Source organism: Carya illinoinensis, chromosome 7, assembly GCF_018687715.1.
Source record: "Carya illinoinensis cultivar Pawnee chromosome 7, C.illinoinensisPawnee_v1, whole genome shotgun sequence".
Lineage (NCBI taxonomy): Eukaryota > Viridiplantae > Streptophyta > Magnoliopsida > Fagales > Juglandaceae > Carya > Carya illinoinensis.
The window spans coordinates 7,164,967-7,227,034 of record NC_056758.1 but is presented as its reverse complement, the minus strand read 5'-3'; the positions used below and the strand labels follow the sequence as shown (position 1 = coordinate 7,227,034).

Sequence of the window (62,068 nt, the reverse complement as noted above, 5' to 3'; positions counted from 1 at the left end):
TGAGATTCAGGTGTACATATCTGTTTGGGTATATATGTTTAAACACCCAAACATGTATTTTTGTCATTTCGTCTATGTGTATCGAGGCACTCTATTTGGGTGTATTTTTTTGCCATACGTATGCGCATCTTCTGTTTTATTTAATCATAGTGTAGAAACTCAAACACCGAGAAACCCCCGTTCTCTAGAAAACTTCACATAAATCGTTTGAGGGAAATCATTTGTTCTGTGTTTGGGGTTTTTTTTCCTATATGTGTGTGGTTTTGTTTGGTTCTGATGTGGTTGTTTATGCATGTAGATGGTGTAGAGTTCTTGTTGATGGCTTTATTCTTCATATCTTTATTTTTTGTTTTTGCTTTTTTCGTTTTCAAGTTTTTTGGTTGTCACTTGAAAAGCTGTGGAAGTTTGTTGTTCTTGTTTCTCAAATCCTCTGAAAAGCAACTTTCTTATGAACTGATATATTTAACAATCTACAACATAATTACAGTTGCTTATCTTTGTAAGATATGTGTTTCTGTGTAATCTTATCGTCAGATTTAAGTGTCAAGAACATTATTGGATTTAGGTGTTAAGATTTACGTGTTTCTTAAATTTCTAAGGACTATTTATTTTTTACATCTAACCATTGTGTCCAAAGAAATTATTCAATAAGTAGTAACTTATTAAGCTTATTAACTTATTAACCATTGTGTCCAAAGAAATTATTCAATAAGTAGATTTTCTTTTGTAATCGTGTCACCAAATCTGATTTTGTAAAGCTATAGAAGCTGCAATCGTGTCACAAAATGAAGAAGGTGAAATCAGTATTATACCAAGCGGCAAGCGGTGAAAATATAAAATTCAGTGTCAGATAAGAATATGCCATAGAATCGAGAAACACAGGAGCCAAAAAGTAAGAGTAAAGTTGTAATTATACAGATAAATCTCTAATATCAGTGGAAGAGGGGCAGAAAAGGAAAATAAATATAAAGTAGGGTTAAAATTAGAGAAATGCTAGTCTGCCACTTCCATATGCGGCGATATGCCCACTCCGACTGACCGCTTGATGTGGTTGATGATGTGTAATGCCTGATGTGGCATGGTGAAGACAAAAAGGAAATCAGCTCTCATGTGATCAACTTCTCCTCCATGCACGAGTCACTACACACCAGGCTCACTCACGAGTCACTCCTAGACGAGTCATTTCATGCCAGGCTCTCAAGGTAAAAATTATAGGTGGTTTTGGGGAAAAAAAAAAAAAAATCTTCATCTCCGCTAGGTAGTTGTTAATGAATTGGTGGTGAGCTTACCTTGTTAGTGAATTGATTTTGAGCTTACATGGACTCACCTCATCGACAGAATCTTTGTTGCTTGAGTCGTGCATTTTGTAGCTTGGATCCAATCATTTTGAGCTCGAAGTTCTTCATTGACCGAGTAGCATCTCTCATTGTGGTGTCCATGACATAAGAGACTTTTTTTAATCTAATCTCTGTCGAGGTTATTGGGTTCCGACATGGTTTGCACTGGACTGCTATAGAAGCAGCAAATTAGCATTTCTCTTGTTGCTTTTAATGAATTGATTTTAGTCATACAAGAGATGAAGATAGAATATTTGTGAGAATTTTAAGCTTATGTTTGCAGTAATTTAATTAGATGTATTTATGTTTTGAGCCCTTGTTGACTCATTTAGTTAAGTTGTAAAAAATAGTTATGTTTTGAGAAGTTTACTACTGGTGTGTCCATGGTCACTTCATTGTCATTGCCTCTCTCGTACCCAACACTAGAAGCTGCAGCACATATGGTCAAGAATGCCTATAAGAATGTAGCAAATTTTTAAATTCCATTTTTTTCTCTTACTCTTCAGCGGATTTTTAAATCCCATTTTTTCCTTGTAAAAGTAATTGTTTTGGTTATTAATGCAAGACCCAAGCAAATTTGCTTTTGCTGCTGCCCTTGCTGCTGCTGTTTCAAGTGCTGCCCCTGCTACTGATTCGAGTGCTGCCCTTGCTGCTGCTACTGCTAAGGAGGAAGAGAATTTAATAGAGCCAGCTGAAGAGTCCGATGATGACATGGGTTTTAGGTTGTTCGATTAAGTTCATGTAGGTTATGTTTTTACTAAGGGACAGTGATCCTTGTGTTTACTTTTTTTTGAATTTTCACTGGTGGAGTTCCTTGTTGTTGACTCATTTAATTAAGTTGTAAAAAATAGTTATGTTTTGAACCCTTTCTGTTGACTCGTTTAATTTAAGTTGTCTTTTTGCTCCTCTAGATGCCTAAGTTGATTTTTAATTCCTGGGATCTTGTGCACTGTTGCATCCCCTTTTAATCAAGTATAACATAACTAGCATATACATATCACTTTCTAGTAATGAGTCTTTTTGCTTGTTAGTCCCTAGTTTTCATTTTTTGCCACTAGCTTGATAAACTCACCCTTTCTCAAAACCGTCGAGGGAGAGTTTTCATTCCAAATTGATGAAGCAACAGCATTCTGGCTTAGTAGCTAGTACCCAAATAAATAACGAGTTTTTAATAGCTAGTGGCATCCATCTTTCATACAATCAAATTTCTGAAGTAAAAAAAGGTCAGTCTTTTTTCTCTTTTACTAAAAACAAACACTTAAAATACAAGCTTTGTATTCAAAGTCTCAACAAATCCAAACAGTTTTCACAAAATACAAAGAGCTTCCACATACAAATAGACTTTCCAAATTGCTCACTTCTATTACAACAATGTTTGCATGAATCAATTGCCTCAAACTTTGCTTCACCAGCCTCTATAATCAAATGATTAATTGCAATGACCCTCACAGAAGTGCCCAATATGCATACGTATAATGACAAATGTGTTTCTCGGTTTCCATTGCCTTTAAAAGGTGTCTTCCCATGGAACAACTCATACAGGAAAATACCAAATGTCCACCAATCAGCAGCACTACCATGACCATATCCTCTTATTATCTCAGGAGCTAAATACCCGTGTGTCCCAACAAATGACATAGAGCGGGTGCTTGTTAGTTCTGCAATTAGTACAGGAAGTGAATTTGCACTAACCATTTTTTCACTCCTAACCTTAGTTGTTTTGGAATTGAGACAATGAGGCCTAAAGCAAGACGGTTGCAAGCAAGAAGGCTCCACAAAAAGGGGTAATTTGCAGGCTCGGTCAATGCACTATGGCTAAACACAGTGGGTAGATATCCGGCATGATGGCTGTATACTGGACTGAACAAGGGTTAGTAGGACTCACACAGCATATTAATGACACATCAAAATCAGAGAGCATGATGCAGCCATCCTCCCTCACCAATACATTTTCAAGCTTTAAGTCTTTGTACACTACTCCTATCATGTGTAGATACTCGAGCACAAGAAGCACTTCAGAAGCATAAAATCTGGAAAGCAAACAAAAATTTAGAGATCTTTTTAAGATAAGTAACAACGAAGTCATCATAAATTTGATAATAGATAAACTAAAGTCCATTTGGATGGACCAAAGGAGCTAACAAAAATGATATTAAAAGGTACAGTTCGTCAATCTGAGCTGATATTACAAGAGTGAACCAAAACCTAGACAAAACTAATCACATCATCCTTAATAAAATAAGTTGCACGGGACCATAATGAGATGAAAACTAAAAGTGCATACATACAATCACAAAAGTCCATCAAGCTGCTAAAGATGTTATATTCAGCTAGCAACAATACCTCTCAATTACCTTAAAATTGGTCAGATGCTTATCTTCCAATGTAGGGCCTCATCTAAGGTAATTCCAATGATTTGAGGTTTGAAGATTACTCTTATCAGTAGGAAAATCAAGACTTTTGAAAACTAATTTTATGATCTAAATGATTATCACATGAAACTACAGGATTAAGTTTTCATGCAAATAAATTAACTCTTTTTGCTTGACCTTTTATAAAAGGATTATGCTATGCTAAGCACAAAACCATCCAACAAGAGGGAAAAAATAATCATGTTTACTATTCGAATCCAAAGAGAATAAGCCAAAACAGATGAAAAAAATGATTTTGGGAAAAATGTGATTTATGATGATAACCAAGGGAGGAGGGAACCAGGGAAAGAATTTGTGTTAGTGGCTATCACAGGCAGCAAAATTAGTAGAAAATTAGTTTATAATTTCTTATTCTGGAAAGGATTTTGGTATGTTAGTTCTTTCAACCTAGGAAAACTTTTTTGCCAACCTTAAATCATCCAAGAGAATTTACCAAGCTTTTATAGATGTTAACCAGTGAGTGTAAATAGACAAGTGTAATGATTTTCAGAGACTTTTTTTTTTCTAACATTACCGAGGCTTTAAACCAAATGTTAAATTCCGTATCCATGTAGCGTGCCATTGTCATATGGATAAAGGAAATTAAGACTTTTCACCAAACATCCTGGAAGTGAGAATGAGAAATATCCCAAATCTCCAAAATTAGTTACACTGAGGAAAAAATAAAACAGAAACTAGAAATCATATACTGCAGATAATCAGCTTTGTAGAATAAGTAATGGCACCCATCGATGCAATTCAAAGACCTAAAACGGAAAAGTACATAGAAATCTCACACAAAATACTACAATTGACAGTCATTCAAGCTAATTCTAGACTAAAAGGGAGAGAACAAACCAAACCCCCTAAGAAGCAAGTCAAAAGCTTTGAGAGAGAGAGAGAGAGAGGGAGAGAAGAAGAAGAAGAAGAAGGAGAAGAAGAAGAAGAAGAAGAAGAAACCCTCAAGTCTGCCTATGGAGAGAATAAATAACGCATCGAATGAGAAAAGCTAGTGGACGTTACCAGAGGTTACCATAAATAAAGAAACAATGAAGAGGAAGCCGATGTTCGGTGATGGAAGGCACTGAAGGAGGGTAGAATCTCTGCCACCGCGACAAAAGGCACTTGTGGAAGACGGTAGAAGCTCAGTGCTACAAGATGGTTTTCGTGGAGGAGGGTTCAGTAATGGAAGGACTCGTGATGGTGTTCAGCGACGGGATGGCAACGGGCATGGCGAGGGATAACGGGGGGAGATGGTGACAGGGGGCGATGGGAGGGTGAAGATGAATGAGTTTTACTACATACAAATAAAGTTGTATACTAATCTGTGTAACAATACTGATTCCTTCATATTTAAAATTTAAATTAATATTGTTTTCAATAAAATCTACTTTTTGATCAATCATATTAAATTAATACATATATTAATACATAATTGTATTTATAACTAAATTTTTCCCTTTCTAAATGCATTCGAAGTTTGGAACAAGATTTCAACCCCTTTTAATCGTTGGTTATTTTTTTGAAAAAAAAATATGCCATGTGGTAGTGCCACGTCAAGCGGCGGCTGCAACGGTAATAAGAAGCGGCAGAGTAGCGTAACCCTCAAAATTATTAAATGAAATTTTGAAGACACAGGAAATAAATAGGAAATGGAGGGGGCAAAACAGGCAGAAAAGTTGTACGACTACTGCCTGTTTATTGGCACTTATTATAGTATAAACACGTATATTTTCTTTTGCAATCGTGTCACCAAATCTAATTTTGTAAAGCTGTAGAAGCTGCAATCATGTCACAAAATGAAGCACTTATTATAATATAAACACGTAGATTTTCTTTTGCAATCGTGTCACCAAATCTAATTTTGTAAAGCTTAATTGTGTCACAAGATGAAGAAGGAAAATCAGTATTATACCAAGCGGCAAACCTCGTGAGGTTTGCATGTTTCTGATCGGTGGTGACGAAATCGAGTTCCAAGTCATGAGACGTAGAAGGTGCTTGCAGGAGTACACAAATTAGTCACGGCACGTATTACCTAGAGATTATTTTCATGTCTGTTCAAGTTTTGTGCTAGCTTTTGTGCATGGAATCCTGGCTTTTTCTCGAACGTATCTATCTGTTGTCCTTATCAAAATAATAAAATAAAATAAAATACCATCCCATATCCGTCGAACCTGTTACATGGCCAATATTATATGGTAACGTTACTTTATACTTTTTTTAATATTGTTTTATTACTTAATTTTTTCTTATCCTTTTTGCTTTTTGAATTTAGACTAAAACTTTAGTTTCTTGGATAATTTAAAAGAAAATAAATTTAATCAACTCCTATAATTATGTGATTTAATTAAAAATAAATTAAATTTTATAAAAATTGAAATTATAAAAATTGATTCACAAAAGAATGTCAATTTTTATAAAATTGAATTTGTTTTTAAATAAATTATATGATTACGTTATTTGATTGAATTTATTTTCTTTTAAATTTTGTAATAAGTTTATGTTTTGAAATTTTTAATTCAAATTCGAAGACCAAAACCAAAAACAAAAAAACGAAAAACAAAAACTAAATAGCAAGAAGTAGTAAATGGTTTGTACAGTTGTAAGCATTACTTTGTAGAGTTGTATTCCAATGAAATTAAACAAACTCTACCCTGAGTTTTTGGGAAAGGAAAATGGTTTGCACAGTTGCAAGCATATGTTCATGTTTCGCATATTTATTTATTTATTTTTTAAAAAAAGTGTATAAAGATGGGACGTTTCACTTTTTGTCAAATAAAATACGGGGAGCTAGCTTGCAGACTTTAGCTCGATATAACTTCTATTACCATTTAAAATGGTTGGTGTAACTATAAATAGGGTACCTCTCCCTCAACATAATCCCGACAAACTCAGAGTTAGTACTGCAAGCGAAGAGAGAATAAGAGAAGCGAGAGGTAGAGAGATGGAAGTTATCGAAGTGTTGCACATGAACGGAGGAATGGGAGACACAAGTTATGCAAATAACTCCCTAGTTCAGGTGAACTCAGCAACCGGCCTAATTTACATGCCACTAACATTGTGCCCCATTAAATTTCTTATGATATACATACATACATACATATATATATACACACACACATATATGCAGAGAAGAGGAGATATTACGGTACTTTCATTTGAACTAATTAGGCTTCTTGCTCATCATCGACTGCAATACTCTTATTACTAGCTAGTAAAAGTTCCCATCGGCCTCATGGGTTTTTCCCCCCCAAGTCCCTTGCCATCACAAGTTTACACTAGCTAGCTATCTTTTCATAAGGATGGATTGCGTGCGCTATATTGCTGCATTTCATGTACGTTAAGTAGTTTTCTAGTGAGGAAGAAACCAAAAACCAAATTATTTATGCACATTGTTCATCATATGTTCTTGATAATTGCAAGTGTGATCGCTGCATTTCTTCATGGAAATCATTGATACAGATCACTTAGTTTCACACTTTTTGTATGTGCACACTGTAGATTATATTTGCAGAAGAACTGATTATTCAAGTTCGTTCTTTTGACTTTGGACAGCTAAAGGTCATAACCATGACCAAGCCCATCACAGAGGATGCCATAACCAAACTCTACTCCAGCACGTTGCCAAAGAGCCTAGTCATCGCAGACTTGGGTTGTTCTTCCGGACCAAACACTTTGTTCGCAGTTTCTGAACTTATCAAGGTAGTGGATCAGCTTCGCCGAAAATCAGGGCATGATCAATCACCTGAATATCAAGTTTTCTTGAACGACCTTCCGGGAAACGACTTCAATACCATTTTCAAGTCGTTGCCAAGCTTCCAGAAAAAAATGAGCAATCAATTGGGAGCTGGTGCAGGTTCATGCTTCTTTGCAGGAGTTCCTGGTTCTTTCTACGGCAGGCTTTTCCCAAGCAAAACTCTGCATTTTGTCCATTCTTCTTATGGCGTCCAATGGCTATCTAAGGTAATTAAGTTTTTGTATAAAAGATTGGAACATCTAGTACTCCCATGCCAGATGATACAGGATGGATGAAAGTGCACATATATAAAACCAATGAAGGGAATACATATATATATATATATGTATGTGTATATATATGTATATTTGTATATATATATACATACACAAACATTACCAAAACAAGTTCTCATTTTAATATCTTGAATTTTATGTATGGTAGTGCTAGGGCCACCAAGAGTGGGTCTAGACACTGCCCACGAATAAGGCCAATTCTCTTTTTTTCATGCATTTTTTAAATTTCTTTAAATATTTTTTTAAAAATACTTACTTAATTATTAAGTAAAACAAAAAGAATCCGAACACATTGTTGGGACCCATCATCGGGAGAAGAAGCATTTTCCTTTTATGTATATATGAAACTAGCCTAGTTTCCAATTTGAACTATGAAAGGAATCCGCAAGTTTTTTGGACTTCAAAATTGAGGATTATATATGTATGTAGATTTATAAAAATATATATATGCATAGTCATATGAATATATGTACGTAGATTTATTAAAAGAAATATATGCATAGTCATATGTATAAGTTCGGTGCATGGAAATTAATTTAAAGACAAAGTAGACGAATCCAACAATTTTACATGCGATTCCACTTTTTTATGCTTAAGGATATATCATAGAGGTCCTCAATTTCAACTGATGAAGAATAACCTCTGCGCGCATTCAGTTAATTGATTATAAGCAAAGAAACAAGCTGTAAAAGAATTATCTTTTTAAGGAACTAGGGATGGCGAAGTCCACAGTCTTTCGTCATAGATACTTTTGCAAACACCAAACAAAGTTGAATCACAATGAAATAAATTCATTGCAGCAGAGCATGTCTGTCTTACTCACTTCAGAAGTGAATGTTACCTTTAATTAGGTTCCTGAGCAAGTGGAGAGCAACAAAGGGAACATTTACATGGCAAAAACAAGCCCGCCAAGCGTACTACGGGCTTACCATGCACAGTTTCAAAGAGATTTCTCAATGTTTTTGAAGTGTCGTGCAGAAGAGTTGGTACTAGGCGGACGAATGGTTTTAACAATTTTGGGAAGAAGAAGTGAAGATCCATCAAGCAAAGAGTGTTGTTATATATGGGAACTTTTGGCTATGGTACTCAATGAAATGGTCTCCAAGGTACTAAACTATAGAAATTTTTTGTTTTTTATTTTTTACGTATAAATAGTACATAAAATTTTCATATAGCAATTCCCTATTAGTAGTTAAGAAGGAAAGATATTAAAGCTTCACAGCTTATACCTATGTTTAATTCTCTACAATCCTTACAGGGACTCATAGAAGAAGAAAAAATGGATTCTTTCAACATTCCTCAGTACACACCATCTCCATCTGAAGTGAAATTCGAAGTTCTGAAAGAGGGATCCTTCATCATTGATTACCTAGAGGTATCTGAAGTGAATTGGAGCATTAATGATACAAGTGAAATAAACTCGTCTTATGATCAGTTTTGCGATGGTGGTTATAATGTTGCAAAGTGTATGAGAGCTGTGGCGGAACCCTTGCTTGTTAGTCACTTTGGAGATGCAATCATTGAGGAGGTTTTCAGCAGATATAGAGAAATTCTTTCCGATCGAATTTCTAAAGAGAGCACTTGCTTTTTCAATGTGATTGTTTCCTTGATAAAAAAGGAATGGTCATGATAAGATATATATATATACATTATGGCTTGCTTAATTTGCGTACCAAACACTAGCTAGAAGTATTACTGTCATATTTAGTTTGAAATAAGTTGGTTTCTTCAACTAATTAGCTGTTTCATCGCACGCATGATCATCAATGAATCATGCACCTAGCTATGCATGGTAGGGTACAGTACGTACTTCTCCAAGAATAGTTATGTCGTTCAAGTTAATTATTGTATTTTTCTTTTCTAATTTCGGTGCAGGGGGGTTGATTAATATATTATCCAGTACTAGTACTGCATGCTTTGTTTTTAGATGTGTGCTGACTTATGTGTATGAAAGTTTCCCTTGGAATTTTCTTTATCGTCCTTATAATATATTTTGTATATATATTTTCTGGCATGATCAATAGCAGATTCCTGAAACCGAAACATAACTCATTTTATCTCATATAATCATTATAGTTTTATTAAATTTTCACACAAAAAAATAAAGAATTAATTCAACTTTTTTAAATTCAAAAACAAAAAATAATATAAATAAAAAATTAAATTATAATAATATTTTATTCAACTTTCAATTTTTATATCATTTTATCTTGTCTGTGTAGCCAAACGAAGCCTAAGAGACGAGGTTAGACTTATAGGAATAATAAAAAATAGGTAATATGTCATGTAAATCATAAACTAAGTTTTGTATTTTGTTGAATAATGTATAACAGTAATGTCAAATAATTAAAAATTTTAAAGTAATGCAATTATATACTAGTACGTAACCAGCTATATATACAATTATTGAATCTTGTGGAGTTTTTTCTTAAATATATTTTACCCAAATAATTACAAATTATCTAATGTAAATAATATATTCTAATTTATTTTGTTGAGATAAAATAGGAAAATAAAATCTTAGATAGTGATGATGAAGAAGATCATCAACTCAAATTACCTTCATTATCACAAACAACAGTCCAACAGGCCTCTCATTTCCAACAAGCATCTTCTTCCTAGCAAGCCTCTCGTTCCCAATAGACCTCTCTTTCTTAGGACAATTCATTCTATTATCCTTCACATTTGATGGATTTCGAAGATTTCAAAATGTTGATACTAAATCTCAAAATTTGGATACTCAAATCTGGAGAGTTATTCTTAAAAATATTATTAATATACCAATATATATTGTTAATAATTCTGATATAGTAACTACCTCTCATAATCCTCAACAAATTAAAAAACTTTCATCTCCGTCATATTCACAAGTAGTTGGAGATGATGCTCAAATATATACCCTGTATAAAGAAGAATTTAAGATTAATAAATAATATCTTAAACAAGATTATATGAGAGAGGAAAATAAACAAAAAAAGATTAGATTTTTTTCTCAACTTTCACACAAATAGAAAGAGATTATATCAAACAAAATATTACGAGTACATAGAAAGTATATAGATTTATATACCTTTCTTTACATGGTTTGAAATCTACAAATCAAACCAATTATCAATCTTAAATAGAACAAATAATCAATGGATTAAGGAAGACAATCAAATTATATAAAGAACATCCCCCTTTCGAAGCAATTAGGTATAATAAAAAAAATAGTCAAGTATTAGCTTCTCTAATAAAAAAAATATAATTCAATACAATAAAGTAAAAATCCTGATAATATTATTCAACAAAATAATTATACTAATTTATATTTAAAAACCATGAATAAACAATTAGAAAGAATTGAAACCCAAATAAATCCTATTAGACAAACTATTAAAGAAACAAAAGAAACCCCTTTGTTCATTCCCCATGAAATCCCTTCTCATGACCTAACACCTAGTTTTTCTAAAGTCAAAGATGAATTATTAGAACAAATCTCTAATAAATTAGAAAAATTGAATATTTCAAATACCGCATCTACTTCAAAACAACCTCATATTAATGTATTAAATAAAATAGATTCACCCGACTTATCTAATTCTGAAATTAGTAATACTGAAAACCAATTTAAAGACTTACAAATAAATGAAATCAAAGAAGATCATATTAATAATTTTCTCTTCTAGGGACTGTAATCGTAATATCTCTATTACTCAAAATTTGTATCCAAGGCCTACCCCTCCGGATATGTAATTTGAAGAAAGAGAAGATATAGTAAAATCTACCTTTGCAGTAGATGTACTATATGAATGGAATATTAACGGATTATTTGAATATGAAATATTAAATCATTTCTAAGAAATGATTATGGTTGCTAACATTTATAAATCAAATAGGAAAACAAATCACAAAGTAGCTCATATTCTTGTTACAGGATTCACCGGTCAATTAAAAAGCTGGTGGGATCATTATCTTACACAAGAATAAAGATATTCAATATCATCCCAAGTTTAGCATGATGAAAATATGCAAGTTATTAAAACAGGAGATGGTCTACCATTAGAAGATGATGTTAAGACTTTAGTCTTTATATTAACCAAAATTTTGTTGGAGATCCTATTCAATTTAAAGAGAGAACTAGTGACTTATTCTAAGATGTCCTCAATTATCTGATTTTTGATAGTATAAAGATGTATTTCTAACTAAAGTTATGATAAAAAATGATTGCCAACAACCATATTGGAAGAAAATTTCATAACCGGACTTCCATATTATTTCGCCCAAAATGTACGAGAATTATTAGTAAAATCAGATGGTACTATTGATTTTATTAATCTTACATATGGTGATATAACAACTACTATTAATAGAACTGAATTTTTTTTTTTTCAAGTAGTTGGTAACCACTAATAACGTGGCCTCAACACAAGTTTATTAAAAATCCCCTCACTTGTGGCGAGGGAATACCGTGGTAACATATCAAACCTTTGAACTACTAAATCGACACAGACCACCAAAAAAAAAAAAAAACAAAAACAAAGACCAATCAAAACCTGCCTATCACAGCAAGTCTCAAACAGCCTTGAAAAAACAAACCACTCTAAAACAAGCCTAAGCTCAAATGTGCCGCAAACTTGCAAAACCAAAAGAGAAAACAAAATACAAACCTAAACAAGCCAATGTACGAAAGGACAATGTGGATTTCCCCTACAACTACCATCACAATTTAGTTTGACCCAACGGGAAGGAGGCTTAATCCACGACACGAATTTACTTGGCCTTGCACAAAAAGGACAATGCAGAAGTTGGAGTTCCTGCACAATCTCCATATCTGACAGCGTAAGCTTCCATAAGGCACTTGAGTTCACTGTAATAGCACTAACCGAGTACCTAACTTGTCTCCAAACCTGTTCTGCATTTTGTTGCACACCCTCCATTCTTGCTTTGCATCTTCTCTTCCATAAACACCATGTAATTACACACGGCATTACTCCAATTAAAATACCTTTGATAAATGATTTTTTGGCATAAGAAAACCAGCTTGTGACTCTGTTTTTCCAGGGGATGAGCCTGTGAAAAGGAGTCCCAAACAGCATACTAGCTCGACGCCAAATTTCTATAGCAACCTCACCTGAGGAGAGAATGTGATCACTATCTTCCTAGCACCTCTGTGGACAACAATCACATGCCGAAGCCATTGAAATTCCTTTGGCCTAAACTCTCTCATCTATGGCCAAACAATTGAACTAGACTTTCCATAAACAAATGGATATTTTTTAGGGAAGTAAAGGGTGCCAAATCCAATTGTTCCACACTAGAATTTCCCCATGGCTTCTCACTGCCTCCCATGCTATTCTTGTAGAGAAATTACCATCAAGTGCTAGCTTCCAAATGCAGACGTCCTCACCTCTTTTACCAGCCGGTACATTGTGCAAAATTTCCATAGTTCTATCGGCTCCCACCAACTCTAGTAATAAATTAGAATTACAGTTGTTATGATGCCAACAGTCTTGAATACATAGCTTCTTGTTGGTGATCACCTCTATACTCACAGAAAGCGGACAAAAAGCAAGCCACCTGTCAAACCAAAATTGAAGAGTTTCCACCTCGCACCAAGATTTTCACATTCTCTATGACTTCTGAAATGATAGCCACTATAGATCTCCAAAACCATGAGTCAACTGGTCTCTCTTTTTGGGCCAGAACATGGTCATTCTTGCAATATTTGGCCCTAAAAAAATCTGGCCATAAATTGTTAGATCTAAGCAATCTAAAAGCAAGTTTCATAAGGAGAGATTTATGAACTTCCTTAAGATCTTGCACACCCAAATCCCCCTACCAAGGTTGGTTTACAAACCTTCGCCCAAGAGCGCCAATGAACTTTTCTTTTACCTTCCACCTCGCCCCACCAAAAATTAGCCAAAAGAAAATTAATGTGAGAGATAATGCCCAGCGGAACATTAATGACGGACATCAAGTGTATAGGCATGCTAGACAAAACATGTCAAAGCAAAATCAATCTACCACCTTGCGAGAGCAATTTAAATTTGCATTCGGCTATTTTCTTTTTCTCTTCTCTTTCTTCTTTCTTTTTCTTCTTCTTTCTTCCCCTGCCTTTCTTCCCCAGCCTAAGTGACCCCTCTCCCTTTTCTCTTCTCCTCCATGCCTCCTCCCTCCACCCAGCCTCACCATCGTCCATTACTAGACCTCACTGCCCACCCCACCGCCTTCCCCTCACACCGACAAGCTCACCCATGCTAGCCATCACTCCCCATGCTCTCTCTCTCTCCTCCTCGCTGGCTGTGTGTAGCCCGAATGGGCTTGAATTTTCCTGCACCACCGTACGCCACCGTCCGGTGCCAGCACCACCATCACCATAGCTTCCCCTCCCCACAGCCAACATCCTCCACCGATCTCAACCCCTAACTCGCTACCATTTGCCCCCATGAAGCCTCATGGTCTTAGCCTCCCCGCGCCGCCGTTGGCCACCAGCTCTTCACCCCCAACCTTCCAGCTACCTAACCCACCCATCCTCAGCTCCAATCCATCACTGGTGAAGTCCAACCATCTCACTTTCCATTTTAGCCTTTTTGGCTTTTGACCACCGTTTGTGCCACCACCCATGGCTAACCACCACTCCCATTACCTTCATCAACACCCTTAAGCCTTACCCTAGCCTTCCCTTATTTTTGTTTGTCTCTATTCAGAAGTGGGTATTTTGTGACCCATGGCCACAGTGCATTTTGTACTGTTACGTTATCTTGCCATTACTTTTTGCACCTCCGTGATCATTCAAAAAATATTTATAGCATCATAAGTATTTTCCAAACTTCCTTTAAAATTTAAATATATTTTTGCTTTAACAATAATTTGTGATTGGTTGGTTGTGCTGGATTGAGTCCGAGGAGTCGGGGATCGAATGGATTTAAGAATGGAGTAATTTACGTTTGGATGATTTGGATTTTTGGGTATTTTGTGTCATGTCATTTGTATTGCTTGGTGCATGCATATACATATGTTGGAAATCGAAAATCAGGTTTTTAAGTGTTAATGGATTTTTGAGTGCGTGTGTATCACGACTTCCAAGCCAAGATGGGACATTATCTCAGTGGAGCTCCTCTGGTCACTCGAGAGTGAAAAATACTGAGTGAAATTCCCTGGGTTGTCGCTATGCGACAACAGGCTAGGACGATATGGTAATGTTGTCGTGCCGACTCCATGGTCCCCACTCCGTGGTCCCTCGACTGGCGGGGACTAGAGGATGCCTGGTCATGGTACGTGCTGGGTGTGAAGCTGGGTATCACTCATGTAGATGTCACATGCGTAGTCATTACCCGCAATGTAGCATAGAAGCCAGAGTATGCGAATGATCCCTAAGGAATATCATGATGCATACATTAAATTGGAAACTGGTTTTGATATTGGATATGGGCAATTTTTTGAAAAAATGGTGAGTTTTGATTAAAGGATATTTGTGGGTCATTTTCTAAAAAAATGGCGAGATTCTGTTAATGGATATTCGTGGACTATTTTCTAGGAAAATGATTGGATGTCTTGTTTTGGGCCATTATCTGATATAATGGCGAGGAAATGTTTTAATGGAACTTTTTGGGCCAAAAATGGAATTTTTGGCTTGCGTTAGAAAAAGTGATTATTTTTGGAAAAGGATTATTTTGTGAAATGTTATTTTTTGGATTTTACGCATATGGTATCTTGTTCATGCATATTATTGAGATCTTAATGCATTTTTTATCTTGTGGGTTGTTTGGATTATTACTTACCTGTGGTACTGTATTTGGTACTATAGATTTTGATGTAGATGAAAAGGAGGCTGAGCCTGAGGATGCGGCTCCGCCAGAGGCTTGTTTGGTTGCTCTTGCTTAATTATTGGAAATTATTTTCCTTGTGTTTAAACTATGTATTTTGGTTTTATGATGTTATTGGAACTTTTATTATTTTGATACGTTTGTTGTAAGCGAGTTTGTATTTAAACAAAATTCTGGTACTTGGTCGAAAGACTTTTATTACCCGCTACATTATTTTGCTGTACACATGTTGCATGTATATAACTTGGCACTTGGCGGTGGGATGCACGACCCATGTTGTCATCATCCCGATATCTCAATTTTCACGTGTCCGTAGGTGGGTGTTGGGGGCATCACATGTGGTATCAGAGTAGTTCGGCTCTAGGTAAAACTATATGTCCCGTAGGTGCAGCACAGAAGTTTTAAAGTCGTGATTTAAAATTATTTTGTTTGAAGTATGCTATTTGAATTGTTTTTATTTAATTTGATATGACTTTTATTGATTTGAAATTATTTTTAGTTAATTTGAATTTATTTATTAATTTGATTTTTATTTTATTTGAATTGAAAGTATGTTGTTTTATTTTTTTTATTTTTTTCATTGTATGTTATCTTATTTTATTTTTTTTATTCTATTTTATTTTATGTTATCTTGTTTTATTTTAGATCGTTTTATTTTGTCTGAATTTGAAAGTGGGGTTAAGGGATTACGCTATAGTAGGAAGACGGTACTATCAAGAATACCATTGTTAGGCTTGAACATTTAGTGTAGTAGGCTTGAATTCTTAGCAATGTGGTTTGTTTTTATGATGTCGAGATCTGAAGGGAATGTCATGGTGTAAGTGATATTTTTGGAGTAGAAACAAAAGTCACAATGAGAAGGGGAATTAGCTTTAAGTCGCTTAAGATGATTGAGGTCTTAGGTTCTATAGTATTTATGTAATGAGACTATAGAATAGGAGAGTGTAGGTTCAACGTACTTCAAGGATAGGTTTATGAGAATTTTATCTAAGGTTTGAGGCCCTATATACATTATGAAATAAGTTTGTGGGGTTTATGGTGGTAGGCTCGACAAGCATTTAAGGGATTAATTAAATTGGAGATTTTAGATTTTGCCGACTCAGATAAGCAATTTCGTAGCAATTGAGGCTTTAGAATTTGCAAGCTCTATAAGGTGATGTTTTAGATTTAAGGCCATCGATTTTGAGGATTTAAGAAAATGAACCTTATTTAGTTTAATGTTTTAGAGTTGCAGGCTTGAAAGACTGCTTGTAGTAAGATTTGGATTCTTAGTTCCACAGATTTGGTATGCTAGCTTGATCTATTCTAGAGGTTGAGTAGGTTGCAATCATTAAAATGAGGTTGATCATATGGAAATTTTTTAAGAGAGTATTTCTTTGGGGATGAAGATTTTAGGCTGGTGCGTGTATTTTTTGAGGATTGAAGATTTCGAATTAGTTTGAAAAATGATTGTTTTTAGCTTGAGGTTTTAGTGGTAGGTTTAGGATTTGATCCATATCAATTTTAAAGATAATAGATGGTGTAGATGTAGGAAATGATTCTTGTTGATTTCGAGGATCTAGGTCCAGATGATGGATATGGTAGTGATGGGTCACTTGCACGTTTGGAGGATTATTGGTTTTAGCTAAGGGTGCATGGAAGCGATTCGTAGTGGTGGTGAGTGTGTATGGACTTTGGAGAGTATAGGTCTTTGTTTCATTTTTGATTTTAAAGAAGTGGTTCCGGTAGGAATTGAAATGGATTTGATATGATTGTCTTAAATTCAAGAGATCTTAGCTTAGGGCTTTTGGTGAGTCGATCAGAGTGTTCAGTCGAAGCGTGATACCCATTGAAGTGATGGTGGGTAATAATTGATGTGATTATCTTCAAGAATTAGTTGTGAATTGAGGTCGTATAGGAATTCAAATCTTTGGAGGCTATGCTTTACTTTGGAGATTGGGCGTCAAGTTGGGAGAATTATGGACATTGTTATTTAATTTAAAGAGAGATTGTTGGGTCACTTTGCGTGATGTATAATGAAATTTTGGAAGTCGAATCTTAGGCATCAACGGTGGGTAACATAAATGGATTTATGAGATAATATAGCTTTAGGATCCAAGAGTGTTGTGCAATAGTTTTGATGGATTAGGGATTGATCAGTATGGCTTGCTTTGAGATTTAATTGTAATATGCGGTTGATAGAGTTAGTGATGCTAATATTAGAGCTTATGTTTTGGTGAAGTCAATGGTGGTTCGTAGTGAGTTTAGTCACTGCCAGAGTAGATGGTATTCAGAATTTAGGTGATGGGCTTTTGGGTTTAGGTTGTCAGGTAGAAGTTTAAAGGCACTATTTTTGGTTGGTCAGGATGGATTCAAGCCTTTTAGGGTTCTTTATCTTAGGTGGAGTCTGTGTATTTTGAAATGATGATACTTGTTTTCAATGATCATGGATGATTGGTATTGGTTTTTGTCAATGATTATGGATGCACTTTGTGGAGTATTGATTTTAATTAAAGTAGCTAGAGCCAACTGAGGAATGAGTGATGATTGTTGTTTTTGGAGGTATATTATTTTTTATCGAAATGTGGGTAAAGGATTTTCTTGTTTATAGGTGTTGAGCTAGCTTGTACTCAATGGTGTTAGTTTATGAGGACATAGTCTTTGTGCATTTTGGCGAGTTATCAGAGTGCGCACGAAAGTGTGATTTTTTAGAGATAATTAGGTGTTAAATTTTATGCTGATTTTGAGGAATTGGTGGTGACTCGGAATTTTGAGAAGATACTTGTAATTGGAAAGTAATCTTTTGGTTGTGCTAATTATGATTATTGATGGTTAACTTTGGATGTGACTAATAGGTTACCAACTTGTAGAATACAGTAGAGGTTTGGAAGTTTTTAGCATAGGAGTCGATTGAGATTAGCACAGTTTATGGCATGAAGATTATAACCATTGGAATTTATTGGGTGTTATATTAAGGTCCTTGTGGGAATAGAGATTTTGGATTACATAGCCACCCTAGGAGTACTTATGTGATGGGCCACTGGGAGACTGGTGCGAGTATAATGGGATCACCTATAGGAGCAAACTTGAGAGAGAGTAGCCGTGTCTGTTTGGGCATTGATGGTTGTATGATTTTCCTAAGCATGTTCTGGACTGTATCTTGTATCTTGCTGAGCGTTGATGTTTGACCTCACAAATTTCAAGGACGGAATTTATTTTAAAGGGGATGTGATATCCCCATTTTACGTGTATTTTTATTGAGTGATTTTATTTAAATTATTATAAGTATTGATTTTCTAATTTTAAATTAAAAGTGATTTTCGCAGTATTATTTTATGACTTTTAAGTTGTGAAATTATTTTAACATGCCTTCTTGCTATTTATTATTGTTTTGTATTTAAATTACTTTTTAAAATAAAAAAATTATTTTTGGGCTTTAGAATTATTGTGCTTTTAGATTTTATTATTTTCTTTTAGTTATTCACACCGTTTGAATTATTTTATTTAATTTACTATTTTGAAAATAATTTTCATTAGATCAGTTTCTTAACCCAACTTGTGAGGGTTAGACCTCATTTCTTTTTCTTCTTTTTTTCTTTTTCCTTTTTCCTTTTTCCTTTTTCTTTTTCTCTTCTTTTTCTTTTTTCTTTTTCTTCTTCTTTCTTCCTCGGCTTTTCTTCCCTAGCCCGCGCGACCCCTCTCCCTTTTCTCCTCTCCTCTGTGCATCCTCCCTTCGCCCAGCCTCGCCGTCGTGCACTACCAGACCTCATCACCCACCCCACCGCCTTCCTCTCACGCTGGCAAGCTCACCCATGCCGACCACCACTCCCCAAGCTCTCTCTCTCTTCCCCGTTGGCCGTGTGTAGCCCAAATGGGCTTTTATTTTCCTGCGCCACCCCCACCACCATAGCTTCCCCTCCCACAGGCCAACATCCTCCACTGATCTCAGCCCTTAACTCACTGTCGTTTCCCCCATGAAGCCCATGAAGCCGCACAATCATAGCCTCCCTACGCTACCATTGCGTCGCCGTTGGCTACTAGCTCTTTACTACTTCACCAACAAACTTTTAGCTACCTAACCCACCCATCCTGAGCCCCGGTCCGTCACTAGTGGAGTCTAGCCATCTCACTTTCCGTTTTAGCCTTTTTGGCTTTCGACCACCGTTTATGCCGCCACCCACAACCAACCACTACTTCCATTAGCTTCATCAACACCCCTAAACCTTACCCTAGTCTTCCCTTGTTTTCGTTTGTCTTCGCTCAAAAGTGGATATTTTGTGACCCACGGCCACAATGCATTTTGCAATGTTTCGTTGCCTTGCCGTCACTTTTTGCACCTTTGTGATCCTTCAAAAAATATTTTATAGCACTGTAAGTATTTTTTCAAACTTCATTTAAGATTTAAATATATTTTTACTTTAACAATAATTTGTGATTGGTTGGTTGTGCCGGACTGAGTCCGAAGAGTTGGGAGTTGGATGGATTTAAGGATTGAGTAATTTATGTTTGGATGATTTGGATTGTTGGATATTTTGTGTCATGTCATTTGCATTGCATGGTGCATGCATATACATGTGCTGGAAATCAAAAACCGGGTTTTTAAGCGTTAATGGATTTTTAGGTGCGTATGTATCACGACCCTCAAGCCGAGATTAGACATTATCTCGGTGGAGCTCTTCTAGTCACTTGGAAACTAAAAATACTGAGTGACATCTCTTAAGTTTTCGTCGGTCGACAATAGACTCGGACGATACGATAACGCTGTTGTGCCGACTCCAAGGTCCCTCTGCTGGCGGGGACTAAAGGATGTCTGGTCATAGTACGCACTAGGTGCGAAGCTGGGTATCGCTCGGGTAGATGTCACATGCGTAGTCGTTACCTGGGGTGTGGCATAGGAGCCAGAGTATGTAGATGATACCTAGGGGAGATCATGGTGCATACAATAACTTGAAAACTGGTTTTGATATTGGATATGGGCCATTTTCTGTAAAAAATGATGAGTTTTGATTAAAGGATATTCGTGGGTCATTTTCTAGAAAAATGACAAGATTTTGTTAATGGATATTCATGGACTATTTTCTGGAAAAATAGTGGATTTCTTATTTTGGGTCATTATCTGGGATAATGGCGAGGAAATGTTTTAATGGAACTGTTCGGCCAAAAATGGATTTTTTGAGGAAAAAGGGATTACTTTTGGGAAACGAATATTTTGAGAAATGTTATTTTTTGGATCTCATGCAATTGGTATCCTATTCATGCATATTGTTGAGGTCTTAATGTATTTTTTATCTTGTGGGTTGTTTGGATTATTACTTACCTGTGGTATCGTCTTTGGTATAATAGATTTTGAAGTAGATGAAGAGAAGGCTGAACCTGAGGAGGCGGCTCTGACGAAGCCTTGTTTTGGTGCTCTTGCTTAATTATTGGAAATTATTTTCCCTAACTTTAAACTATGTATTTTGGTTTTATGATGTTATTGAGACTTTTATTATTTTGATACGCTTGTTTTAAGCGAGTTTGTATTTAAATAAAATTCTTGTACTTATTTAAAAGACTTTTATTATCCACTGCGTTATTTTGTTGTACAGGTGTTGCACGTACACACACTTGGCACTTGGCGATGAGATGCGTTACCCGGGTTGTCATTATCCCGATGCCTCGATTTCCACGTGTCCTTACGTGGGAGTTGGGGGCGTCATAGAACGGGTATGAACCCTTTGAGACTCCCTCAATGCTTTTGCCCCTATATTATTTTTGGATATCAACCGGTGCTCTGTGCCTTACTCATACATTTTTTTTCTTTTCCCCGTAACAATGAGACTTCATTGACCTCCCGCTCAGATGAATAACCCAAAGACACCTTCCCTTGACTTGAACCTTGCTACCCCTCTTTCGGCTGGTTTAAAAAATCTACCCTAGACTCTGTTGAGTTCAACAAGGATTCATCACGTGTAGTTATGAGATCTTCATCACACCACATGTCCTCACATTCCTCTTCGTCACTTTCGAATACTGATTGAGCTGAATTATTGCATTTTTGATGCTTTTGGAACCAATATATATTAATTCTTTCATTACTTTATCATTGGTTTTATATGGAAAAATGAATAAATCAAAGTTGTAATTTTAATTGATTAAAAGCATGAATTTCTGTTTCAATTTTATCAACTATTGATTACTATGGATTATGGTACATATCGCTCGAGCGGCGGCTTTTTGCTGCTCGAGCGAATTCAGGCAGATTCAAACGCTCGACTTCCACTCGACAGTGGGCTCGAGCGGGTGTGCGGGAAAGGAGATCACTCGAGCGGAGGCATTTAGTGTTTATTCCGCCGTCAAAGTATATAAATGATTTTTTACATCTTATGGCCGAGCCTTGGCTTGGAAAACTCTGTTTTGATTAGAGAAACACTTAGAATTTATTTTTCCTTTGATTTTCATTCAGATTCGGAGATGAGAATTCATAAAATCGATCATTCACGTAGCTATACAATTTCCACTGGATCATTCACTCACAGCAAATTGAAGAATTTCTTGAGGGGTCCAATTGCCACTGCAGCTCAACCTCTTCCACCGCTTCGAATCTTCATCTCCATTCAATTGGCTTGATCTTTTCAATTTCCTACTTGTTATTTCATTTCAATTTTGAGTTTCTGAATTATTTTGGAGAATTTTGATTTAGACGTTTGAGTAATTAATTTGTTATTCATTTAATTCATGTTATTTATTTTTATCGTTTCGTTAAGCTTTCATTTTAATAGTTATTACAATTACAGAGGTTTAATTTAAGAATTTGTGATTTGAATACAATGATGAACCCTAGAACATTAATTTTGGGACTTTTCAATTTTTAGTGCATGTTTTGTCAATTACTTCCTAATTTAGTTTAATTCTTAATTTAGTTTTATTAATTTTTGAGTTTAATCTATTAGTCCTTTACATTCCAATCCGACAATCAAAATCTAAAAACATGAATCTAGTCCATGACTAGTACCCTTGTCCATCCATTGCACATACCATCATTTTATTTTTTCTTTGTGAAGTTTTTCACAATTTTCAACGAGTTTGATTTTTAAGTAACTTTCCCTAAGGAGACGATTTAGGAATTTATTCCTAATTATTACACGACATCCTCCTGCACTTGGGATAGCTTTAGTACTACTCATTTTTGAGTGAGTCAAATACCATGGCATTACCATTATGTTCCAAACTCTTCTTCTAAGCCTCAGGAGTTTTCATTGCAATATTCCCTGTAATGTGATCAATTGAGTTTTCTGGGACCCCGAGGCATATAATATGGTCCATCATTGGCAGTTGCAAATTCTCCACCTCCTTGCTAGGATCACCCCCCACCACCACACTGTCGTACTGAACTATCTCCCCTTCCTCGGCCTAAATGATATCCTTTTTCCTCTCACTCTCAACACTCACTTCCCCTTCATTCCGCCTGAGGTTCCTTAAAATCGTCCACACTCTGTTTCTTAGCATAAGATGACACCACAACTTCCTCCTTCTACCCCACTTCCTTCCAAACTTGATCCTCACACTCCTTTCCTAGTCCTCGCATCCCCTCTTTTCTTCTAATTTTGGCCCCTGCTTTCACACCCGATCGACACACTATCGCTGTATGCCCTTGCCGAAAGCATTTCTTGCAATAAAACCCCTCTTCTCATACGTTACTTTCTGCCAAATGTGCTTTTGACCAACAACCAACGGAAAACCATCCACAAGTTCATCTTGGAGATCCACTTCCACACAAATTCTCGCCTTTGTAGCCCGAGTTTGATATAACATCGCATCGTCGGAACCAAGGAATCTACCAAACTGAGATGCCAAAATCTATAGACAATCCATACGACATAAATGTAAAGGCAAACCGAGCAAAAATATCCACTGTGGCACAATAGAGGGCTCCTTATTTACATCAAACTCCACCGACCAATTAAACAAACGGAATTAATAGCCTACAACCATCCTTCCTTCCCTCACCCAAGTATGCAGGTAATCCTTCTCATTTGCCAAATGCAATAGAACATGAACCTCATCCACAAAACTAATCATAGGGACTTCAGTCAAAACCCCAAGTCTTGATAATCTATAGCTGGAGCATGTCCATGAAATGCCTCTTCGACATAAATTTAAGCACCAAAGCAAACTTCAAGTCCTCTGCAGCCCGATCCATCTCCACATCCTTGGAAACAAATCCCAGAGACCCATTAATCAATTCTGATTTTCTCAAAGGTAGCCTGAATTTTGTAGTCAGTAGAGGCCGTTCAAGGGCTTGAGCAAACGTGCATCCACCCTTTGCATAACCAGCTCCTTTGCCACCCCCATCATCGCCAGATCCTTCGCCAAACCCCTCTCCCTAATCCCTAGCAGCACCCACCCCTCCAGCAGCCACCAGAGGGCCACACAACATGACCATGAGGTGCAGTAATGCCCCCATGCAAAACAAAAGAAGCCTTAGCAAAGGAGAGAAAAATTGCCCTCCACATAACATTAGAACTAGTTTAATTATGTGTAATGATATAAGATTAAAAAAATCAAATGGAAAAAGAAAAGAAATTGGCACATTTTGTGAATAGTTTGGTTACAATCCATCATTGGCTCTATCTAGAAGACACAAAAAAGTAAAAAAGAACTTTAAAAATTATCCTAAAAATGAAAACATAAAAAACCTTATAAGAAGATGACAAAAGAAAACCAAATATTTAACAAACCAGTAAAAACTACAAAAAAATATAATAAAAAGAAAAAACAAGTTGTCTGTAATAAATGTGGAAGAGCTGGACATTACGCATCAAATTATAAGGTTAAAAAATAAATTAATGAATTAGATGTACCTGAAATATTAAAAGAAAAATTATTAAATAGTTTTATAATACATTCAAGGGAAGAAGAGGAAAGCTCTTTAGAAGAAGAAGAAATCTATTAATTAAAAGAATCATGTTTATCTTAACAATCTTCTAATGATGAATCAAAAGAAGATAAAGTACAAATTTGTAATTGTTCAGATAAGAACAATTGTATTTGTAATAAAACCATTAATGTATTATCAACTCATGAAGATATTATATTAGAATTAATTGATAAAATTAATAACCCACAGAAAAGAAAAGAGTATTTAGAAAAATTAAAAGATACTTTTACTAATCAAAACACTTCAGTAATTATCCCAACACCTTCATCATAAAATTCTCAGAAAAAGTTGACAGATTTAAATCAGAAACACAAAAAATAACATTGCAAGATTTAAAACAATAAACTAATGAAATAAAACAAGAGATTAGAAATTTGAAAGCATCTAATACTAAGCTTGAAGTTTCAAATGAACAATTAATACAAGAAATTATCTTATGAAAAATTGATAAAAATATTAATTTACAAGGAGAAAGCTCAGCAATAGTTATTAAAGAAGAGCCAAAAAATTTCATTAATATCCTTAATACGATAAATTTTCAAAAATTGTATACTGGGGTAACTATTTCTATTAACAAAAAATTGTTTTTTACATCAATCGCTTTATTAGATATAAGAGCATATTTAAATTGTATATAAGAAAGAACAATACCTTCTAAACATTTTGAAAAAACAAAAGAGACACTCACTCAAGTTAATGGAGTGAACTTAAATACAAATTATAAATTATCTAATGCACATATATGTAATAATGGAATTTGCATGGAGCTCTCTTGGGCAGATTTCTGAGTCCTTTTGTGTGGAACTTTTGACCCTTTGCAAGTATTTTCTCACAATGATTCTTTGATAAATGATGTTCGCCTTTGAGTGAAGTTTCTATAGATATCTTATTTGTTTCATTCCATGGTTAATTGGTCTATCAAAAACATTTTTAACCATGGAAAGCTCATTCTAGGTGTAAAACTGAAGAGTATGTTATGTTTTGAAATTTTTGACCCAACTAATGGACATATCTTGGTCCTAAAATTTTATGTAGTAATGTTATCATGTGTTCATAAATGTTAATTGATATTTTATTGAATGAATAAAGCTTTTGATAATTGATCTTCTTAGATCTAGAAACTTGAAAACTGGAAGTGAAAAAATAGTTTTTGTTTTGTAAAAGTTTGGATATTTCTAGGTAATCTTACTCCAAAAGTTTTGATATTTTTATGTGATGATCCTAAGCCTCTTGTATGCATTTTAGGATGTTATTTTGAATTTATTTAGTATTAGTTTTAAAGATATGATTTTTCTATGTTGGAGGATTTCAGTTAGGCCTAAGATTTGATATTTTGGGTTAGATTCATGTTTAATTGATTTTTAGCCATGTGATTTTAAGTTTGATGGTTGGATCTTCTTTAGGATACATTTTTAAACCATTTTATACTTTAGTTTGAAGACATCATACTTTTAAGCCATGGATCAAGAGATTGATCAAAGTTAGTTAAGAAAAAAATTTCTATTTTTGGACTAAGTGTAAAACCAAAAACTCCAAGTATTTTTTTGTGATTTTTGGTGACTTTTGTTTGATGATTTAAAGCATGGTTGATCTTAAGATGATGTTATGAATATGTTAGAATTAATATTTTATTTTAGTTTTTGAAATTCTTGGAGATATTTTGATAAGGTCAAAACTTGTGATTCAAGGGTTTGTTTTGTTGTTGAAAAGTTTGGATCCTTTTACAAAAAGTTTGGTGTTGATTATTAGTTTTTTTTCTTAATAGATATTTTAAGTATGGTTTTAAACTTAGAATAGGAAGATCTTTATTGTAAAATTTTGGTTTAATCATGAGTTTTGAAGTTGGAAAAAATTGCAACAAAAATTAAAAGAAATGGCCTATGAATGTTTCGGCCATAGTGAGTTTCCTATAGTTGTGAATTATTTTAAATTTTTCTGAGTTGATATTTGAGTTTAGGACAAAATTTACATGAGGAATGTAAATTTTAATAATTTTTGAAATTAGGATGTGAAATCCTTATGTTAGAGGTAAAATAGTAATTTTACCATAAGCTGTCTCTTTTACACTTTTTTAATTGTTACTAATTAAATTTCTTACTTTCAGAATACTCTCTTACATTTTTCATATTTCACACTTTATTCTCGTAATATATGGCAATTGTGTTAAGTTACTTCTTAACTTATTATCAATTTACTATGTATGTGTGATAGGTAAGGAAATTACAGTTTATGTTTATATATTGTTATAGATGATATTCCATGCCATGTCATTACATGTTTATCTATTACATGAATTATTATATCACAAAATACTTATCTATTACACAATATATTCTATCACATTTTGCATTCTGTTACAAGTATGTCACATTACGTACGCCATCTGCTACATGTATGTCATGTCACATAATATTCACTGTTACATCTTATACCATGTTACAAAATAGTGTCTATTACATATATGCCATATTACAAAATGTTGCATGTTATATGTATTCCATATTATGAAGTATTGTCTATTATATCTCAATAGTCATGTTTCTTGAGTTACATTCAAGTCATGTTATGTGACATCAAGACTTTTGTCCTTTTGTATTCCCGATATATTTTCTCTTAAATATAGTTGTGTATTTTGAGAACAGTTAAGTTTCAGTTATAAATTAATGTGTACTGCGATCAAAGATGATATGCGCTGTCTAGTATTGCAGTCAAGGCTATGTATTGCCCGATACTAACATGAATGAGTATAATCTATTGTATTACAGATTATGTCAAGTCACGTTATGCTTATTATTTCATGCCATGTTATGTCAAGCTACGTTATGCTTATTATTTTATACCATGTTATGTCAAGTTATGTCATGTTTACTATTGACTTTGATTATGCATTCATACCTTTATTGATATGCATGCATTATGAACCTGTGTGGGAGTTTCTTATTAACTTACTAAGATTTGTAATCAAATCTCACCATAGTAGTCCTAACTACCATTCTCTTTGAATAGTAGGCAATGTGTCAAGATCAAAGTAGGAAGCATACACTGGTAGACTGGAGGAGGTTGACTAGATACTGTAGACGCAACGGGAAGTTTAGAACTTCTATAGTTAGGTTTTTGGGGTAGTATTCTGGCCTCGTTAGTCGAATTACCTAAGTTACTCGATGAACTGACCTAATAGTGTATTTTGGTAATGTAAATATAGAGTTTAGTCTCCCACATTTTGAGATGACAGTCTTTTGAGATCCGTACTGTAATAGTAGATGTTTATTTTATTAAGTATCTATCGTTTATGCTTTATTTTATTAAGGATGTATGGTTTACGCTTTATAGGTTTGGTTCATAGTATTGCTTAAAAAAAAAAATTATTCGCTGCGAGTATTGCATAATATTATATACATGTTAGGAACATTGCATCTTATATATTATAAACGAGAACTAGTAACCTTGTGTTACATGTCCTAATATTTTGGATGTCCATCCAATCCCAAGTGGAATCTGGGGGCGTCACATCGAATAACCTGAATTCGAGTAGCCATTAACATGCATTCACACTCTAGAAATTATTAAGCTGGGTATTAAACTCTCTACTTTCCACTGTAAGTAATCCATTGTATTAAGAAAATAATATCTGTCACTCTACAAGACTCAAAGCCCTATTTATACATTTTATATTTCACTAAGGTACTCTATACAATTAAAGAATAAAGTAAACATACACTACACTTGTAAAGAATGTAAATAATTAACATTACAATCTAATACTCCCCCTCAAGATGGACTACATATATTTAATAGTCTCATCTTGCCAATGAGATGGTTAAACTGATTTAAACCTAGAGACTTTGTCAAGACATCAGCAATTTGACAACCTGTTTTGACATGGAATAGCTTGATCACACCTGCTTGCATCTTCTCCCTCACAAGATGACAGTCTATCTCAATATGTTTTGTTCTTTCATGGTATACCAGATTAGAAACTTGTGAATAGCAGCTTGTGAATCACAGTACATTAAAATTGGATGTGAGTGTGAAATCTCAAAATCTGCTAACAAATTTTTCAGTCAAAGTATTTCACAAATCCCAGCTGCCATTGCCCTATATTATGACTCAACTGAAGATCTGGAAATTGTTTGTTGCTTCTTTGACTTCTAATTGACCAAATTATCCCCCAAAAACACAGTGTAACCAATGACAGATTTCCTGGTATCTGGGTATGCTGCCCAATCTGAATCTGTGTACACTTTGAGCTGGAAATCAGTGGAAGCAGACGAGAAAAATAATCCTAAGCCAATTGTGGCTTTGACATATTGAACCACCCTATTTGCTGCTGCCACGTGTGGTACCCGAGGCCTATGCATGAACTGGCTTAATTTTTGCACTGAAAAAGCAATGTCTAGTCTTGTAATGGTTAGATAAATCAACCTACCAATTAATCTCCTAAACTGAGAAGGATCTTCTAACTCATCCCCACTTTCAGCATTCAAAATCAAATTTTGTTCCATGGGTGAAGATGGTGGTTTACAACTAGACAAGCCACAATCTTCAATAATTTCTAGAGAATACTTTCTCTGACACAGATGAATTCTCTTAGCAGATCTGCCTGCTTCAAGGTCTAAGAAATATTTCAAAGGACCTAGGTCTTTCATCTTAAAATGACTTTTCAGATATGACTTCAAAGCTTCTACAGCAGCAGTATCATTACTCGAGACTAAAATATCATCTACATACGCAAGAAGAAAGATAACTAAAGTACCCTCTTGTTTGCTGAAAAATGAGTAGTCTGATCTTGATTGAGTAAACCAATTAAGCAACAATGTCGATGAGAATTTTGCAAACCATTGCCTTGATGCTTGTTTCAAGCCATACAAAGATTTCTTAAGTTTGCATACAAGTGTTGACTCCCCCTTGCTGTCAAAACTAGATAGCAATGACATGTAAACCTCTTCTTGAAGCTCACCATTCAAGAAGGCATTGTTTACATCTAGCTGGAAAATTGGCCACTGTTTGGCAGCAGTGATTGAAAGAAAAATTCTCACAGTAGTGAGTTTGGTTACTGGACTAAAAGTCTCATAGTAGTCATGTCCTTCTAACTGGGTGTAACCCTTGGCTACTAACCTAGCCTTACATCTTTCCACACTCCCATCAGACTTCAATTTCAACTTGCACACCCATTTACATCCAACTGGGCATTTACCAAGGGGTAAAGGGACTAAATCCCAAGTGAGTTTGACAGCTTGAGAATAAGATTTAGATTTAACAAGAATAGACATAGATAGAACAAAAGATTTATGAGATGGGGAAAGTTTATCATATGTCAAAGAATAATATTAACATTACAATCTAATACTGGGAAAATCCGATTGCCCTTTGAATTATTTGGGTGTACTTGCATACAGAAAATTCTTTGGCTTTAGCTAATACATCCCAAGATTTGTCAGAACCATTGAGCATACACAGTACTGGATCATGAGGCATTTGCATGACGTACTGATCAAAGCCAGTATCACTAAGAAATTTTCTTTGCAAGCATTTATAAATGGTTAATTGTCATCCTTTTGTCTCCTGTTGTGCCATTACTTGAAGCCACTGAGAAAAGAATATCACACAGCCTGCAGTTTTATATATATATGCACCCATAAAGAAGTGTTGGATAGCTCATTAAAATAAAAAGAGTTTGAGCCTTTTGGTTGATATACGTTGTCACGATCCCACGCATATGCTCTTTCTTGTAAGACATGATTTTCCTGGTTTTAATCATATCTTTCACAAACAAGCTTGCAAACAGAAGAACGTACCACCGAGAAAAAGCACATTTTAAATATATATATATATATATATAGTAATATTACGTTCACTTCTCTCTAAACATATCAAAATTACACTCTCATCATTCCACACCTACCCTATATTTAGAATTTTAGATACAATTAAAAAGCACAAAATAGTTTTTAATTTTTTACCACCATATATGTTTGGATACAAGAAGTATTTCATCTCATCCATCTCATCGCATCTCATCTCATATTATAATTACAATTTTTTCAAATTTCTACACAAAATTTAATAAAAAATTCAACTTATTCAAATCTAAAATAATAATAATATTAAAAAATAATATTCTAGCAACATTTTATTCAATTTTCAATTTTCAACTCAACTAATTTCAACTCACTATCCAAACCGCACCCAATTTTTATACTAGTTGCCCAATTTCTGATGCATGGGGATTTGAATCTAATGATGTTGAATTTGATAGATTTTAAGTTGATAGAGCTAGACTATCTCATAAAAGGCAGATCGACACAAATATGACAAGAAAAAGTGCAACTTCTTTAGACTAAGACGGATGTTCTGGTTGAATCTTTTACTTATAAAAGTTGGCCAACCTTGTTTTCATAAAGCAATGTCATTTATGCGAGCATGTAACTTGATATAGAGACATGATTGGAGTAGATTCGTTTCATCACTTCCACATGTTGCACTCTCTACCTTTTTCACATTCAATTCGGTAAGAAATTTTGTTTAAAAGCAATTAAATGCTTGGGGGTGTGAGATTATTTTTAGCCTGTATAATGCTTGTCAACCTTTTATCTTGCATTGTACCATTAATTGAAGCCATTGAGAGAAGATCACATATATAGCCAGTTTTATGCACCTATAAAGAAGTGTTAAATAACTCATTAAAATAAAAGAGTCTGGTCGCCTTTTAGTTGATATACGTTGTCATGCACGATCCCGTATGCTCTTTGGGCCTAGTAAGCTCTGGAAATATTGTTGGAATTTTTTTTTCTTTTTAGTATTAATTAAATTTCTTCCACACGTGAAAAGGCCTTCTTAATTGGACCAACTAATGTATCATAGTCTGAAATAGATTCAAGATTGCGTCCACACTACTTATGGTACGTTGGACCTCCTCTTTCATCTTAATTATCTCGTATCATTTTATCTCATCATTACAACATTTTTAAGTTTTCATACAAAATATAATAAACGATTCAATTTTTTCAAATCTCAAAACAACAACAACAACAACAACAACAACAATAATAATAATAAATAAATAAAAATCTAATAATATTTTATTCAACTTTCAATTTTTATCTAAAAGGTACAATCTCATCTCATCATACAAACAAGCTTTTAGTCAGTTTTCCCTAAGAACTTTCGACATTCTTGTTAGATATTTTAACATGAACATTAATAAACGGATCTTCGATTTCATATGATCCACAATAATAAACAGTAATAAATAAATGCGTACTTTTCTCCATCAGTTTGATGAAGAATTAAATCTGGCTATGAGAGAAGGATCACCCTAGCAACTTTGCCTCACAAGTGTCTCACGATGGTAAAAGGCACTCTAATGTTGTAGGTAAGAACCCTTTAATCCCTCAATGCTATTTATAGATTTCTGACCATCAAGAAATCTAAGAGTTTGTATCTGACTATAATTAGAGATAGAGTTTTAATCTTATCTCTTAGGATTTCTGTTATCCCGTTATCACTCATCTTTAATCTGATAAACTTGAGCTATTTCAAATTTTATTAAGATGGGTGTGTGGGACATAGACTTTAAATAAAACTCTTACATTCTCCCACTTGGCCCATACGCCCATAAAATAATATTTTTTGTTTATGGGTTTATTACAGGAAATTAACCATACTGCGCAAATTCATTTCCTGAACCTTTCAGAGCTCAAAGTATGTTACATGAGTTCTGTAATATCAATGTTAAATCAACTACCGATGCGAGTCATGGCGGTCCTTTGTTATATAATCAACAAATTCCCTTCCATGTACCACAATACCAGCAACCAATTTTACATGATCTTTAATTGGGATAATTAAGGCTAATACCGTAATGCCTTGGGTTCCAATTCATGTCTGTTGTAGACATTATCTTGTCAACATTCTTCCAAACCATTCAATGTACAAAAATTGGAAAGACAAGAAAACAGAAACAAAACAACCATAATAGATATCATTAAGTGTCCAAAACAAAATAAAAGATCTACGAGCTCAATTAACATGTTTACATCATAAGACCCATTCTGTCAACATGTTCTTTAAACTGTTTCGCTACTAGACCCTTTGTTAATGGGTCTGCTATCATAAGCGTAGTACTAATATGTTCTATGGACACTGTCTGTTTCTGTACTTCCTCCTTGACACTTAGGTATTTGAGCTCCATGTGTTTAGCACCTTTAGAATACTTATCATTTTTGCAGAAATATACTGCAGAGGAATTATCACAATAAATTCTCAGCGGCCTTTCTATAGAGTCAACAACTCCAAGCCCTGAGATAAAGTTCCTCAGCCATAAACCATGCACTGTGGCCTCAAAGCATGCCACAAACTCAGCCTCCATTGTTGATGAAGCAGTGATAGTTTGCTTCATACTTTTCCATGAGATCGCTCCACCGGCTAGTAGGAAAACATATCCAGAAGTAGATTTCCTACTATCAGAACAACCGGCAAAATCAGAGTCTGAGTATCCAATTACCTCTAAGTTGTCAGTTCTCCTAAAGGTAAGCTGGTAATCCTTAGTTCCTTGCAGATATCGCAATACCCTCTTTGCTGCTTTCCAATGAGACATCCCTGGGTTACTCTGGTAACGCCCAAGCATGCCAACTGCAAAACTGATGTCTGGCCTCGTGCAAATCTGTGCATATATCAAGCTCCCCACAACCGAAGCATAGGGGATTTTTGTCATCTCTTTACGCTCCCAATCAGTTTTAGGACATTGTGATAGGCTAAACTTATCACCTTTTGATATCGGAGTATCAAGTGATGAGCAACTTTTCATGCCAAATCTCTCAAGAACTCTTTCTATGTAATTTTTCTGAGACAATCCCAACAGTCCTTGTTTTCGATCCCGGAGGATTTCAATTCCGATCACAAAGGATGCCTCACCCATATCTTTCATTTCAAAGTTCTTAGATAGAAAACTCTTGGTTTCATAAAGTAAGCCAAGATCACTACTAGCCAACAAGATATCATCAACATACAGGATCAAAAATATAAACTTGCTCCCACTGACCTTTAGGTATATACATCGATCAACGATGTTTTCTTTAAATCCAAAGGCAGTAATGGTATCATTGAACTTTAAGTACCACTATCGGGAAGCTTGTTTAAGCCCGTATATTGATTTCTTAAGCTTACATACTAGGTGATCTTTGCCCTTTTCTGAGTAGCCCTCTGGCTGCTCCATGTAGACCACTTCGTCCAAACTTCCATTTAGAAAAGCTGTTTTCACATCCATCTGGTGTAACTCTAAATCAAAATGAGCCACCAATGCCATGATGATTCTTAATGAGTCATTTTTAGATACTGGAGAAAAGGTCTCTTTGTAATCAATGCCTTCTTTCTGGGTGAAACCCTTAGCAACAAGTCTGGCCTTATGTCGTTCGACGTTGCCTTTAGAGTCGCGTTTGGTCTTAAAGACCCATTTACACCCGACTCTTTTACACCCTTTAGGCAACTCAACGAGATCCCAAACATGATTTTGATCCATGGATTTCAACTCTTCTTTCATGGCATCGATCCATTTACTAGAATCACATCTCTCTATAGCTTGTGAAAACGTTAGTGGATCTTCACTTGTCCCAATGTCAAATTCAGATTCTTGGAGATATACCACATAGTCTGCTGAAATAGCAGGTCTCCGATCTCTCTGAGATCTGCGTAAGACTATCTGTTCTGGTAACTCCGAACTTGGTTCATCAGTGATATTATCATTCTGAGATGGGTGATCATTTTCTTGTTCCAATGTATCATTGTGATGATCAATTAGAGGAACCATTATCTTTTCTGAGGATGTAGGTATGGGGACATCTACTCGTACTTCCTCAATGATCACATCTCTAGGTTCTATTTTCCCACTGATTTCGCCAAGTTCAATGAATTTGGCATTCCCTGTTTCCACTATTCTTAGACTGTGATTAGGATAGTAAAACCTATACCCTTTGGATCTCTCTGGGTAGCCAATAAAGTACCCACTTACTGTTCTGGGATCCAATTTCTTTTCATGTGAGTTGTAAAGTCTCGCTTCTGCTGGGCAACCCCAAACATGCATGTGTCTTAAACTTGGTGTCCTACCAGTCCATAACTCGAAAGGAGTTTTTGGAACTGACTTACTAGGAACCCGGTTTAAGATATAAGTTGTCGTCTTAATGGCTTCACCCCACAATGATTTGGGTAAGGTAGAATTGCTTACCATACTTCTGACCATATCCAATAAAGTCCGATTACGCCTTTCAGCAACACCGTTCTGCTGTGGCGTCCCTGGCATCGTGTACTGTGCAACAATGCCACGTTGTTCTAGAAGTTTGGCGAATGGGCCAGGGTTACGACCCGATTCGTCATACTTTCCATAGTATTCTCCACCTCGATCCGACCTGATGATTTTCACCTTTCTATCTAACTGTCTTTCCACCTCCATGAGAAATACCTCAAGTACTGAAACAGCTTGAGATTTCTCATGTAGCAGATAGATATATCCAAACCGTGAAAAATCATCTATAAAGGTGATAAAATACTTTTCTCCACCAAAACATTCAGTGGAGAATGGTCCACATATATCTGTGTGAATTATTTCAAGAAGCTCTTTACTTCTTGTGGCACCTTTCTTAGTATGTTTGGTTTGCTTTCCTTTAATGCAATCCACACATATTTCAAGATTAGTAAAATCTAAATGCGGAAGTATCCCTTCTTTTACTAATCTCTCTAACCTTTCTTTGGAGATGTGCCCCAATCTCTTATGCCACAAGTCATAAGAATGTTCATTCATCATGTTTCTTTTAGTTCTAATACACATTTCATGGTTATGGGTATAGGTATTATGAATAAATGTATTATCGAGACAAAGTCGATAAAGACCATCGGAAAGAAACCCAGAACCAATAGATAAAGAGTCTCTGAACAAATTGAAACTACCATTGTGAAATGAAAAGGAATAACCATCAGAGTCCAATCTAGAAAGGGAAATTAAATTATGCCTCACAGAAGGCACAAAAACTGTGTTATGAAGGTCTAAACAATGACCAGTACTCAAAACTAAACGAAAAGTCCCTATGGCCAAAACTTCAGCCTTATTCTCATTTCCCATAAAAATAAATCGCTCACTGGGGCTTGGTGTTTGGCTTGTAAGGTATCCCTGCATGGTTATAGAAACATGAACATTAGCACCTGAATCTAGCCACCAAGAATTAGTAGGAACATTTACAAGGTTTGATTCAAAACATACAAGGGCAAGAGGCTTACCCTTCTTTTCAAACCAAGCCTTACGTTTCTGACACTCAGATTTCATGTGTCCATTTTTCCCACACCAGTAGCATTTGGTACTACGATGTTGAACCTGATTAACATTTCCAGGCTCCTTTCCTCTTGGTGGTCCAATTCGTTTCTTTTTACTATAATGGTGCTTTTTCTTTCCAGCTTCTTTGGTCACAAAATTAGCAGAGTAATGCCCTTGTTGTTTCAGTCTTACTTCCTCCTGAACTACCATACTTGCCAGCTCATTCACATTCCATTTATCCTTAATAGAATTATAATGCATCTGAAATGGACCATACTGAGGTGGCAATGAGTTCAGAACAAACTGAACGATAAAGGACTCCTTTACCTTCATTCCCAGGGTTTGTAATCTAGCGGCAATATTTGTCATTTCAAGGATATGCTCTTGCATTCCTTTGGCTCCATCATATTTCATGGTGGTAAGTCTAGCCATCAGTGTTCCTGCTAAAGACTTATCTGCAGACTTAAATCTCTCCTCAGTATTTTTCAAAAAACTTTGGGCATCCTCAACACTAGGGAGTGAATTTTTAATATTTTCAGATATGGTCATTTTCATGAACATTAGACTTAGCCTGTTTGATCTCTCCCACTGGTTAAATGACTCTTTCTCATCCCTGTTACTCTCTTCAGTGATGGGTGGTGGTTTTGGACTTGTAAGGGATGAGTCCAGGTCAAGGACCCCTAAGGTGAATCTGACTCGCTCAACCCACTCAGAAAAATTAGAGCCATTCAAAACAGGAACTGATGAAGTTTGTGAATGTAATGATGTCGGTACATTTACTGCAAGAAAATATTCGTCACATAATGCTTTGAGTTAGACACTTATAAACAATAATCAGAATTTAAATAATTATGGATGAACTAGTAGTATCATCAAAACCCTCCTTTGGGAGTAGATCTTAATACACAAAGTGTTCTCACCAATATTAAATTCTGTGGATGAACTAAGTGTATCATCAGAATTCTCCTTTGGGAGTAAACTCTGACATACAAATTGTTCCCTCCAACTTTTCTTTTGATGGATGAACTAGTAGTGTCATCAAAACCCTCCTTTGGGAGTAGATCTTGACATACAAAGTGTTCACTCCAACCTTAATTTGATAGATAAACTAGTAGTATCATCAAGATTCTCCTTTGGGAGTAGATCTTGACACACAAGATTGTTCATTCTATCATATCCACTTTACTATGGAATTTAATGATTGTTCACCTAAATTGAAGAAAATCTTGTACCTTTGGGCAACCAAGTTTTTCTTTAATTTTGATGAAAATCACTTATCCATATTGGATAAATAATTATATATAGCATGATAATAAGAGCCAATTCATACATGTATTTTATGTATGTAATAATAATATGCATGTGACATTTAATAAAATGTAATACATGTATTTAACAATAATATCATGCAAATAACATTTAATAAAATTTAATGCATGTATGTAACAATAATAACATGCATATAACATTTAATCAAACTTTTCATATATGTAAATAACAATAATAACATGTATATATAAATAAATAAATAAATAAAATTCAGATTTTTTTAATTAAAAAAATAATAATAATAATAATAATAATAATATTTTAATCTGACCGGTCCGGTCCAGGTCTGAACCGGACCGATTCAGAAAACCGGACCGAGATCCAAGTCAACTGGATCTGTTGACCTGGGGCGGACCTAGTGTACAGGCCCGTCTCACCTTCCCCCTTTTTTTTTTTTGTTTTATTATTGGGCTGGGCCACCTATTGGCCTGTTTGCTTTCTTTTATTGGACTGGAATTAAAAACCTCTAATGTAATGCGTTGGGCCGAAGCCCACAGCCCATAAACCTTCAGCACATGTTATGAAAACCTAACTAATCTTCTTCTTCAGATTTCCAGCGCCGCACCATCTTAGCACAGCTCAGATGCGGTGCAATTTCCTCAACAAGCATGCAGTTCATCAGGGATCACTGCATATCACGGTGGTCCTCACCGGCGAGGAGGAGAACGACAAGGTATCCCCGGCCTCCACCCGCCGCCGAGGTCCACCCCTCCTCTCCATTTTTTTTTTTTTTTTAATCTGTTCTTGTAACAGCCGCGGCCAGTGGGCTTGATAGCCCTCTGCCGCTGTTACAGAGGCACCGCGGAGGACTTCCACTCCTCCTCCCAATGCCGACCTTAGGGCAGCAACCATTCGGGGCGTCACAGACTCACAGCCCCTCATGCTGCACACTGTCGAAACCACACGGTGGCCCTTCCTCAACCCATTCTTTTCCCATTTCAGATACAATAAGTACAGTTCATGAAATCTAAAATATGTAATTCTTTAAACAATACACGCGGAAGTGAAAATAAAACCAAGGAGATGTACAGTACGGAAGAAAAAAGTAGAAAGAAAACCGAATTGCTTTTCATTAATGTGAGTGTATCGTTCTTTCTCAAATAGTAAGTATATTATTTTTTAATCTTTTTCGATATAATGAAATCACAATACACGACAATATATATTTACTGAATATCTTATTAAGATCATAAAAAATCTATAACCATGCTCTGATATCACATGTTAGATATTTTAACATGAATATTAATAAACGGATCTTCGATTTCATATGATCCACAATAATAAACAGTAATAAATAAATGCGTACCTTTCTCCATCAGTTTGATGAAGAATTAAATCTGGCTATGAGAGAAGGATCACCCTAGCAACTTTGCCTCACAAGTGTCTCACGATGGCAAAAGGCACTCTAATGTTGTAGGTGAGAACCCTTTAATCCCTCAGTGCTATTTATAGATTTCTGACCATCAAGAAATCTAAGAGTTTGTATCTGACTATAATTAGAGATAGAGTTTTAATCTTATCTCTTAGGATTTCTGTTATCCCGTTATCACTCATCTTTAATCTGATAAACTTGAGCTATTTCAAATTTTATTAAGATGAGTGTGTGGGACATAGAGTTTAAATAAAACTCTTACAATTCTATCATAAAATAATCAGAAATTCTATCTTTTTAGTTCAATATAATAAAATGTCCTTTTGGCTGGTAGTTAATTCATTTTCTGGTTTGTGAAACGTGCATGGTTGAATATGGATCGATCATATAATATATCCGTCGAGAATAAAGCAAGGAATTAAATTAATTCATTTGTTTTGAACATTAATTAATTTTTTTCTTAAAACAAACCCATTTTGTACCCTTTGCTTTTTGTTTTTTTGTTTTTACTTTTATTTTTTTTATTTTTATTTTTTTTTCACTGTCATCCAGGGCTAAAGGTCCCAATTAAGGAAGTGATTAATCTACCTAGGAACTGGCTGGAAATAATATTCTAAACACAAATTGCATTCACAATCCCGGTACATATAAATAGATATATATAGACCTGATCTGGACCATAATTAGAAAAGAGAAATACAACATATAATTTTCTGGATACATGCATACTACAACGTTATTTTTTATTCCATATAAGTCTCGCAGCTTAATATTACTTCTGTTCCTTACAAAGGAGCAGATCCACCATAAGTACTGTGGGATGCTGCAAATTAAGAGCCACATTTCAGACATTTATTCTTTATTTGGTCCAGAAAGGCCATATGTAAACATCCAGATAACGATTATCCTCTTTTTGTCAGAGAAATAGTCACATTCATGATGCTGCTGCTCTCTTTGCAAACGCTTCCAGCAAGAATTTCTTTGTACTTGCGGAAAACCTCCTCTATGATTGCATCTCCAAAATGACTAACAAGGAAAGGTTCAACCACAGCTCTTACGCACATTGCCAAGTCGGCAACTGCCTCAGAGAAGTTGCGTTCACCAAACATACTACTCCATTTGAGTTCAGAAACCTCCAAGCGATCAATCGAGAAATAATTCTCCATCAAAACTACAGATTTCACCTCCGACGCAGATGGCGCATAGTGAGGTAGGTTGAAGGAGTCCAGTTTTTCTTCTCCAATAAGTCCCTATATATATATATATCATATATAGATCATGAAGAACATATGTTACATGATAGATATATATATATTATATATATATCTATTCTATTATATTAAGTTGCTATCTAGTTATGAATAGTGACTTCTGTTATTTTTTTGTTAATTTTACTTGTTTTTCCTTTAAGTTCGTTAAGTCTTGTTTTACCAAAATACCCTTAAGACCCTTGACCATTTAACATGTAACTTCCTTGTCGAATTTAATGAAGAATCATGTTTTACCAAAAGGTCTTTAAGATCCTTAACCGTTTGACGTATAGCTTATTTATAAAATTTAATTAAGGATCATGTTTTACCAAAAGGTTGTTAATAGCCCCAAGGCGCACATGAATTAAAGTTTCTTTTTTCATGTCCTTTTTGTTCTGACACTATACTCATTTTCCTTTCTTTTTGTTTCACTTTTTTTTATTAAAAAAATTAAAATAATTTTACTCTTTAGAACATAAAAGCTTTAGATTATTTCCATTGTAAAATTCAACTTTAAGTAAATTTAATTAATAAAATACTTAAAACACTCAATATGTAATATTAATTATTCATTTAATTAGAATATAATTATTATTAATATTATAATTAGTAGAACTCTAAAATGTGATAAAAATAAACATTAAAAAATTATTAAATTAATAATATTTAATTATTATATAGAGAGTAAATAAATAATTCAATATGGATACATACTAATGCTTACATTTTGCTGAAGTTTAGATTATTTTTTATCTTGATTTTTTGCCTTTATTTAACCTTATATTTTATTTTCCCAAACATATAAGCTAGTGACTTTTACACTTTTTTTTTATATTATTTAAATCATTATTCAGGCACATCCCGGGGCCAATGCACCTAAGGTCGTTCCCGTGTGTGTGTATACATTTATATATATATATATATATATATGTATATGTGTGTGTGTGTGTATCAATATGCAATAGAGATGGTTACGTACCTTATCGACCATGTCACAGAGTGCGATAGCTAAAACCTCCCAAATGTAACAACACTCTTTGGTGGATGGATCCTCGCTTTTTCTCCCCAAAAACGTTAAAACCATTCGCCCTCCTACCGCCAACTCCTCTGCACGAGACTTCAAAAACATTGAGAAATCTTTTTGAAACTGCGCATAGTAAGCCTTTGCCACATTTGGAGGGCTTGTGCTTGAGATGTAAATGCTCCTTTTGTTATTCTCCAAATGTTCAGGAACCTAATTATGAACAGAAACAATAGTATTAATTATGTATTTCGTGGTTTTAAGTGCTCCAATATTCCACATATTCAAATTATTAGAAACTTATTATCTAGAGTAAAGAATTTATGGGAGGAGCTCAAAGGGCAAGCCGACTTGATTTAAAATCTTGATTGGTGTAGGTCAAGAGGTCGAGACTCTACTTACACAATAATACTTAATTCGGCGCCATCTTCAAGGTTTGAAACTCTACTTACAGTACTCATGCATGCAATCCCATTAGGTCAAGGTTTGAAAAGTACTCCAGTTTGTCCGCTTGTATCCCTAGTCGGCTGAGGAACTAATTTTTAGTGACTCGTTTGTTTATTTTCCTTAAAATCAATACTTTTATTTCTTCATTTCTTTTTGAAAATATTTTAGTTCATAGTGATCAACATAATGCAAACATCACATTCATATCTACATTCTATTTTTTCATTTGACAAAAAAAGTTACCTGAGATAACCAATGGAGGCTATACGAAGAAAATGTAAAATGGAGACTCTTTTTGGGAAAAAGCCTGCCATAAAAGGAACCTGGAACTCCCGAGAAGAAAAATGAACCAGCATCCACCCCCAGTTGAGAACTGAACTTTTTCTGGAAGCTTGGCAATAACTTGAATATGACATTAAAGTCATTTTCAGGAAGGTCATTCAAGAACACTTGATATTCAGGTGACTGTTGGCCTTGTTGTCGGCGAAGCTTTTCCACTACCTTGATAAGTTCAGAAACTGCAAACAAAGTATTAGGTCCAGAAGAACAACCAAAGTCTGCAATGACTAGGCTGCTTGGTGAAGTACTATTGTAGTAGAGATTGGTTATAGCTTCCTCTATGATGGGCATCGTCATAGATATCACCTTCAGCTGTCGAAAATCCAATAAAAGAATTTCGATGAGTTAATCAACAAGCATGATGCCTAAAAGTTGCGTAGATAACTAATTGTCATCAATCAATTATTTTGACAATGGAATGAAAAATATATTAATTATTAGTATACAAATACATATGCATATGCGTGTGCGCGCACACACGTTACGTACACTCATATAGGTAATGGTGTGTGTGGAGGGATAGCTAGGTTCACCTGAACTTTGGAGTTCTTTGCATAACTTGTTTCTCCCATTCCTGCATTCATGATTTCCATTTCTCGTACTCTCTCTTTTTGTGATTTGGTAGCTGATAAGTGAGTTTGTGCTTATTGTGTTGTCGTAGAGGTACCCTATTTATATTGGTAGATACGACCACTTTCTCAAGAACTAGTATACTCTTAATTTGTTTTACTGATCATAAGGCTCGTGAATTAACACTCGTTTAGAATATGATATTTAGTGGTCTTTAATTTGTCGTCACTCATTAAATCATTTCCATGTACCATCTACCAACTACACATCTTGCATTTAATATCGATCCAATTCTGTATTTAGGCCTATAAACGCGGACTCGTGCTTTATATGGAAACTTTTGAGTTAAGCCAATTTAAGGAATATATATATATAATTAAAAAAATTAAGAATTAATAAAGAAAAACCTGATCAAAAACTGATTGAACTGGACCAAATTGATAGGTTCAGTCTAGTTTATACGCAGTCTGGTGAGATATGTACCAGTTCTTAAGAACCTAATTAAATACGGCTCTAACTCATTAAATCATTTTCATCTACCATGTTGGAACTACTCATCCTGAATCTAATATTCTTAATTAATTCTGTCAAGGAAATATGTTCACTTGAAAATCTAAACGACGTTTTTTATACACTTTCGCTTGAAAATCTCAACGTGTTTCTAATTAACTGCTCGTATGAGTAGTCTTGCCAGCTAGCGTACGTTATCCATCTGCTTTATATATTCGCTTAGAAAAATATATATATATATATTTATTATTATTTTATTTATTTATTAAATCAGGTTAATTTATAAATTTATTTTTATATAATTTTTTTATATCTAAACTATTTTTATTTATTTATTTCAATTTTGATTTGTTAGAGACATGGCCCATGCCATTGATTTCTCAGCTCCTAATTGAATAAATTTCTCCAATAAACATAATGCTGACGTGTAAGGATTATTTTATTTACAAGTTTCGTTGCACACAGCCTGGTGTGTTAGCAGAGTAGTACTTGTTGTGAGGCTCATTCAACTCAAAACAAAAATCAAAACACCAATTATTTATAATATATATCTATATGTATATGCACTACATTGCTATTCTACTCTCGTTCTACTATGTAAAATATGATAAATTACATAATGAAATAAAAATAAGATGAGAATATAGAATTTGGCATTACTTTTTTTAAAAATAGTTTATGTAGAACACTTCTATAGACTATATCAGCGGCACGTTTAGAAAAATTTAATTAATAGCGCTCTATACTTTTCCTTGTTTGAGATTCGGCTGTTGTGCGTTGTGACGTTTAGGCTTAACGCGGACTCGTGCTATATATGAAAAGTCTTGAGTTAGCCAATTTTAGGGGTGTAACAAATAATCAGAAAATCGGTTGAGTCAAACCAGACCGGATTGAATTGATAGGTTCAATTTGATTTGTAAGCAGTCTAGTGCGATACCAATTTTGAAGAATTTAAACAGGTTCAATACCCATTTTCATAAAACCAATTTAAATGAATAGGATCGGTATATATATATTTAAAAAAAATATATATTATATTATATATTTATATGTTAAATTGCTAATTCTAATATATCATAAAATTCTTTTATATATATATATATATATAAAGAGGATAGTATCTAAATTTTATTGATAACCATCACTTATGGCAGAGAAAAAAAGTAATTACGACCCGAGACCTAGGAGTTATAAATATTAAAAAAGGTCCAAACCCAAGCCTCAAAAAAATTCTTAGAAACTCAACTACAATACAATTGCCACAAAGAATACAAGAAATTAAGAACAAAGCAAACAACCTACGAGAAAAAAAAAAGCACATGCATATAAATACGATAAGAATTAACCAACTGCAAAATTAAAATATACCTGATAAGGAAAATCTCAAATAAGGAAAACCAATTCCATCCATGTGAAGAAAAACTCTTAATTTATTAATCAACGGAACTCGGTCACCAAACCAATCCAAAGTTAAACCCCTTGCACCCAGAAAAATTGACACTAATGTATCCACAGATAAGAGAGACCAAATTTATCCATACGGAGAAGACTTCTTAATTTGTTAGGAACCATATAATAAAATTCTAATCTTATTATTAAAATCTATTAATCTTATAACATAAGATTAATATAACATGTAATATAACATAAAATTAATCATATAATTTTTAATATAACATATAAATTTTAATTTTATTATTATAAAATTAATATAACATATTTTATCTAAACACTGCTACCGGTACGTTTGTATAAATTAATAACATTTATTTAAACGTCACCATTAAGACGTTGGCCCATTTTATAAATCAACCAGGTTTATCTAAACTCTACCACTTGTACTTTTTCGGTATTATGGATACTAAAAAAAAAAAAAACATACAACAAGAGCAGTGGCTGCCAATTTTGACCAGCAACATCAACATGTGTTTGATTTATTGGCAGTTGGTGCTGTAAGAGATTAGGTACATTTATTGGCAGGTGTTCTTAGAAATTTAGACACACATTAATTGATCTAAAAAGGCGATCAATTAATGTGCAGAAGAAAGAGTTTTAGAAAACTCACCTCTATTTTTTATGACTGGTTTTTTGATTTTTTTGTAAAAAAAATTGTATAAGATATAAACACTCTACTACTGTGAAAAGAATATTTTATAGAATATTTTATTTCTAGCACTTCTTTAAAAAGAAAATTTAAACTCAGATCAGTATATGCACACAGAAAAAGATGTTACAATTATAAAATATTTTCAAAAATAAAAATAGTAAAACGTTTTACAAAGAAATAAACTTTTTCAAGGAAAAGAAACTATTTGGTGGAAAATTGAAAAGAAGGAGAAAAGGAAAATCTAGATAAAGTTTTCCAAAGTATATCCGACTCTCCGGTAAGTATTTTGGATTGTTTTATTGTTTTACATAAATCTTAAAGATATTTTTAGAAACATGCATGTCAGAATGTATCATTCTGTGTGAAATGGATTTAATGCGTGATACATGAAAGGCTGTAAAAGATGTCGTAGGAATCGTGAGAGAAGCCTTCTCCCACGGGACCCTAGAAATTTTATGGTTGTGGTTACGTCGTTATCGAGGCAATTACTATTGGACTAGTTATGGGCCCTAGGTAGGCCTAGGTTTGGAGTCTATCTATACTTCTTCTAGAAGGAAAGTGAAGCTAGAACACTCTTGCTTTCAAGATTAATAGTGCACGTTGTTCATAAGAATGGAGGTTTATTTGAGGAAATTAAGAATCTATCAAGTAGGTTTGAAGTTATGTGATAGATTTATGTACGGTGCATGTATGGCATTAAATGATGACTAGTGGACTATATCTTACGTTCTGTAGGTAATGTGTATGTATCACCCAACAATAATTATAGATAGTGTATATGTAAATATTTCGTAATTATTTAAAAAAAAAGTTATTATTAAAAATTTAATTTTTTTTATGTACACATCATATGTAAACTTTAAAATACTACCCATTTACAAGTTCTCTACAATTTTTTTAAAAAAATAATATTTTTTTAAAATATTTATTTTGATTTTGATTTGATGTGTTTAAAATTTAAAAAAATATTATTTATTGATATATTATAAATGAATTGTAGATAAATTGTAAGGATATCATCTCCCTTAAAAAGGTATTTTTAATAATATTATAATTTTTTTAAAATATTTGAAATCATTAAAATATACATTAAAAAAATAAAAAATTTACCTTATCGGCCATGTGTGGCTGTAGAGCCTAACGTGCATATAAGCATGTGAAACATGCTTTTTCACAAATTATGTATATAATAAAGTTGAAGGACACCACCAAATAAACAGTATTATGATTATTTTTTGTGAAAAAAAAATATAGTTGTAAGTATAATTATGTATTAATTTATCTATCAATATGATGTGATTGGTTAAAAAATAAATTTTATTAAAAATAATATTAATTTAAATTTTAAATATGAATAAATTAATATTAATATATAAATTAATACATGACTATACTTTTATATATATATATATATATATATATAGTAAAATCACCTTCTTCGTCTTATTGCATGAGGTTTGCACGATTCTGCTCGGCGGTGACGTAATCGAGTTCCAAGTCATGAGACGTAGAAGCAGCAGTACACAAATTAGTCACGGCACGTCTGAGCTAGAGATCATTCTCATGTCTTTTCAAGTTTTGTGCTTGCTCATGGAATCCCGGCTTTTTCTCTTGCCTACCACCCTGTAGTCCTTAAAAAGAACAGAAAATACTACCCCTTGTCCATTGACCCTGTTACATGACCATTATTATATGGTAATGTTACTTTATTATTCTTTTAATATATATATATATATATTTTTAAGCAAGTGATTTTATATATATAAAACTCTACGGGTATAAGATATAAAATTTAAGAAGGATAAGAGTCTCAATAATCATTTCAAAACAAACAAAAGTAACACCAAATAAAAAAAAAAGGGAGTTTCAAAGCCAAAAACTTTGCTCCACCCAATCCCACTAACGAGATGCCGCTTAAAGCAGTTTTAAAATAATCTGATGAATAAATTATTAAACTACGACTTAAAGCCGTAGTTGAGAAAGATGCGATGCTTTTTGTTGATCTGGTCCGACTGAGGGAGATTTCCATAATCATTTTATCTTGATCTTTAGTTAGGAAAAACGGAACCATAAGGATGTAAAAACTAGATAAAGTGCCGATACACTAACAAAAAACCGTCACTAGAGGTGGTGGCGCGTGAGCCACCCTATGCAGAGAAATGTAACCGGTTCTGAGAGATCGGGGCCGCTGGCCCAAACGGAGCCGCGTGTGGCAGCAGGAGACTCGCCCATTAACGGCCTCGCTTGGGTTTTACACGCATAGACAAGCTCGCGTGAGAAGAACATGCCACACTAATCGGCAGTTTTCTACTACCTTCCGACAAATCGACTGCTAGGGAGTCCAGAGGTAGGGCGCATGTTGGTCTACAAAGTTCGGCGAGCAGCAGATCGGGACACCATTGTGCTACAGGCAAAAGTTTGAAAAAAAAAAAACCCTATATAGACACAGCCTAAGGAGGATGGACAGGCGGAGGGCGGAAGGAGCCGAAGCTCCCCCTGGGCAGAGCGGCTATGGCTGGCTGACTGGGCACTGGTTGTTAGACAGAAAACGCTAGAGAAAAAAGTTTCGTTCTAGGTTGCATAGCCTTTATACTTCTTTTAATATTATTTTATTACTCAATTTTTTTTTTCATTTTGATTTTTAAATTTAGATTAAAAATATTTAAACATGACCTTTTTGTATAATTTAAAAGAAAATAAATTCAATTAACCAATCTAATCATGCGATTTGATTAAAAAACAAATTCAATTTTATCAAAATTAACGGAAAAAGTAAAAGAATATCAATTTTTATAAAATTAATTTTTTTTAAAAAATAAATTACATAATTACGTTAGTTGATTAAATTTATTTTTTTAGATTATACAAGAAGGTCACGTTCTGAAATTTTTAATCTAAATTTAATGAACAAAATGAAAAAAAAATAAAAATAAATAGTAAACAACAGTAAAAAATGTGTAAAGATATCATTACCCATATTATATTCCCATGAAATTAAACAAACTCTACCATTAGTTTTTGGGAAAGGAAAATGTTTTGTATAGTTGTAAGCATATGTTCATGTTTCGCATATTTATTTAAAAAAAACAAATCTATAATGATGAGACGTTTCACTTTTTGTCAAATAAAATAGGGGGAGCTAGCTTGCATACTTAACACTATAAAACTATTATTATTATTTAAAGAGTAATGTTACATACAGTTATTGTTATATATTTTTTGTGCATTTCACTAATATGATTAACTGGATTAATTTTTTTTTAATACACAACTAATCATATTACTAGAGTGCATCAAGGAATCTGTAAAAATGATTGCACATAAAATTTTTATTATTTAAAATGGCTAGTGAACTCAGCAACCGGCCTAATTTCCTGGTTCTTTCTACGGCAGGCTTTTCCCAAGCAAAACTCTGCATTTTATCCATTCTTCTTATAGCCTCCAATGGCTGTCTAAGGTTATTAACTTTTTGTATAAAAGATTGGAACATCTAGTACGTACTCCCATACCAGATGATACAGAATGGATGAAAGTGGACATATTTAAAACCAATACAAGATATATATATATATATGTATATGTGTATATATATGTGTATACATACACACACTACCAAAACAAGTTTTCATTTTAATATCTTGAATTTTATGTATGGATAGTGCTAGGGCCACCGAGAGTGGTCCCGACATTGCCCACGGATAAAGCCAATTCTCTTTTCTTTTTATGAATTTGTTTAATCTCTTTAAATATTTAAAAAAATAATTACAACATTATTAAAAAAATACTTAATTATTAAGTAAAACAAAAAGAATCGAGACCCATTGTCGGGACCCATTATCAGGAGAAGAAGCATTTTCCTTTTATGTATATAAGAAGCTAGCCTAGTTTCCAATTTGAGCTGTGAAAGGAATCCGCAAGTGTTTTGGACTTCAAAATTGAGGATTATATATGTATGTAGATTTATTAAAAGAAATATATGCATAGTCATATGAATAAGTCCGGTGCATGGAAATTTTAAAGATAGAATAGACGAATCCAACAATTTTACATGCAATTCCACTTTTTTATGCCTAAGGATATATCATAGAGGTCCCCAATTTCTACTTATGATGAAGATAACCTCTGCATTCAGTTAATTGATTATAAGCAAAGAAACAAGTAAAGGAATTATCTTTTTTAAAGAACTAGGGATGGAGAAGTCCACAAAGTCTTTCATCATAGATACTTTTGCAAACATCAAACAAATTTGAATCACAATGAAATAAATTTATTGCAACAGAGTGTGTCTGTCTTACGGATCACTTCAGAAGTGATTGTTGCTTTTAATTAGGTTCCTAAGCAAGTGGAGAGCAACAAAGGGAACATTTACATGGCAAAAACAAGCCCGCCAAGCGTACTAGGGCTTACCATGCATAGGTTCAAAAAGATTTCTCAATGTTTTTGAAGCGTCGTGCAGAAGAGTTGGTGCTAGGTGGACGAATGGTTTTAACATTTTTGGGAAGAAGAAGTGAAGATCCATCAAGCAAAGAGTGTTGTTACATATGGGAACTTTTGGCTATTATACTCAATGTAATGGTCTCCACGGAACTAAACTTTAAAAACTTTTTTGTTTTTTATTTTTTACGTATAAATAGTACAGAAAATTTTCATATAGCAATTCCCTATTAGTAGCTAAGAAGGAAAGATATTAAAGCTTCACAGCTTAAACCTATGTTTAATTCTCTACAATCCTTACAGGGACTCATAGAAGAAGACAAAATGGATTCTTTCAACATTCCTCAATACACACCATCTCCATCTGAACTGAAATTCAAAGTTCTGACAGAACGATCCTTCTTCATTGATTACCTAGAGGTATCTGAAGTGAATTGGAGCGTTAATAATACAAGTGAAATAAACTCATCTGATGATCAGTTTTACGATGACGGTTATCATGTTGCAAAGTGTATTGAGAGCTGTGGCTGAACTCTTGCTTGTTAGTCACTTTGGAGATGCAATCATTGAGGAGGTTTTCAATAGATATAGGGAAATTCTTTCCGATCGAATTTCTAAAGAGAACACTAGCTTTTTCAATGTGACTGTTTCCTTGATAAAAAAAGGAATGATCATGACCAAGATATATACATTATGGCTTGCTTAATTTGCGTACCAAACACTAGCTAGAAGTACTACTGTCATATTTAGTTTGAAATAAGGTGGTTTCTTCAACTAATTAGCTTTTTCATCGCACGAATGACCATCAATGAATCATGCACCTAGCTATGTAAGGTAGGGTACGGTACGTACTTCTCCAAGAATGGTTATGTCGTTCCAGTTAATTATTGTATTTTTCTTTTCTAATTTCGGTGCAGGGGGCGTTCATTAATATATTATCCAGTACTAGTACTGCATGCTTTGTTTTTAAATGTGTGCTGAGTTATGTGTATGAAAGTTTCCCTTGGAATTTTCTTTATCGTCCTTATAATATGTTTTGTATATATTTTTTCTGGCATGATCAATATATATAGCAGATTCCCAGAAACCGAAACATGCAATTTGGTTATGTAGATAATTGATCATCTGATGTGAATTTCAATCGACTCGCTTTGAGACCCAACAACAATATTGAAAAACAAATCCAAGAAAGTCAAATTCAAGTCTATGGATGGAGGAATCTAGACCCGTTGAGATCTCGTTTTAAGAACTAGATTATATGAAAATCTAGACCCGTTGAATAACTCGTCTCAAGAACCTAGATTACAAAAGAGGAACGCCACAAACGTTGTGATTTACCTTTGATAAGTTCAAACTTTCAATCAAAAATAAGAGGAGATAAACTCAACTCACAATGAATAAAATTCATCAATTTCAATAATGTTTTTTTTTTTTTTCTCAAATGAGGCTATAAAGTATAAAGTGGTTTAAATAACAATTCACAAAAACCCTAGTGAATAGTACAATGGGTACTGTAGCGTAGTTCTAAAACCCTAATTCACTTAAAATAATAACTTTTCAAATATGCTCTTAACCAAAATACGAGGTCTTCCCAAAAACTCTAGTTCATTAGAAACAAGACATGTGGGCTGGATATCCACAAGCCCAATTATTATAAATTAATTCCTATGACTAATAAAACAAGTCATTTTAATGAAATAAATAAATCCATGACCTTCAATAACAATAGGCCCAAGTCGTGTCTTCCACAACTTGGATTAAGTGGATCAAAATTGGTTTTGGCTCTTGCTTGCTTTATCCCAATTGGATTGCACCAATTCTTACATTGTTTCCTTGATCTTCGTGACTTTTAATCTTTTAATTGATCCTTAAGACTTGGTCCACCTTGGGACCTATCATCATCTTATCTTATATAATCATTACAGTTTTATTAAAATTTTACACAAAATATAATAAATAAATTAAATTTTTTAAATTTCAAAATAAAAAAGAAAAAATAATATTAAAATAAGATTTTATTTAACTTTCAATTTTTATCTCATTACATCTCGTCTGTGTAACCAAATAAAGTCTAAAAGAGGAGGTTATAGACTTATATGAAAAAATGATCTGTATAGGAATAATAAAAAAGAGGTAATATATCATGTAAATCATAAACTAATTTTTATATTTTGTTAAATAATGTATAGCAGTAACGTCATATAATTAAAAATTTTAAAGTAACGCAATTATATACTATGGAACCAGCTATACAGCTATTAAATCATGTGGAGTTTTTTGTTAAATATATTTTACCCAAATAATTACAAATTATCTAATGTAAATAATATATTTTAATTTAATTTGTTGAGATAAATTAGGAAAATAAAATGTAGTTACCGTAATTTAATTTAGAAGAAAAATTTTAAATTTTGTAAATTAAATAGTAAAATTTAAATAATATGTATATTACTATGTATATTGTATATATACATAATATTTTATATTATTATTTAAATAATATGTATATTGTATTCTATAAATATATATACTGAAAATATAATTCTTAACCGTCTTGAAAATAAAAGAGCTAGAAATCAATGGTAGTACGGGCCTTATACACGATCTAGGAGGGGTATGAGGATAGAGGAGTGGGCCGGCCCTATAGATGGCCGTATATGTAGATCAGTAAGGTCGGATTGATCCGTTAATTAAATGTTGGTCTTATGGAAAATTATGGTGACAAATTGACAATCTCTCACTTTTCTTTACGCTAAATCCGGAATTCTCAATTTTGTGAATTTGATTTCAGAGTTCTAAAACATTTAAAAATCTGAGACCTCCACACATTTCTGCCAATTTGTTTTCAGAAAATGTTTATTATAATGTAACGTCGTTACAAGAAAACTGTTTATTAATTATAGTCTGTTATTTTTCTAAAAAATGATCATTTCTTATTAAAATGACTTTATTTTCATTGCAATTAAGAATCATTTTCGTTACAAATAATTCGTCACAAATGCTTTTAATATTATAATATGTATCTTATTCTATGTACTTACAATAAAAACTAAAAATAAAAACTCAAGTTAAAAACAGAGAGCAAAGAAAAGAATATTATTAAAAAAATAAAAAATGGTCCTAGAAAAGGAAAACCTCATGAGTAGTTCTACGGAGCATTCACTGTAGCAGTGCACTCAGTGCACTCACTACGTGGATGCTACTGTAGCAATAATTTTTTTTTTAATTTTTTTTATTATTATTTTTTCTTTTTAGAAAATGCCCAAAACGTGCGTTTTGATGGGTTTTGAAAGTCTATTTGTTGACATTCGAAATCACCCCGCGAAATTGCTTGCCTCCTCCCTCGACAGCAACCCGCGCTAGGTCCGACGTACCCAGCTCCACCAGTCGACGCCGGCTCTCTCGTCAGCGCCACCGAACGACGATCGTCCGTCTGGCCAATGCCTCTGGTCCCTGCAAGCTTGTTGAACAGATTAGTAATTTTGTGCATCCAGCGACAGTGCAGAATGGTGGAGGAAGGTTTCGCCGGTGCCCCTGCTCTCGCCGTTAGTTAAGAGTCTAAGGTCCATTTTTTCTTCCATATAGAACTTTGTTCTTGTGTACTGAGATAGGTCAATCTAGGGTTTAATGGGATGGATGTTCCGGGATTTAGGGCATGGAGAAAATTTTTTTTCTTTTCTGAACTTGTTGTTGATGGAAAGGTGCCGATTTTGTTTATTTTTTAGCTTTAGTGTGCTGTTTCCTTGCTGTTTCCGCACGGGTATACTGACTGCATTTTAGCTGGTATACGAGCAATGGATTTCTGCAGCACGCACATTACATGATGGCCTGTTGTTGGATTTCTCTGTTGGGCCCCTGAAGATCACTTCCTGAACTTTCTTCAATAGGTAGATGTAATGAAACCCTGCAAAAAATAAGGAAACTCTCTGGCATAAATGAATGGCATGATGAAGTTTTAAAAATGAATGGTAAATAGAATATGAACACAGAGTTCAACTTTCTGTCGAGTGAAAAACACTATGATGAAATTTCTTATTTATGTCGAGTGAAAAACACCACACTTATTGTATAAACATTTTATCAAAATATATACAAGTGTACATATTCTATTTTAAGAAGTAAAGTTTAACTCATATTTTATTTTAAGTTGGAATGCTAAACTTAAGCCTACAATTACTAAGCATTTAGTTGATAACTGTGTAGCTGATACAGAGTATTTGGCTGTTGTTACATGCACATTTTCAGCCTTAAATTAGGTCTTGTGAGCTTGATCTTGATTTGCTTGATTTGTGGTGTGGTGTCTTCCCTTATATGGCATTCACACATGCAACGGATTTAATATGAGCTGGATAAAAAAATATTTGGTTCTGCATCCAATATTCTTTACTTCAGATTTATTTACACCATAAGTTTGTAAGTTTTCACAACAGATTAATGTTCAAGAGTAAATAAAACGAATCAAAAACATTTTAAGTTGGGAAAAATGTGTGCTTTAATAAGGACAGATTAAGTATTCTTGGGTTCCACCCACAAGGAACCCTTTATTTTGAGAACTCTCTACAAGAGAACTTGAACTTTTTTATAATAATATGCTCACTAAACAAATGATAATGCACAGTTTTGTAATTAAAGGCATCTTATATAGTTATTTGGCTTCAGGTAGCCTATCCCATCAAAAAGTGCTTATTATATATATATATAATTGTTCATATATATATATATATATATATATTAACGGGCCATACATCAAAATTTTTGTGTGTGAGAAAGAGAAAGAGAGAGAGATGAAGGAAATGAAAATTCAGATCGGCCATACATGTTTTTTTTGTCTTTTCTTGATTAAGTTTGTGGGTTTTTTTTGGTCTTTTCTTGAGTGAATGGGAATGGATTTTTTTTTAACAAATTTACTTGCTTTATGATAGGTAGCTGGGGTCTACTTCTACTGTATGTAAAGATGTCATACCCTACGTCACACAATCCGGTAGAGTTTAACCCATTTGATGATTCATTTCAGGTTCGTTTATTTGAATTTTTAAATTCCTTACACCTACATTTTATAAAGTTTAGAGTATTTTGCCTAACAATGTGTTTCTTTCAGCAGATGCCACCATATATACATTCCCCGCCACCGAGTAATCTAGACCACCTGAGTTAAGAAGCTCCGTTGGCGTCGAATGTGCGTACTAGTGCAAAATATGAACAAAATGTTGGAAGTCCATTCATGATGACTGATGAAAGTTTGCATGACGCCGATGGTATTAGAGTTTTGTTTGCTTAGATTTTCCGCTATTTTCAAAACGATACTAATCGCTACTAATCGCTCCATATGTTTATTTTTTTAGAAATGCTCTTCGACATAAATGAAGATATAGATGAAGAAGAAGATTTAGAGGGTACCACTGTTGTTTCGGATGATGAGGTTCGAGTTGAAGCACCAAGGTCGGGTATGGAATTCCCCAGTGCGAAAGAGGTTAAGACCTACTACAAGCAATATGCCAAGCAAGAGGGTTTTGGTGTATGGTCATTTAGGACTAGGAGAGATGATGAAGGGAGACCGGTGTACGTGACATTTGGTTGTTCCCGTGGCGGGAAGTACCAACCTAAGGGTAACAATATCTCGAGGCCACGGCCAACAACCAAAACAGGTTGTAAGGCGAGGGTAAATGCGACTTTGAATAAGAATGAGAAATGGGTATTCACCACTGTTGTAAATGCGCACAACCACATCACTGTGAGCCCCAAGAAGACAAGACTTTTGCGATCTCACAAGTGTCTTGATGAATACAGTCAAAGGATTCTCAAGCTTAATGATAGAGCTGGTATACGAATGAGCAAAAATTACTATTCACTTGTCGTTGATGCAGGGGGTTTTGACAATCTTCAATTTCAAGAGAAAGATTGTCGAAATTTTATTGATAAGGCGCGACATTTGAGGTTGGGCAAAGGAGGTGGCGACGCCCTTAATCAGTATTTTCAAAGAATGAGAGATCAGAATGACGGTTTTGTCTCTAATATGGACGTGGATGATGATGGAAGGTTACGGAACATGTTTTGGGCTGATGCTCGGAGTCGAGCGGCCTATGAATATTTTGGCGACGTTGTAACTTTTGATACAACGTACCTAACAAATAGGTACGGGATGCCGTTTGCCCTATTCGTTGGTGTTAACCATCATGGGCAGTCCATATTATTAGGAGCGGGGTTGCTTTCAAATGAGGACACAAATACTTTTATCTGGTTGTTTCAAATGTGGTTAAGTTGCATGAATGGTAAGGCACCCAAAGCTATCATAACCGACCAAGATTGGGCAATAAAGAATGCTATTGCATGTGTATTCCCCCAAACTAGACATAGATATTGTTTATGGCATATTATGCGCAAACTTCCAAAGAAGTTAGGGTCTCATGCCAAATTCAATGCGGGGTTGAAGACTGACATTCAAACTGCATTATATGACTCACAGACTACTACAGAATTTGAGGAAAATTGAGGTCAACTACGTGCGAACTATGATTTGGTCGGCAATAAATGGCTTCATTCGTTATATGAGGAAAGGTCTTCTTGGGTTCCAGCTTACTTGAAGAGTGTATTTTGGGCTGGTATGAGCACGACCCAACGGTCTGAAAGCATGAATGCTTTTTTCGACGGCTATGTCCATTCTGGAACAACGTTGAAAGAATTTGTGGACCAGTTTGATAACGCCTTTAGAAAGAAGGTCGAGGTAGAGACAATTGCGGATTTCAATTCTACCAACCAAACTATTCCCTGCTTGTCTCATTTTAACATCGAGATGCAATTTCAAAACTTATATACGAATGCAAAGTTCAAAGAGGTCCAAGGAGAGTTGCTGGGCCTAATGTGTTGCAATTGTTAGTTGGTAAGCACACACGGGTGCATTTTAAAATATGATGTCTTGGATGAAATATCTATTGATGAGCACATTAAACCAGTCCAATACTCTGTTTGCTATAACGAGGAGGAGGTGGAGGTAAAATGCTCATGTGCACTGTTTGAGACGAGAGGGATTCTATGTAGGCATGCACTTAGAGTTTGTCAATTGAAGAGAATTAATGTGTTGCCTGACGTATATGTCTTCGCTTAGAGTTTGTCAATTGAAGAGAATTAATGTGCTGCCTGACGTATATGTCTTGGATCACTGGAGAAAAGACATTAAGAGGAGATACACCTTACTTAGAAGTAGTTACGATGACTAGCGGGACAGATCAGATGCCAAGAATTATGAGCTTGTGGTTAAAAGATGTTCGCAATTGGCAACCAAAATTTCCTCAGATAATGAAAAAGTCAGTGCATTCCTGCGTGTTGTTAATGACTTTGAGACAAAATGTGAAGGTTCAACACTAGAGTCGACATGCGAGCAAACGAAGGCACAACCAAAGGTGGTCTTGGAGAAGGGTAAGAAAATATTAAGCCCCATCGTGGTCCGAGGGAAAGGGAGACCCCCAAGTAAGAGGGAGGTTCCACCTGTGGAAAAGTTGGCAACAAAGAGGAAAAAACCGGTAATTAATAAATTTGTCTCATGCCTAGTTGGGTTTTCGAATATTCTGATTATTCTATATGCTCACTTTTGTTTTCGAACATAGACATGCAGGAAAATTTTGGGGGATGCAGATGCAACACAATTGGAAGACAATACGAGATCTCAAGAACCCCAAGTTGATGATGGAGTTTGTGTTGGAACGCAAAGCAACATTCTCACACAATCAACCTAGCCGTCTAATGAGGTTAGAGCTATTGCATCAAGTTAGAGATGCTTGTACGTAATTTGCATGTGTATGTCGTGGATAAATTATTATTTATAGTTTGTAACAATTAATTCTTTTGATGCATTTATGGTTTTAGGGGTGTTAAAAAACGTTGTAATTTTCCTGCAGCTGAATTGTGTCTAACGTGATGCATTTATAGTTTTAGGGGTGATATCTGGAGCAATTACTGCTAATATCTGGAGCAATTACTGCACTGGTTAATGACAAGTGAATTCTTGCACTTGGACTGCCACTTCCTTTTGGTGAAGATGTAATTGTATACAAATGCATTTTTTGTACACCTGACTTGTAAAGGCTGTAGGATTCAGCATTCAATATGGGGTTTGTAATTATTATGTTTTGGTAAAAATAACTCGTGGACATTTGATATGTAATTACATGGGGTATATTTTTTGAACACTTGAATGGCAATTGTAGGCTGGCTGTCTATTTCAATGCTTATTTGCATCAAGTTTTGTAATTGTAATTTTTTGGTAAAGATACCTCTTGGAATGTAAAATCAGGTTTGCTGGAATTTTATTTACATTCTACCAACAACAGTACGGTTTGTAGTCTCAATACCGGTAATTACAAAACAGGAATTTTGATATTTATACAGCTTGCAAGTTACATTGCTGTTACACTTCCAGAGACAGGTCCAAGATGTTTCTGCACATCACAATAAGTTGGACTTCCACACTACACTCTACCAACAATTACATTCTAACAAAAAGTCAGTTTGGTAAGTTGGACTTCCACACTACACTCTACCAACAGTTACATTCTAACAAAAAGTCAGTTTGGTAAGTTGGACTTCCACACTACACTCTAGTTACATGGACACAAAAAGTCAGTTTGGTATTAGAGTTACCAAACTATCCAAACCAAGCCCAAATAATTACAAAAATCACAATCCAATACAAACATAATAATTTATGATTTTCCCTACGAAGCCTCGCACTTTATCTTCCTTTTTACGAACTTTATCTTCCTTTTTACGAACCTCTTTCTCGTGCACCAATACGTCATCCAACATATTCCAAACTTGACTCTCTCTTCGACGAATGTTCTCCTCTACCAGGTGAAATATATCTGCCCAAATGAAAAATTCACATTTCCTAGTTTCAAGCTACACACAATAAGAACATTTAATTAAAATGAAACTCACTATACTAATTAAGATGAAATAACTTGCTTTACCGTCTTATAATTTGGGCAGGCGAAAAATTTCCTTCCCGGATTTTTCGTAGTGTGCGATGTCTTTAGGGGTGCTTTCAAACCACACCAACAACTTGGTGTTTCCAACACAAATTCATCAACCACAGACGATGATGATTGTGTAGAAGCCATGACTGGTTAAAAAGACACTGCACAGAAGTTCAGATTAGTATAAACATGAAGTTACTGAAATGGGAATTTAATAACACATATTAGTACTAAAACAGATTAGTACTACAAAAGATTAGTAAAAACAGGAATTTACTAACACAGATTACTACTAAAATAGTCTAGTAAAAATAGGAATTTACTAACACAAATTAGTACTAAATCTGTGTTAGTAAAAATAGAAATATACTAACACAGATTAGTACTAAAACAGCTTACTAAAAACAGGAATTTACTAGCACAGATTAGTACTAAAACAGATTAGTAAATGCAGGAATTTACTAACAAAGATTAGTAAACAGGAAACAACTCGAACTTCAGATTAGTATCCCCTGTTTTTTGTTTTTCTCAACTTTACATTACAATCATTTCCATATCAACACTTTAACTTCATGCATAGGTAATATTGTTCTGAGGGATCAGTGCACCATACAACAATTTAACTTCAACTAACTGTGGCATGTAGAATGCAAATTGGAATAAATAATCACAATGCAACTTGGAATAAATAATCAGGATGCAACTTGGAACACCATAACACAGAACCATAGCTTTAACACAAGAAATTTAAACAAATCACCATAGGAATTTACACAGAACCATAGCTATAACACAGGAAATTGAAACAAATCACCATAGCAAAGCGCAGAACATAGCTATAACACAGGAAATTGAAACAAATCACCATAGCAAAGCACAGAACCATAGCTATAACACAGGAAATTGAAACAAATCACCATAACGTAGAACCATAGCTATAACACAAGAAATTTAAACAAATCACCACAATCCATAAGACAATTAAACAAATTTAAACCCTAGAATCAGAAACTCCCTCACGCATATCTCTTTGCCTCGGTGCTATTAGGGCTTCGGGACTGACGACTTCGGGAATGAGGGAATAAAGGGTTCGGTGGACTGAGGGCTTCGGGATTGAGGGAATAAGGGGTTCGGTGGACTGAGCAAATAAGGGGTTCGGTGTACTGAGGGATGGTTCACCTGCTACGTTTGAATGGACCGACCTTCGGGACTGAGGGATGCCGCGATGGGCTTCGATGCCCAGATGAGTTAGACACTGCGGAATGGATGAAAAATCATCTTCTCTTTGGGAGGTCAAGTTATAGAGAGTGGGAGTTGCTTGGGGGGTGAGAGTCCAGTCTGATGGCCTTCGAAGAAGATGAACGGACAAACGGACGAAGGGCTTTGTGTAGGGCACGAAGGGCAGAAGGGCTGAGAGAGTATGGGAGATGAGTATCGGAGTAGGTGAGAGTTGTTTAGACTGGAAACTGGAGTCCAGTCCGATGGCCTTCGAAGAAGACGAACGGAAGAAGGGCACGGGGCTCGAGGGGCACGAAGGGCTCTTAGGGCTTCCAGAGTATGGGAGATGAGTGGGGGGTACGATTACGGAGTAGGTGAGGAAACCGATTCAGTGTTTAGTGAACCTGGTCCACACGTCATGAGTGCGCTGGTTTCTCCCAAACAGTGGATGCTCCGAAGACTTATTCAAACCTCATCCCACTCCTCTGTGATGCTAAAGTGGAGCACACCTCTAGCCGAGTTGTTCTACGTACAGTCCTTAGTACTCCTTAGAACCAAGCCCCATGTATTCCACTGTTTGTCCTATTCTTCATGTCAGCCTAGGTCAAATGACCAAAAAGCCTGGCTCACAATGGCCAAAATCCTTTCAAAAATCGCATGCGACATTCATATTTGATTTTGTTTTGCCGTTGCCAAGCCGTGCGACATTTCTCCATGCCGTTCGAAATTTGGCATCGTGTTCAGCTACTCTACCTGATAAATATTTTAACATAAATATTAATTATCAGATTTTTGATTTTATATGATCTATAATAATAAACAGTAATAAGTAAATACGTATATTTCTTCATTAGTTTGATGAAAAATTAGATCTGACTATAAGAAAAAGATCTCTCTAACAACTTTGCTTCTTAAGTATCTGATCACGATAACTAAAAATACTTTAATATTGTATGTGAGAATCCTTTAACCTCTCAGTGCTATTTATAGATTTCTGATCATAAAAAAATCTCAAACTTTGTATTTAACTATAATTAGAGATATAGAGTTTTAATCTTATCTTTTAAGAGTTTTCTTATCCCACTACAAAGAATATGGCTTTTTGCATCGATTTTTTATACGTGGTAAAAGAATTGGATGCAAATAAAGAGTAATTGCTTCCAAATTATGGATGGATGCACATTAACAGTGTGAGGTTTCTAAAACAACACAGATGTTTTCGCTCGACCCTCGCTCAATAGGGCGCTCGAGCGAATTCAGACAGAGTTGAACGCTTGACCCTCGCTTGACATGGAGCTTGAGCGATCTCAGGCAGAGTTGAACGCTCGACTCTCGCTTGACACTGCGCTTGAGCTAACTCAGGCAGATTGGAACGCTCGAGTGAACTCAGGCAGAATGTGCCGCTCGACCCTCACTCGACACTTCGCTCGAGTCAAGGTTCTAGATCACTTAAAATTTAGGATTTTGAAGTGCCTCCTTTGATTGGAACTATAAATAGAATAGAACTTCCAACAGTTTTGTTTTTATAAATTATTTGCAGTGATATATTACTCTACTACGTTGAAATTTTTTGTCGCAATAAAAAAATAGGTCATTTGCATCGACTTTTAACTGTTGCAGCGTAATTAACACTACAACAAAATAGGCCTTTTCCCATGAGTTCTTTTTCCACTATTTATGCTCATGAAGAGTACTAATTTATTGTTACAAATTGTATTCGTAGAAAAAAAATTATTCTTTTTCCATTAACTACGTTAGACGGCAAAATACATTCGACCCTATGTAATTGTTTGCAGTGAATATTTAATCATTTGCGATGAAATTTCAGTGGCGCAAATAGTCAATGAAACAAAATTAGAGGAAAAGTTCAAATAATTATAGAAAATGGCAAAATGCCCCCTTTATTTTTAGTCGCCGCAAATAAGTTTTCCATAACATCCACTTAATCGAGAGTGTATGATCTTTTGCTGCAAGTTATTGTCGCCGCAAATAAGTATCCTTCATTCAAATACACACATGTGTCCTATCTTTTATTCATTTCTTTCTTCTTGCTTTAAAAGCTTAAATATTTCTCCTCTCTTTTATTCAAATACTCTCTCTCTCTCTCTCTCTCTCTCTCTCTCTCTCTCTCTCTCTATGTCGAGGGTTTTGGCGATTTTGATGAAATACCAGAGGTGCTCCATTGCTTCGCACAGCTGCCTAAGACGGCTCTACCGAACCTCCAAGTAAGCCCCGCACTTTCCTTCTGATTTTTTACTATTTGGAAAGACCCATTTTTGTTTCAGATTTTGGGCTTTGTTCTACCATATTTCAAATTGTATAACTTTTAGCTTTCCTTGCATCGGGTTGATAAGTTTAGTGCCTTATATATTGAAATTGGTTTTCAATTTCTTCCATTATTCAGTGATTGTGAAGTTTCTTTTGAGTTTTGATTATGAGGGTAGCTTTAATATGCTTGCTGAAATGATCATGTTTCTCATACCTTGTTTATGATCCCCATGTGTTTGTGAGAGTGCAATCGGATTGTGGGTAATACCTCAATTTTAGGCTTTGAATGGGTTGGTTTTGGTGTTGTTTCAGTGTTTGTGTTGCTGGGTAAATAGTTTTGGAGACATCTTTATTCGTCATGTGGCTCCTTGTGAATGACATTAGGATTGTTTGGGTAGTCTTGAATTCAAAAATAAAATAGAGATATAACAGATTATTTTAATGA

General features: G+C 34.6%; 5 protein-coding genes and 1 pseudogene across 5 annotated transcripts; 3 read left to right on the top strand and 3 right to left on the bottom strand.

Moving 5' to 3' along the window:
* Positions 1 to 6,569: 6,569 nt before the first annotated feature.
* LOC122317462 (salicylate carboxymethyltransferase-like) lies at positions 6,570 to 9,706 on the top strand. Its single transcript, XM_043134571.1, has 4 exons — positions 6,570 to 6,767; positions 7,304 to 7,711; positions 8,632 to 8,886; positions 9,039 to 9,706. The coding sequence occupies exons 1-4, from the start codon at positions 6,585 to 6,587 to the stop codon at positions 9,408 to 9,410; spliced, it is 1,218 nt and encodes a 405-aa protein (XP_042990505.1). The 5' UTR covers positions 6,570 to 6,584; the 3' UTR covers positions 9,411 to 9,706.
* A 22,813-nt stretch (positions 9,707 to 32,519) lies between these two features.
* Positions 32,520 to 33,200, bottom strand: LOC122316128 (secreted RxLR effector protein 161-like). Its single transcript, XM_043132664.1, has one exon. The coding sequence runs from the start codon at positions 33,198 to 33,200 to the stop codon at positions 32,520 to 32,522; it is 681 nt and encodes a 226-aa protein (XP_042988598.1).
* A 5,901-nt stretch (positions 33,201 to 39,101) lies between these two features.
* LOC122316127 (S-adenosyl-L-methionine:benzoic acid/salicylic acid carboxyl methyltransferase 1-like) lies at positions 39,102 to 43,599 on the bottom strand. The gene is made up of 5 exons (XM_043132663.1): positions 43,596 to 43,599; positions 42,081 to 42,190; positions 41,452 to 41,859; positions 40,720 to 40,974; positions 39,102 to 39,740 (listed from the first exon to the last, which is right to left on the bottom strand). The coding sequence occupies exons 1-5, from the start codon at positions 43,597 to 43,599 to the stop codon at positions 39,393 to 39,395; spliced, it is 1,125 nt and encodes a 374-aa protein (XP_042988597.1). The 3' UTR covers positions 39,102 to 39,392.
* Positions 43,600 to 48,104: 4,505 nt separating this feature from the next.
* LOC122316126 lies at positions 48,105 to 49,874 on the top strand (annotated as a pseudogene).
* A 4,638-nt stretch (positions 49,875 to 54,512) lies between these two features.
* On the top strand, positions 54,513 to 55,658 carry LOC122316125 (protein FAR1-RELATED SEQUENCE 5-like). Its single transcript, XM_043132662.1, has one exon. It carries the CDS (start codon positions 54,513 to 54,515, stop codon positions 55,656 to 55,658), a length of 1,146 nt encoding a protein of 381 aa, XP_042988596.1.
* Positions 55,659 to 57,838: 2,180 nt separating this feature from the next.
* Positions 57,839 to 58,335, bottom strand: LOC122316123. The gene is made up of 2 exons (XM_043132661.1): positions 58,132 to 58,335; positions 57,839 to 58,060 (listed from the first exon to the last, which is right to left on the bottom strand). Exons 1-2 carry the CDS (start codon positions 58,279 to 58,281, stop codon positions 57,839 to 57,841), a joined length of 372 nt encoding a protein of 123 aa, XP_042988595.1. The 5' UTR covers positions 58,282 to 58,335.
* Positions 58,336 to 62,068: the final 3,733 nt, after the last annotated feature.

Excerpts from the sequence above, each read along its gene's own strand:
- LOC122316123 (XM_043132661.1), bottom strand. The coding sequence starts at position 58,281 with ATGGCTTCTACACAATCATCATCGTCTGTGGTTGATGAATTTGTGTTG. Across the intron at positions 58,061-58,131 it reads CCTGCCCAAATTATAAGACG|CTTGAAACTAGGAAATGTGA; the intron begins GTAAAGCAAGTT and ends TATTGTGTGTAG.
- LOC122317462 (XM_043134571.1), top strand. The coding sequence starts at position 6,585 with ATGGTTGGTGTAACTATAAATAGGGTACCTCTCCCTCAACATAATCCC. Across the intron at positions 6,768-7,303 it reads CAAATAACTCCCTAGTTCAG|CTAAAGGTCATAACCATGAC; the intron begins GTGAACTCAGCA and ends GACTTTGGACAG. Across the intron at positions 8,887-9,038 it reads TCAATGAAATGGTCTCCAAG|GGACTCATAGAAGAAGAAAA; the intron begins GTACTAAACTAT and ends CAATCCTTACAG.
- LOC122316127 (XM_043132663.1), bottom strand. Across the intron at positions 41,860-42,080 it reads CAAAGAACTCCAAAGTTCAG|CTGAAGGTGATATCTATGAC; the intron begins GTGAACCTAGCT and ends GATTTTCGACAG. Across the intron at positions 40,975-41,451 it reads GCCTCCATTGGTTATCTCAG|GTTCCTGAACATTTGGAGAA; the intron begins GTAACTTTTTTT and ends GTTCATAATTAG.
- LOC122316128 (XM_043132664.1), bottom strand. The coding sequence starts at position 33,200 with ATGACAAAAATCCCCTATGCTTCGGTTGTGGGGAGCTTGATATATGCA.
- LOC122316125 (XM_043132662.1), top strand. The coding sequence starts at position 54,513 with ATGCTCTTCGACATAAATGAAGATATAGATGAAGAAGAAGATTTAGAG.